The sequence below is a fragment of the Mus caroli genome, unplaced genomic scaffold (genome assembly GCF_978045245.1).
Source record: "Mus caroli unplaced genomic scaffold, Mus_caroli_1 scaffold_18, whole genome shotgun sequence".
In the NCBI taxonomy this organism is placed as follows: domain Eukaryota; kingdom Metazoa; phylum Chordata; class Mammalia; order Rodentia; family Muridae; genus Mus; species Mus caroli.
The window spans coordinates 83278605-83350693 of NW_028227273.1; positions in this window are offsets into that span (position 1 = coordinate 83278605).

A 72089-nucleotide genomic window follows, 5' to 3' on the forward strand; every position below is an offset into this window, starting at 1 on the left:
CATCATGCACATTTGTAACTTGATGCACATCTTTACCTGCCTTCACTTCTTTATTTGGCTTTTGGGATGCCAGCATCCCTCATTCTTCCTGAGTCATTTTTCTCCCAGGTCCTTCCTCTGTCCCTCACCAGTTAAGTGGATTTTGTGGTATATCAGTTTCTTCACTATCCTGACTGGATGATCTTATCTAGTCCCCTGGTTCTGTACTCCAATCAAGGTTTTGTTTCCAACCTGGATCTCCTTATAGAACCCCAGAAGCGTAGAGACAGTCTCAACATTACAGTCTTGTTTTCAGTATAAATACCATTTTTCTTATACAGCTATTGTTGTTTATCCAGTTTCCCCCTTCACACTGTGGGTTTCACATTCATGGATTTAACCACCCACAAGTCAAAAGCATTTCAAGAATATCATGCCTGAACCTACATAGCCTTTTGAGTCTATGTACTCCATATGACAGCAACTCCACAGCACTTACATGAAATTGTGTTACCTGAGAAGGTAACATGTAATACTATATGCAAATGCTGTTGAATTTCATAGCCAAGCCATGGCACCTACAGATGTAGGTACCCAAACGGGCTCTGAGAACCAATCTCCTCTGGATGCAGAGATGCCTACGTTATTTTTGACACATCATAAATAACATACATTATAGGATGCCATGATGTTTTGATATATGTGTGCAATATGGAATGATTAAATCAAACTAATTAACATATCCATCATCTTGATAACTTATAATTTTTAGGGAGACTTTTGAAATGCAGTTTCTTGCTTATTTTGAAGTATACAGTGCTGTTATTGACTGTAGTCACTTGTTATGTCATAAGCTCCAAGCACTCTGCCTGTTTATGAGAAAATTTGTACCTTTGATGAACAAACTCCAGTTCCAACTTCCCTCAACCCATCACTCACAGATAACCATAACTATTGCAGGACTTTAGGGGTCCTGCTTGTAGTTTAATAATAAAGGCAGACAGAGGCATCTGTATAGTATAAGGCTGCTGGCCTATTTGCTGCGGCAATCACTCACCTAGCTCCTAACTTAACCCAACCATTTTGTCTCTCCATGTGGCTTGCTCTCTGCTCTCTGCCCCTGTTCCCTTTTGTCTCCCTTCTGTCTTCTGCCTCTGTCCTTCTGTCTTAGTCAGGGTTTCTATTTCTGCACAAACATCATGACCAAGAAGCAGTTGGGGAGGAAAGGGTTTATTCAGCTTACACTTCCATACTGCTGTTCATCACCAAGGAAGTCAGGTCTGGAACTCAAGCAGGTCAGGAAGCAGGAGCTGATGCAGAAGCCATGGAGGGATGTTCTTTACTGGCTTGCTTCCCCTGGCTTGCTCAACCTGCTCTCTTATAGAACCCAAGACTGCCAGCCCAGAGATGGTCACACCCACAAGGGGCCTTTCTCCCTTGATCACTAATTGAGAAAATATCCCACAGCTAAATCTCATGGATGTACTTCCCCAACTGAAGCTCCTTTCTCTGTAATAACCCCAGCCTGTGTCAAGTTGACACATAAAACCAGCCAGTACACCTTCCCTAGGTCCTTCTGCCATAGCTCTAGCCACCAGCTCTTTATTATGCAAAAAACCACACTCCTATTTATTCCGTTGTCACTGAGGGCTATGTGACCTTCACCATGGCAGCAGGTCTTTTGGGGGGACACAGGTGAGGAAGTGACAAACATTTACATATCCTATTAGCCCGGAGCTACAGGCATAGGAATTAACAACTGAGAATACAGAGACAGACTTTCATAGTCAGTTGACACAATATGTGTGGATTATCCTAACAACCAACTAACCCACTGTCTACTTCCGTGAGTTCAACTTTGTAAAATTCAAATTCAGCATATATATATATATATATATATATATATATATATATATATATATGAAGGATGGGGTACAAGGCAGAGAATGTTGGCTGCCCATGGAAGCTGGACAAGGTGAAGGAATAACGTCCCTCTGAGACATGAGCTTTCAGCCTAATGAAACTCATTTGGAAATTCAGACTTTTACAGCATTCAGATAATCAATCTATCTTGTCTTAGAGAGAAGAAAAAAAAAAAACAGGTCTGATCACACACTCGCAGCAATGGAAAGCTAGTCTAGGGAATTTGGTGAAGGCTGTGTTTCAGAGAGGCCTTTGGGTACTTCTATAGCTGAGTGTGCTTTCTCCAGCTCTCACCTTATTTCCGTAGCCATTTTTATTTTAGTACTTTTAATTATTCAACAACTATTCTTCCCCTCACATTTTACTCTTTTCTACATGGCAACATCTAAATGCTTTAAGAGTATATTTACATCAACAGTCATTCACATTTGAGTTTGCCAGCATCTGGAACACCAGCTTCATTTGTTAAATGAATAACCAGTGTAAGAGGAGAAAGAAGGACATTGTAAAGTCTTCATCATATCACAGGCATTGCTCTTCCCTCCTCTCTGCTGTCCTATCACCAACACCACTTCCTTCTAGACTATCTGGTCTCTGTTCAAACTTTTGTTATGACATGCAACAGTTGTTTTGTTTTTAGTTGTGCACATTTTGTTTTCCAGTTAAGTCCAGGAGAGCAGGGCCACACTCATCTTGGTGCCATACAAACATGTTACTGGGGATGGAGTTGATTCTCTGAATGGATGGCTGGTGGAAAGGCCAACAGCTATAGCACTCACTAAAACACTGTCAGTCCACTGAGTTCTAACACTTCCTCCCCTCAGGAAGCACGTCTAGATTCTATCAATCAGTTCCTCATAATGAGCTCCTAGACAGATCATGAGATATTTCTGAGTATGCATTAGCTTATAAGAGAGTAGACAATGAATTGATACATATGTAAATCACATATTACATATAAAACCTAATTATAATATTGTATCTCAGAATCAAATATTGACTGTTTCGCTGCCTAGTGGAGGGTGTTGCTTTTGTTCGTAACTGAGACACTTGTAGCATCGTTATCCTTTCCCTTCATTGGAGCAGCTGTAATTTTCCCCCACAGATGAGCAATACCAAGCCTAGGTCTCCACCCTTGAATTGTCTTTGAATTTCTGGAACACACAGATGTATTTGCATGACTAAATTGAGCCTTGAATGTCCACACAGCTAGAATATACTCCATCTATGTCCACCAGTTCAAGGCACTGTTAAGCAAGTCTTTTGTATATGCTGGGGAATCTGCTAAAGGTAACAAAGAAGTGGCCTATCAGTGGAGTGCTGTGCTTATCTGTATTTCAAAAGAATCCCTCCAATAGCACTCACGTGAAGCAAGTGGAGGCTGAATGTAGGGGTCAAGCCCCAGGCATGCCAATCAATAAGGGAGGCCTTTCAGTAGCCTTAGGGATTAATGAGACCCTGACTCAAGAGAGTCAAGATATGGACTTAGAAGATTAACTGGACTTGAGGACTACTTAGAAAATGAAATATTCATGTCTCATGTTTAGCCTTGCAAATGAGGTAAAAGGAGAAATAAAACCCACTAACAAGATGGCTGGGTGAGCACATGGCTAGTGCTATTAGCTGTGACAGAATATGCATAGGGAACTGTTTTTTGGAGAAGGTTATTTTTATCAGGATGACCCAATATCTCTCAAGAGCATGTAGAGCATCTAATGATGCTCAGGCTGTAAGAAATTGAGGATTTGTTTGTTTGTTTGTTTGTTTGTTTGTTTGAGGTACTGTTGGGCTAGTGTGATAGCAAGTCTTTTGATGAGCAGAGTAAATATCTTCCTCTCAGTCATTGTACTGAAAAACCTCAAGTGTTACGAAATAAAAAAGAAAGGTGATCTAATCTTGTGAGCGATTTGCTGAGATGTGCTTAGATCCCAGTGGAAGGCTTTCATCTTCAGTTAATGAAGAGACTTAAGCATTAGCATTCCCAGAGGGCCTTTCCAACAACTCTGATAAGCCCTGAACTAACTGTCCACCATGAAATATCACAAATAGAAGCATCATATCGTAATGAAAAAAAGCATGTCATATATTGATTCCCCGCTCCCGCCGGATCTTCATTAACACAGATTGTACTGTTTATGAAATCTCATACCCCTTTCCTGGGCAAAATGTGCTTTAGAAAGAAGCTATGACAGATCGGATATGACAAGCGCTGTTTTGCAATTACTGCATGTCTCTCACACTGACATCCTCCAATTCATGCTTAGGACACCCCTGTGCATGTAGGATCATTAGCAATTATTTTTTAGATGAGAAAACTGAATCAAAGAGCAGACAATCACAGTAAGATTTCCAACTATAAAGCCAATATACTCAAGTTCAAACCTAAACAGAAGAGAGGGGCTTTCCTTTATCTCCCTGATTCCCAGTGTGTACACTCATAAAGTAATATTTGCCTAACAAATATATTAAAGATTAGGTAGATAATGTGGCTGGTTGGTAGTTAGTATCTGCTGCTCAACAAAAGCTAGTCTACTTTTTCCTTGTGATTTCTGTGCTATTTTGACTTGCTTCGCATCAAGCTTCACTGCAATGGATGTGGGATATATTTATGTGGCTCATAGCACCAGTATGTCCCAATGATTATAGGAGAGGCTTAAGTAGTAGTGAAAAATATTTAGAAACATGAAGATGATGCTAGTTTAGAGGTGATGTGACAGAGTCGTCTCTTATCACTCTTTATTTTCTCTTGAGCACAAAAGACAAGCACTGTGTGTCTCCTTCAGCTCTTACTCTCCTGTCTGTCTTTTGACACCAAAAGTCTTGATTTTTAGATCTTTGAACTCACCTAAATGCATTTCCCAAGTTTTCAGATCTTTGGGTCTAGGACCAGTAATTATCCCATTAGTTCAGGTCCATGCTACTAGCATCCTTGAGTCCCCCAGGCTGCAGATGCCCTGCTGTGAGCCTTCTGTGATAGTAGTGCCCAACTCTCCAAGTATATGTCTTCACTTCTACATATCTATGTGTGTATGAATGCATGAATATCTATCTCCTACCATCTACCTGCTATCTCATGCTCTGTCTCTTGCTCTCTCTCTCCTCCCCTCCCATTCCCTGTCTCTACAGAGAACCTATGTGCTGATGTTATTACCCCTGGCTTTGCATTTTCATAGTGACATGGTCTTAGGTTTCCTCCCCAGTCTCTATGCCACCTTTATCTCCTGTATAAAATGGGAACAGTGTCATATATAGACTCTGTTGGCATCAGGAATTGGCTTTACAGTCAGGAACTGGCTTTATGGTCACAGGTCATCTCCGAATCCAGAGATGGTGACATTACCCATAGGCAACAGGGATCTGTGCATCTGTTGCCATGGCAATTGCCATGCATTCTCAGTGTCCACCTTTACCTGTGCCAGGGGTGCAGGCAGTTACATTACATTATTTTACAAATAAAAGGCAGACCCCTCCTGACCTTTGTTCTCTTTCCCTCTTCATTGCCCCCTTTGTCCTTTTTCTCCCAAATAAAACTCTCTCCAGTGGAGCTGTATTGGTCTGGTGTGATCTGTCCAGACAGCCACGACTCTAACATAACTCCAGGTGTGCTGCAGGCCACCACACAGCCCCAGCCACTACCACCACCATCCCAGCTGCAGCTGCATCCACCATGGGGTGGATCTAGCTTGGGGTGGATGTAGGGAAGGAGAAGGGGAGGAAGGAGGGAGCTCTGGCTGGTCCTGCAGGGCAAGATCTTGGTTTGACAGCAGCAGCAGGCATGGGCTTGGCTTGGTGGTCATGGCTGGGAGTTCAGAGAGGCCTTCAATGGGAGATTAGATGGTGGCTGTATAGGCAAAGGCCTTCTCCATTGCTCCCATGGTGGGTCCTGATGAAAAGAGACAGTCTATGGTTTTAAGGCATTTATTGTCATGGTGGAAAGTGGATGTGTAAAACTGTACCCCACTTCTCAGGGTGGGCCTAAGGTTAAATACCTTTTGCAGGGAGGAATGTCTGGAAAGGAAAACTTATTGGCTAAGTCTACTAGGCCTTTAGATTCCTCATTAACATGGGGATCTGTCCTGAGCCTATGTGACCACAGGTCACATCTTCTACATGTTGAGGGGTTGCCCTTATGTGACTGATGGCCACAAATCTATGGGGCCTGAGGCCTGTGACAGGGGCCTGGTACCCAGGAACAGGCAGAGCTCCTTCTGTACCTTCAGGGTCTCCGGGGTTTCTAGCTTAGCTCAACCAGGAACCAGGCTACCTTTCATAGTCCCACAGACTCTGTTTAAGAAGTAAACAAATTATTATATGTGAAGAGCACTTAGAAAAATATCTGTCAAGACTTTGTATGTGGTAGTTATGTAATTTAAAATAAATTTAATCATAAAATTTGCTTAATATCCAAAGTTTCTAAATGAGCACAAAGAAAACTATGATAAGGCATTAGCTATTCGCAGCTGAATATGCTCTGCCAGCCACAAAACACAACTGACCTTCTATGTGTTACATGCAAACACTAGGACTTCAGCTGCTGTAGGAAAATAATTTGATTTTTTTTTTAATTCTCAAAGCAAATAGATCATTAAAGGGACCTATGTGGAACTTTGTCATCATAGTGCTGTGACTGAGTTGTGCCCTGTGGTTATCATCTAGGTCTGAAAGGATGGATTACTCAGTAGGTCTATCACACATTTGTTTAGACAATTTCAGTACAGAGTGAATGAGCACAAGCCAGTGGGTGTTCCCACGGAGCAGGTGTTAGAGATGGGACCCCAGGCTGTCAAGTGCTTCACATTGGGCTATAACATTTGCATCCTGTTCAGAAAGTTACAAAGCATAGCAGATTTTTTAAAGGCAAGTATTTCATCAGATAAGCATGTAGCTACTTGTACCATAATTTTAAAACTAAATATTGATTAAAATATACTTTAAGCATCCTGGGAGATTGCCCTGAGATAGATCAATGTGTGGCTTGCAAGAGGCTGCTCCTGCCAGGGTTGGAAGATCTTCCAGCAGATTGTTAAGAAACACATAAGCTGGACTTGCTTCAACACCAGCGTTTTAGTCTCTCACAGTTTCATAGCATTCTATTTTGAAAAAAGAAAAAAAAGAGAGAGAGAGTTAGAGAAAGAGAATGCTTTAAAATGCTCCCATTAAACGGTCTCCACATTGTATTTGCAATCTACACTATTTTATATGGCCATTAAAAGTTCAAATGTAAAAAGAGAATTAAAAGCATTAATTTTTAAAACTTGGAAGTGCACAAGAATGAAAAGAGAAAATCAGTACCATTCAAGTCACATGTCCTCCTTGCTGGTCTTCTGGCTCCTCCCCTCTACTGCCTCCAAGCCTGTGCCCAGGGCTGCCCCTGTCTGCTGCCTGTCCCCTGCTCTGTTCTTAGTTTTCTGCTCGGCTGGAGGCTCAGTTTCCAAGCATGGTTACATACGTGCTTGTAACCTTTGCTAAGTGTAGAAATGAAGAACATTTAGAACCCGGAAATACTTCCACTTTACCTATGTGGGGGAAAAACGTCACCTTAGTTCTGGGTTTAGGCCTTTGTACTTGAAAATGTAGGAGAAAAATAAGGCCTTTAAACACATCTAGGTGCAGCACTTGGAGTGGCTAATGAGGGTGTCTTTGCCAGTGCCTTGTCAGAGAGTGCCTCTTGAATATTCATAACTATAAGTCTTTCTGTAAGTCCTGCCTGCTTTTAACTCAGCTAAACTGATCTTTTTATTTAAGTTTCACAGGTTAAGGGTCCGAACCTTGCAAAGCTTCAAAGTCAAGATAGTGCTAAAAAAAAAAAAAAAAAAGGCACTCATATGCAGAGGCCTTCAATAGCAGCTGTGGGTACAGTAATAGCTGGCCCAGAGTTTGAGGATACATCCTCACATATTAGGAAGGGGCTCTAAAAGGACCACAACACAGGCTGTTCTTGGCATGTACTCACACTATCCTTCAACTACTCTAAATGCTAGAGACCTCAGCTTGCCCCATGCTTAGACAGATCCTGGCCTACAGAGGAACCTACTCAAGGTTGGTTAACCCTCAAACTTGGGGCCTAGTTCCTAGTGAGCTGAGATTAAGCACATGAGGCAGGACAGGCTGACCAGCCTCGAATGCATCACCTGGTTTCCAGTGTCTTCTGGAGTGACCTTGGGGGTGACCTTGGGAAAAGGAAGGTGGAGCTGCACTGACAAACACTTAACACAGAACCTCGCTCTGGTATTGGAGCCAGAATCGAGGACATTGGAAAGGGTGTCCAATGCTTTCCCTGACTATGATGTAAGGGGATCCAGTTGTTCAGCTCTTTCTCAGAGGGTAATACAGAAGTCCAGGCATACTGACAGTATGTGGCAGAAGGTGCTCATGAACAAAGTTGTAGGCTTTGGGTGTGCGTGTGTGCGTGTGTGCGTGTGTGTGTGCATGTGCGTGTGTTAATACTTGGAAAGGTGCAGTGAGATCTCAGGATCAGAACCACATTGCTGCTTCCACAAGGCCCTGAGGCATGCAAGTGGCTTAGGTTATCCCTCTCCACCCACAGAAGCGCCAACACCGGCAAAGCAAGGACCCTCTGGCATTTGCTTATAATACTAGAAATAGAAGTCAGAGATTCAATGTTTGTAACTCTGTCTTTTTGTGTAATATTTCACATCAACTTTTTCCTAATTAAAGATGTAGTTTGATTTACAAAACAAAATGGCTTGCCTAGAGATGACCAAAATAATTAGAGAGGGGAAAAAATTCTATTAACTCTTATTTACTGCCACTTTAAATGTGATATTTAAGATTAAAATATTAAATTGTTTTCCTTGGAAAAAAGAATTTTATGATCTTGCCAAGAAAAAAAAATTGAAATTATATCCCAGGCGGTAAAGCAACTTAGCAGGAAACGCTGATTGAAGCTAAGTACAGGGAGCTATTGATGAGTTACTCGTCTCCACAACCCAGGACGAAGCACATTTTATATTAATTTATTGTGGAAAGGGTCTTCGCTTCCAGTTAATCATAGATTATAAAGAAGGCTTCCTTAATCTATGGCATAGAGCTTGCTTCTTTGCTTTCTGCGGCATTAGTCATGCGAGTCGCATAAACAGCCTTGCAAAGTTAAACAACAGCCAATGATAAATAATAGGAGAGAGAAATATTAATGGATAAGAGAAAGCGAGAAAGGATACATTATCAAAGGAGTGGGGAGAAGGGACGGTGTGTGTGATTTAAAGTCTTGTGGGAATGGATTGGTCATTCCAGGAAGAAAACCTTTCCATCATGCCTCTGGCTCGCTCACTCGCTCGCTCGCTGGCCTGTGACACAAACTCCAGCCAGGAGAGCAGAAAGAAGAGGGAATTGAACACGGAGACTCAGAAACCTCATTTATCATTGCAAGATTGTTACTGTTATCTTTAGGAGGCTCTTGGAATCCTCTCCCCCTCTTTCTCCCTAACCCCTCTCTCCCACTTCCTCTTTCCCCCTCTCCCCTCCTCTTCCTCTGTCTCTCTGTCTCTGTCTCTCTGTCTCTGTCTGTCTCTGTCTGTCTCTCTGTCTCTGTCTCTGTCTCTGTCTCTCTCTCTCACACACACACACACACACAAATCAAGATTGCCTCCCTTCTCTAAAAGCATTAACGAAGGCAAGGTAGCTCAGCTCAGTGTGTGATGCTGTCTATCACTAATTTCCGGAGGTCCAGATGCCAAAGAGAGGCCACAGAGACTTCTAGACAGGCAAGCAGCTTTATCAGTAGCTCAGTGTGTGGAGAACAAGAGATGACCCATGGAACTATGGCTTTGCTGAGGTTCCCAGGCAATGCCCATAGGGTTTTCCCATAGTGTTCCAAGAAAATATGAGAGGGGCCAGAGAGAGGACACAGTGATTAAGTGTGTGTAAGGCTCTTGTGGGGGCACTGCAGTTTGGTTGCCAGAACTCAGAGGAGGTATGTCCAACAACCATATCAAACTCCAGCTCTGGGGGATCCATTATCTCTAGCCTGTGTGGGCACAAACATTCATACTACTGCCATCCCAACACACATATACATAATTAAAAATAAGACTTAAAAATCCTAAAAGCAAGAAGGCTGGGATGAACGATGAACTTACAGGGCCATGCATAGTATTAGGTTAGGTTTGGAGGATGTAGCATGCATAAAGAGCAAGCAGACTCAATCCACTACATATGGGGCATTTTAACCATGCTAAAGATCATATGGACAAGACAATATTTCAAACAATTGGTGTTAGGAAAAAAAAGGTAGTTGAAGCAGCAGCCATAGAAAGCTAACACTGGCATACACAATAGCTAAGATCTGCAGATTCATCCTTCTAAAACAAAGGCTTACTTTCCCAGGAGGCACTGCTCATCCTAGGTTGAGCCTAAAGGTGAGAGTATGCATGGAGCTTGCCCAGGCTGGAACACATGGTGCTTCCAGTTGCTTTTCTAGACTGTGTCCCTTCAGGCCTTTCCCCGAAAGGAGAAGGATGATGACGTTAGGACAAATGGGAGCAGCGAGGACATAAACATTCCCACCCCAAGCTGATGCAGACCCCAAGACAAAGGTCTTCTGGGAAATCAGCTCTCCTCTAAACAAGAAAGGAGAATGAGAACTGTGTAAGACAGAGAGGACTGAGTAGACAGAGATGGCACAGGGGATAGGGACAGCGCAGGGTATGCAGGGGTCAGTGGAGCCCTTTTTGTTAATTTTCATTTCACTTAGCATATGTAAAAAGTTACAAGGTCATGTGACTGAAAGCAGGCTGGGGAAGACAGGGCTTATTTGGCTTACACTTCCACATTGTAGTTCATCACTGAAGGGAGCTAGACCAGGAACTCAAACAGGGCAGGAAGTTGGAGGCAGGAGCTAATAAAGAGGCCATGGTGACAGGGCAGAGAGGGGTGCTCCTTAGTGGCTTGCTTCCCATGGCTTGTTCAGCCTGCTATCTATCTATCTATCTATCTATCTATCTATCTATCTATGTATTATTAGATATTTTCTTTATTTATATTTCAAATGTTTCCCCCTTTCCTAGTTTCCCCTCCAAAAATCCCCTATCCCCTCCTCCCTCCTCCTGCTCCCCAACTCACCCACTACTGCTTCTTGGCCCAGTCATTCCCTCATACTGGAGTGTAGAACCTTCATAGGACCAAGGGCCTCTCCTTCCATTGATGGGTGAATAGGCCATCCTCTGCTACATATGCAGCTGGAGCCATGAGTCCCACCATGTGTTTTCTTTGGTTGGTGGTTTAGTCCCAGGGAGCTCTGGGGTTACTGTTTAGTTCATATTGTTGTTCCTCCTATGGGGCTGAAAACATCTTCAGCTCCTTGGGTCCTTTCTCTAGCTCCTTCATTGGGGACCTTGTGCTCCGTCTAATGGATGACTGTGAGCATCCACTTCTGTATTAGTTATCAGGCTGCTTTCTAGTAGAACTCAGAACCATCTGCCCCCGAATGACACCATCACCGTAGGACGGGCCCTTCATCCATCACTAAGAAAGTGCCCTACAGCTAGATCAATTGAGGTTCTTCCTAGCGGTGTCATGTTGACATAAAACTATTTGGTACTCCATGCATGCAGTTTTCCCCACAACTGAAAGGAAAAGTACTGCAAATAATTTGTATTTTTTTCTCTTTACACTTGAGAGGAAAACTGAGTAACCAAATGGGATAATAGGTACTATAAGCTTCATTGAGATTAGTGAATGAAAGACAATTAATTATCATAAAATTAAGAAGGTTTGTTTCAATATATAGAAACTGTTTAGAATCTATATCTACATAAGGGTTGCCCTGAAACCAAGATTCCATAGTTCATATCCACTTAATCATATAGACCCTGAGACTGGAGAAATGGCTGAATGTTTAAGAGTGCTTGTGGCTCATGCAGAGAGACCAGATTGATCTGATTGGTTCCCAGAACCCAGATCATGGCTCACAAACTTCTGTAACTTCAGTTCCTAGTGATTGATGTCTCACTCTGACCACTGATATGCACATGGTACACATATATACATGCAGTCTGGTATATGGGGGTCATCATATACAATATGTGCTACACATGGAAGCATCTCTCCCAGGTAATAGTATTTACAGTGTTGAAAACTGTAAGTACTAAAAGCAAGGAAGACAAACAGGTATAGGAAAATGGAAGGAAGCAAAGTTTTAAGAGAAGGGACAGAATGAGAAAGGGATGCTGGGGACTCTGAGGGACCAGTTGCCTCAAAGGCTTCCTATTCATGAATAATCACATGGCATGCTGCCCTCTGTCCTCAGCAGAGTTAGTGTGCACTGAGGTAATGGGATCTCTATTAGTAGTGTATATATGCTAGGCTGCTGGTTTTGTTTCTGGTCAGCTGCTCATTTTCCAGAGGAAACATAGCATAGCAATCAAAGCAAGGCCATTGATAACAGAGGACAAATCCCCAGCACACAGGATTCCTGCTACATGCAAGGGGTCTTCATTCTCACCTTTCCATTCTCCACAGAAATGAACCTGCCTTGGGAGGTAGCAGGCATGTTCTCCCTATGAAACCGACTCTGGGTCTGAGAACACCAGGCTCAAATCCTGGCTTTGGATCAGGATGAACCATTTAAAAAACCCAAGAAGCACAGTTGAAGTATTGCCTGATCCATAGTCCAGAACTCTGCAGCTTTAGCAGTAGCTGGGTGGCAAAATTTAGCTTAAACCATTTTCCACCAAGGAAAAATAGTTGGTTCATCTAGAAAACAAGGTCTCTTTTCTTATCATCCAAAGTCGTTAATTAACTGTGTACATCTCACAGCCTGGTGTGGTTTTGAAAGCAACTTAAATAATGCATGTAAAATAAAACCCACATGGTTTCATCTTGGAAAATAGTAACTGTTTGGTTTCTTAGCTGTTTTGACGTGTACCACGAGTCAGCTTAATCTGACTGCTCACTCTAGTACGGCTCTCCCTTCCCTCAGCTGAGTACTGGTGACACTGAGGCTTCACTGCATTGTAGCTAATGTCACCCCTAAATAATGGAAGGACTACATGTAAACGTGGTGAAAAACCATTGCAGGCCGGCTGAGTAGTCACAAGTGGTCACCAGGTGAGCAAGAGGGCCAGAGTTCTGATCCTCTGAGCCTACATACCAGGTGGGTGTGGTAATTCCAGCTGTAGTTCCAGCTTCAGAAGGCAGGGAAGGCTATCCATAGCGGAAGCTGCCTGTCTAGGTAGAAAGGTTTTCTCTGCAAGAGCTTGCTGATAAAATAGTGAGATGGAGATAAGATTCCTAATGTCAACCTCTGGGGCCCCACAGGCCTACACTTGTTCATGTGCTCTTATACTTGAGTGTGCCCATATGTACACGGACAGACATACTTCCCATATACATTCCCTACATACACATAAGAACATAAGAGACAAGGGGGAGGGGCAAAATAACCCTTTGCCAAACCTGGCAAGTCTCCAGGACTTTGGCCTTCCTTTAGAAATGAACTGTCTGCTGCTAAGATTAGCCGAGCCCACCATTACCCTGGCTTCCATAGTCAGCAAATTGCTTCTCTGACCTTTTCTCCTCACCCCCACCCTCTCAGAAAGATGAGCAGCCCTGCAAAACTGGCTGCAGGCCGTGATCAAAGAGCTGATGGCTGCTTTGAAGGAAGAACGGATCTTCAGATGGGAAGGAGCTACGGACTCTGCAGGTTTAGATGCTCAGGGTTTCAGCGAGCTGCTGTTCTTGGATTGCATATGCAGAGGCTTGCCCTTTCTTGGCATTGACTTCAGATGTGTGTGACCCTTCATTTTGTGACTGCGACTGTGTGTGTGTTATTCAATTTTATTTATAATAATCGCTGGAAACAGGTATTGCCATTGTCATCATTGGTTTGGGAAACTTTCAGAATTTCAGTTACGGAATTGAAAAGAAGTAAAACGGCTTTCAGAAAACACTAACAGCATACAGCCTGGGAAGTGGTTTTAAAAGGCTTTACATATTAACAGTATACAGCCTGGGAAGGGATTTTAAAAGGCTTTACATATTAACAGTAAGGAGTCAGGCTGTACCTTGGTTGCGGATGGTCATAGAATATTAGTAGGACAACAGCAAACTTGAAAAGATGTTTCTTGGATGAAAGTGTTGTTGGGCACCTAGTTCCAAACCTGACTATGTAAGATGGACCCAAAGTGTGAGAGCCAGCTGTGTGGTTTGCCAGTCATCCCAGCATTTGGGAAGTGGAGTTAAGAGGTTTCAGTGTTCAAGGTCAGCCGGGTCAATATGAGACTTGGTGTCAACGACTGCACAAAAATCCAAAATGTGTACCATGGGGCAAACCATACTTGTTCTTTGTTAGTTTTGCTCTGCTTTGATTATCACTAAGCACTTGGGACATTTTTAGATGATGTTTAAGACTTGACATTCATCAAAGCCGCTCTACTTTCAACAATTAATGCCATTCTGAAGAGTGCAAAAATTAGCTCTTTTGAAACCTATTAAGTCATCAAAAAGTTATGGAAGCATCCGAGTGTTGTGTCATGCAGGGAACAGGCATTAGGACACGGTGCAGGGGGTGGGGGAGTATAGAATGCTTTAGCATTTTTCCAAGGTTGAAAGCTGTGCTGGTTAGTGTCTGTCAACTTGACAGAAGCTAGAGTCATCTCACAAGAGGAACTGTCAACTGAGGAATGGCTTCCATCAGGATGGGCAGGTGGACATGGGCAGGGGTTCCTGGGTTGTGTGTGAAAACAACTATGTAATCCATGAGAGACAGACAGTAAGCAACGTTCGGCCATGATTGCTGCCTCTGCTCCTTCTTGAATTCCTACCTTGCCTTACCTCCCTCAGTGATCAGCTGTGATGGAGATTGGTAAACCACACAAACCCTTCACTCCCTTCCCTTGCTTTCTCTGAGAGCTTTATCACAGCCATAAAGCCCAATTGGGACAAAACTTATTACTTCCTAAGAGCTAGCAAACACCCATCTCAATAGAACAGTAAGTGTGTTTTCAAAAGATGTTCTATTCTAACGCAGACTTAGGAGTTTTTTTCTTTTTTAACTTCTAAAATTACAAGCAGGTAAATGAGCTTCAGATTTGGTTTATCTGCTGTATGGTTTTAAAATATTTCATCTAAACCTTAAGGAATGATTATGTGAGCAGCCCACTTACTAACACTTGTTGGTACTTTGCCATAAAAGTAAGCTCAATTTAAAAGATTGTCAACTTGCATTCCTTTCTTGCTTGGAGGACTGGGTAATTTTGCAAGGAAAATATCAAACAATAAGTACACCATTGGAAATATGTAGAAATGAAGCAGGGAACTTATTTCTTAGTGCAATTATATCCCAGGAAGCTTTTGAAATGCTGGAAATACAAAACAAGAATCGTGCCTTTCTGTTCTCCAAAGACAGTCCTCCCACAACTGACAGGAGTGCAAGCCTACACTTCAGTGGGGTGCAGAGTAAAGTCTTTAGATAATCAAAAAATGTGTTCATCGATATTCTTAACCATTTATAATTACTTGGAAGTCTGAGCAGTAGATGTAATTAAGAACAATGTGTTTAAATGTCTCCCCTTGTAAGTTGACATGGTTTAAAAAGATAATACAAAAAATTTAGATAATATATAGAAATAGGTATGGAAATATCAAATCCAATCTTATATAATTATCACCCTTCGTAAGAATTAATCAATCAATATATTTACAATTGCTATGTTTTATTAGGTTTGAGCATGGGGTAAATTTATATTTACTAAATTATTCTAGCTCTAAATTTGAGGGCTATGTTTATTAATAAGTATAGAATTTGTTGTAGTTGAAACAAATAGCTAGGAGGTTTGAATTATGATGCTGGTGCCACACACATCATTTTAATCATTTTTAATGACCTCACTAATTCTTATTGAGATGCCTGCTACAGCTAAGCATTCAAGTCAACTAGTTTGAGGAACTGACATAGTGAATGGCTTTAATTGGTAGCACCAGAGATTTACTTGATTTCTTAGATACATCTTAAGAACTTGTTATATTCCCCTACTCATGAAAGATACCGTGAAGAGGATTCACATCACATAGTATGATTCTTTGGGCATAAATATTCAGTAAATGTTAATTGAACCTGTACTGTTCACCAAGATGCTGGCTGGACTTTGGAAGAGTAGTGGTGGCAATAACTAATGCAGTGAATAGATGTTGAGAGTAGAGACAGAGTTACATAAGCAAATGGCATAGTCAAATGTTACCTATGTAATCTTCAAGGGACATGGACAATGCCATTTCATTTTTTTATAGCTTTTTTTGGTCAGTGGTCTTGCTGTCACCAGGTTGTGGCATTAAGGAAGGTTTTGATTGGAGCTTATGGCTGCCAAGCCAGAGTTCATGAACCAATGAGGGCAGGGGAGATGAAGCAGTGTGTTCAGAGAATCTTCAGAAGCATGAAGCCAAGGAAAGCGGGAAAACTAGGGATGTGTGCATTGGTCGCATCAGTGGAGTAGAAGAAACCTTGAGGAGGAGGAGGTAGGAGCTGCCGGCATGGAATAAAATGACAGGAAATGGTGAACTAAGAACCAAGGCCTGGTCTGGACATGTGTTCAGGAGGAATGGACGTCAAATCAGGATGGAGTCCAGGGGGGTCCAGGTAACTAGTGTTCCCAGCTGTGCAGGCATTTGGAGAGGATTTGGGAGACAAGTTCAGGAGTGTGCGAGTCCTTACAGGAATGCAGTCCTGAGAATGCTGCCGGGAGCTTTGAGATGTTTCTCCAGGTGAAGATGAAGGGTGTTTTGGATGTTAATGATGCTTTGTTTCCCTCCCATCCTTGAACACGGGAGTGGGCAGACATCATTCACTCTTTCCTACTCATGAGATACAAGGGTCAGAAAGAGCAGACACTATCACATTTGAGATGTCTACCCAGCATGCTGTGGTGTCCCCAATGTGTCCAAGACACTTCCTCAAATTAGGTCAGTTACCTGACACATGAGTAGGAGGGTCGAAGGAATGGCTCCTACCAAATAGACCCAAAAGAATGAATCCAAGCTCCTTCCCCTAGTTCATGGTGACATTCACATTATATGAAGTACACATCAACATGTTTAGGAGTGATACTATGGAATGCCCACAAGAACACAAAAGGGAGCCTTTCAGCTCAACTGGGAACAATTGAGCACCTCATTGACCAGACAAACTTTTCCATAGTTCAGACACTTAATTATGCAGTTGCGTGGACACTCATCCTATGGCTATAAAGATGCAAATAGTTTATGGTTCACCATGGCACAGGCACAGGGAAATGCAGAAACTCACACCATTCTAGGCCCTACCTTTGTGTGAGCGGAATGATGATGCTTGGTACACTGGCATGTCTGAGAGCACCAGCTTAATACCTGAAAAATATAAAACCAAGCTTGTCCTTAATAAAGTAGAACCACAAGTGAGCGAAAAGTTCAAACATAAAGCCTGTTTAAAAAAAAAAAACAATGTAGAAAATTATAAACAAAATTAAAAGAGAAAAAGCAAAATAAATAAATAAATAAAGGTTAATGAATAGAGAAAGAATATGATAATTTGTCTGTTTCGTAGAAAACTGTGATTATAGTTCAGAGCCTAAATAGGTTACTTTGTGTACTAAGTGTGCTTTGTATACTAGATAATGAGGTTATAGCAATGATTATGAGAGGTAAAAATCCAACTTTCATTTTAACCCCTCCCAAGTCTTGGATTCATTCTTTTGGGTCTATTTGGTAGGAGCCATTCACAATTGTCTATTCCTTCAACCCTCCTACTCATGTGTCAGATAACTCACCTGATTTGAGGAAGTGTCTTGGACACATTGGGGACACCACAGCATGCTGGATAGACATCTCAAATGTGATACTGTCTGCTCTTTCTGACCCTTGTATCCCATGAGTAGGAAAGAGTGAATGATCTAACCTCATTAGGTAAGATTTCTGAGTTCCTTAAAAAGCATCCCTGAAATGCAGTTGCATCATCACATAAGAGAACTCACAGAGCCCCAGGATTCTTGAGACTTCTTCATATCGCTGTGTCTTCAAGGTGGTCAGCACACCATGGTTTGAATCAGAACAATCTTTTTATGTAGATTTTTGTTTCGAATGGCTGTGTTTGAGGAAAACTCAATGGAGGTGAGAAAGATAAAGCTTTCTTCCCTGATCCTAATGGGACTTCAGGTACCTCCCACAATGGGGATGATAAGCTATGGAGTGGATTTATGGTTTCCAGTGAATGGGGCAGAAGAGGGAAATAATTATTTTTCTATGGGAAAGGAGACCAAGAGTTCTATTGAACTAGAGAAGTCCAGAAAAGGCAAATCCTTAGAGGAGATGAGTGGCTGTTTCCTGCTGGTGAAGCAGATGGTGACAATAGCCGAAGGGTGTGAATCTCCTTTGAGTTGCCAAAAATGGCCTCAAGGTCATGGCAGTGTGGGATGCATGTTTGACTGTACTGAAAACCACAGACTTCACACGTCATTCATAATCTTTAGCATTTAAAAACTACGAACTATTACATACATACAGAGTTATATGTATGTCTTAGTCGGGGTTTCTATTCCTGCACAAACATCATGACCAAGAAGCAAGTTGGGGAGGAAAGGGTTTATTCCGCTTACACTTCCATGCTGCTGTTCATCACCAAAGGAAGTCAGGTCTGGAACTCAAACAGGTCAGGGAGCAGGAGCTGATGCAGGGGCCATGGAGGGATGTTCTTTACTGGCTTGCTTCCCCTGGCTTGCTCAGCCTGCTCTCTTATTGAACCAAGACTACCCGCCCAGAGATGGTCCCTCCCACAAGGGGCCTTTCCCCCTTGATCACTAATTGAGAAAATGCCTTACAGCTGGATCTCATGGAGGCATTTCCTCAACTGAAGCTCCTTTCTCTGTGGTAACTCCAGCTGTGTCAAGTTGACACAAAACTAGCCAGTACATATGTATATTAATTTTTGTGGTAGAAATAAATCAGTCACCTGCTTAATAAATATAACCTTCACACACACATACACACACACACACACACACACACACACATACACACAAGAAGAGGTAAAAAGAGGAGGAGGGGAAGGGGAAGGGGGAAGCGGAAGGGGAAGGGGGAAGCGGAAGGGGAAGGGGAAGGGGAAGGGGAAGGGGAAGGGGAAGGGGAAGGGGAAGAAGAAGAAGAAGAAGAAGAAGAAGAAGAAGAAGAAGAAGAAGAAGAAGAAGAAGAAGAAGAAGAAGAAGAAGAAGAAGAAGAAGAAGAAGAAGAAGAAGTCGCCTTATGGAATATCGTACATGACGAGGTCAGAACCTGCTCAGAGACAACTGATCAACTGATGTGAGTAGACAGCACGTGCAGAGAGCACATATGTCAGATAAACATATAGCATACATGTCAGACATATAACACACATGTCAGAGATGAGTGGCTGCTTGGTCTCATTCAACATAAAATGAATGCTGATTAAATTGAAATAACATATGGTGGTTTCTACAGTTCTAGATTTCAGAAAAATTAAATGTAAATGATTTTATCTATTAATTTCATTGTGAAAAATTGTCCTAAAAGTCATGCACATGGAGTCCCAAGACACATATTAAAGAAACTTTCATTTGTTTTATAAGATAAAGATGAGTCTATTCTAAATTATTAGAAAATTAAATGTTATAAGTAGAACACACAATAAAATGTATAATAACCTACAAACACAAAAAGGAGTTTTATAGAAGGTCATAAAACATGAAGAATAAGATGGTAAATTTTAAAATGTCACCTTCCTCCAAATAATATTTCATATTTGATGATGCCATTTCAAATAGTATTTCAGGGGTACTTTTTCGGAACTTGGGAATCTTACGATCATTTTTGAGAAGATAAGGATAGATTGGGAAGGGATTAAAATAAAGGCTGGATTTTGCTTTCTGGCAATCATTGCTATAACCTCATTATGTACACCCTTGCTCACCTTGATCTGGCATGTAAGACACACTTAGCCAGCATCTACAGAATGAAGAAAATATGCAAATTTGGGACATGGGGTGAAGGAGTGAACATGCTCAGGGAGGATGTAAATGTGCCCAGGGTGGAATATAGCAATGAGTTGATTGGTTCCTGGTCCATAAAACATCCCAGAAAGGAAGGTAAAGCTGGCTCAAGATGGAGCTCTTAACCATCACATATAGTATCAAAAAAGGACATTTCAACTGTGGTATACTGGAACCCATAAGACAGAGCATGAGCCTCTGGGACTATTCTGTTCAGTAGTGGAAAGGGAATTATGAACAAGACTTTCTTCAGGCTGATGGGACATGAACCGCTGCTTTATGGATATGAAAATGACAACCTTCATCAACTAGAAATAAACATTTACCTTAATGATTTATGAAGGTATGTTACATGGGTAGCCATAGCTACTGAACTTAGTAGAAAAGAAGATGGGGAATAGCCTTGAACACATTGGCAAAAGAGAAGACTTTCTGTGCAGAATGCCTTTTACAAAGCCATTAAGATTAATAATTAATAATGAGACATTATAAAACTGAAAAACTCCTGTAAGGCAAAGGACACTGTCATTGAGACAAGGTGGCAGCCTACACAATGAATGGGAAAAAGTTTTAACCAACTCTATATCTGATAGAGAAATAATATACAACTTATATAAAGAAGTTAAGACACTAGATACCACACAAGACAAGACCAAACTACACACACACACACACACACACACACACACACACACACACAGAGAGAGAGAGAGAGAGAGAGAGAGAGAGAGAGAGAGAGAGAGAAAGGATCTAAACAGGCAATTCTCAACAGAGGAAACTCATATGGCTGAGAAATGAAGACATGATCAGAATCCTCAGCCATCAGAGAAATGCAAGTAAAAACTATTTGGAGAATCCTTCTTACACCTGTTAGAATGGCTAAGATCATAAACACAAATGACAGCTTATGGTGGTGAGGCTATGGAGCAGGGGGAACACTCCTCTATTGCTCGTGGTTATTCTTCAGAGAGCTGAGAATTGATCTACCTCAAGATTCAGCTATACCATTCATGAGTATATACTTCATCCCCCCAGAACAAAATTTGTTCAACTATGTTTATTGCTGCTCTATTCATGCTCTATTCATGATAGCCAGAAGCTGGAAACAACCTAGATGTTTCCCAACAGAAGGATGGATGAAGAAAGTGTGGTTCATTCACACAATGGAGTATTACTCAGCTGTTAAATAAAATGACATCGTGAAATTTTCAGGCAAATGGATGGAACTAGGAGAAAATCCTGAGCTAGGTAACTCAGAAGCAGAAAGAAAACTATGGTATGTATTCACTTCTATGTGGATATTAGATATTAATAAGTGATAACCAAGTCATAATCCATAGGCCCGGGGTAGGGGGAAGGACTAAGTGGGATGCAAGGTTCTGTAAGGAAGGGAGAGATCGGATGGATGCACTGGAAATGGAGGAACTGAAACAGGAGGATCAGGTTGGGAGCGTGAGGAGACAAAGGGCAAAGGGAGGAAGTGTGGGGAGAGCCAGCTAGAATTGAAGGGTATTTGAGGGGCTGTATAGAAGCCTAGTGCAGTGTCAAATTCCTAAATTCTAGTGCAGTGAAAAACAGTCCTAAATTAGGACTGAAAGCTATCCTAATGAAGTCTCTTAATAATAAGGGAGACAGGAAACAGAGTCCCAACTGGCCACATCTCTTGCATCTAAAGACCGAGTATTGTAGAACAAAGCCTTCTAAATCAACTGATCAAAGCTCATATGAACCACAGAGACCAAATCAGCAAGCACAGGGCCAACCTGGGTCTGTACCAGGTCCTCTGCATATATATTATAGCTTCGAGTTTAGTATTTTTGTGGGACTCCTGAGCACGTGAGTAATGGCACTCTAAATCATGTGCCTTCTCTTAGGGCTCTTTTTCTTCTGTTGGTTTTCCTTGCCCCATCTAAAATAAATGATGAGTCCAGAATAAAAAGCCATTGGTTAGACCCGGGGCATTTCCTTTATGTTTTCTCATTCTTATCAATGCCCTACGAAGAAGCACTTCACCAGCCTTCCTTATACTGGGCTTCTGTTTCTCACCTGCAGATTAATTGTACAATGCAACCTCTACCTGGCAAAAATGCCACCTTTGGAGTGAAATCCAAGTGTTTAGATGAAACTCCCAATGAGTAGTTAGGCTAGCCGCTATTAGCAGGGTGTATTTAGAAGATACTGTATTCAGCCTCCCTGGGATTTATGGCAGATAGAGCATTATCTAAATGAGCAGACAAAAAATAGAGTGAAAGTCTCTGACATGACTAACCGTAAAATACCATAAAACAAATAAATTAATTCAATCGCTTGCTCCAAGTGACATTTCCGGAGCACTGCTTTTGGCTAATGTCTTTTTGAAAGAAGGATTGCCAGGCTGTGCAGGAAGGAAATCATTTTAGAAACCATTCCTTGATAATTGTCACTGATACACTTCCAATTTACAAAATGCTCTGCCTGGGAATGAAGAATGCCCTTGACTGTGGGGTGGGTGGCAGGAGGGTTTGATTGGGGCCATATTTTCTGCTATGGTGAAAGTATATCTGAACCACTTCTAACTGAACGGAATGCAGAGCATGGGAGGTAGTGGAAATGGAGTGAGCATATGTGGGTGAGTCCCAGGATGTTTAAGTTGTCTGATTGCAAAGAATAACGTGGTGTTTCCTGTCAACAGAGGTGGCGTTATCAGTGCTTCGTGCCGGTTGCAGGGCAGGATAAGGCACTCAGATCTCTGTGCTGTGAGCTCACCTTTGAGCTTGCATCAGATAATTTCCGCTCTGGCTGGGAAGCATTAGAAAGAACAGACTATCCTGCTGAGGTGTGAGGTGTACAGAAGAATGAGTGGCTATGCCCATTGTCCTTTTGGGCAAGCCTGCAGTAAGAGGGGTCCAGGTTTAAGAAAGGCACAGCATCATAGTGTATCCTGCAGAAATGGGAGGCCAACATTCCTGGCCTAAGAGACAAAGGAACAATAGCAGGACACACAGAAGGCATGAGGCTGCTTGATTTGACTTCATATAGCTTGAACCCACAGCCTAAGTTAGTAAATATGAGGGTGGTTAGCCAGCAGGAGTATTTTAGCAGTTTTCTTTTGTTTGAGTCTTCCAGGGGAGTCTTCTGCCTTGGAGAATTAGCAGAATACCTGTTGCCTATATTTATTTTGGCTGATCTTATTGAGTATCTTTTCTGCTACCCACACTGTTCTGGATCCTGTTACTATGGCTGTAATGCTGAACAAAGCCAAAGAAAGGCTTAATCTTTTTGCTCTTGCTTGAGGTGGCAATAGACAGAAGTCAGTTACAGAAAGCAATAAACAAGAATGAAGTGTAAAGGGGAGTTACAGCCCTGCAAATTACACACACACACACACACACACACATATATATCTAAATACATATATACACATAATATATATACATGTACATACATAAATATACACATATATAGACATATGCATATATGTGTATGTATTTATATGTATATGTGTGTATATAGATATACACATACATGTATACATCATATACATATACATATACATATACATATACATATACATATACATATACATATACATATACATATACATATACATATACATATACATATACATATACATATACATATACATATACATATACATATACATATACAATGTGTGAACATGGTAAGAATAGAGACTGAGATCAAGTAGACTGCTCAATGTGACAGACATCACTCAGAGAGTTAGAAGTGAGAAACAAAAGCCATGTTCAGCCAAGAAAGCAGTGTGGGAAGAGAACACTGAGAAGGAAAAGCAGGCACTGAGAGATGAGAGGCCTACATGACAGGCAAGTAACAGGAGTCATACCACAGAAATTAACTAGCCTGGGCAGGCACTAGGCTTATTTTCTAAGGACAATGGGAACACTGGAAGGTTCAAAGTAGAATGGGCAAAATGACCTAAGGTGTTGATCCCTCCCAATCTCCACTATGAAGACGGAGTCTTCTGTGAACAACTGGAGGATTTGAGAACAGTTGAAAATGCATTGGTTTGCTATGGTAACAAACTCTCTCAGCTCAACAACACAAGCAACAGATCACTTCGCATGGCTGTAGTTAGAGACATGACGCCCAAACTGAAGCTTTGTGAGGAGCGGGTGCGGCCACCGCCCCAAGATGGCACCTGGGACGGCTGCCAGGTCTTATGACCTGCACCTGACTTTCTTATTACCTCAGACTTAGCCACATCCCAGCTGCCTGCGCAGATGCAGACGCCATGCCTCGTCAGCTCGCCTGAGGTGTCGTCACTTGCTGTGAACCAATGGACTGCCATTACATGACTGGGGTGATTGGGAGGAGTCAGTAGGGTATTTAAGGCAAGCCCCGGTGTGGGGATTCCTGTTCCTGCATAGCAATGCCAAGTGTTCCTGAATAAACCTGCTTGAAGAAGGACAACGTGGTGTTGGTGTCTTTTCTTTCCTGCTGGTTGGGTGGATGCGACAAAGCTTCAGTGAAGAAGGCTTACAGAGGCTTTTCACATGCTGTGTGAGCCAACAGGATGGCCTCACCTCACAAGCTAATGGAGTGTGTATTTGCACATTCCTTGTTCTCTATGGGACTCTAGCAATAAAATAACTCAGGCTGCAAACACTGTCAGTGACATGATAAAGTGGAAGAGATTCAACACAGTGGCGATGGCTATGTGATCAAGACAGGTATGAGTCCGACTTCATACCAAATGCTACGTGGTGCCTGGTGATTGGCCGTTGCCACATGGGTGGAGAGAGATGTGGGCCATTTGTGAAGGGGATGTCACTAGGAAACTCTGAAGGGCCTAGAGGACTCATTCATATTAGAATAAACAGTAACACGGTGTTGGCACAGAGTCTGTTTAAACATCTCACCATGATATTTGTCTAAACTGAAGTAAAATGTAAATAGACTTCTCAAATGTCTTAAGTAGATGCCTTTGCTTTCTGACTAATGCATGATGAGGTTTCACCAGCGAACAGTACACAGAGTAGCCTTTGTCCCCAGCTTAACTGGAATACAGTCACATGACCCAGAGATAGTGTTCCCAGGAAGTCATAGATGTTTCTTTCCAAGAAAATTGCCCCATCAAAATTCCAACTCAATTCTTCAACGAATTAGAAAGGGCAATTGGCAGATTCATCTGGAATAACAAAAAACCTAGGATAGCAACAACTTTTCTCAAGGATAAAAGAACCAAAAGACAGCATCAATAAGACAAAAAGGCCACCAACAGATTGAGAAAGGATCTTTATCTATCCCAAATCGGATAGGGGACTAATATCCAATATATAAAAAGAACTCAAGAAGGTGGACTTCATAAAGTCAAATAACCCCATTAAAAAATGGGGCTCAGAGCTGAACAAAGAATTCTCACCTGAGGAATACTGAATGGCAGAGAAGCACCTGAAAAAATGTTCAACATCCTTAATCATCAGGGAAATGCAAATCAAAACAACCCTGAGATTCCACCTCACACCAGTCAGAATGGCTAAGATAAAAAATTCAGGTGACAGCAGATGCTGGCAAGGATGTGGAGAAAGAAGAACACTCCTCCATTGTTGGTGGGATTGCAAGCTTGTACAACCACTCTGGAAATCAGTCTGGCGGTTCCTCAGAAAATTGGACATAGTACTACCGGAGGATCCAGCAACACCTCTCCTGGGCATATATCCAGAAGATGTCCCAACTGGTAAGAAGGACACATGCTCCACTATGTTCATAGCAGCCTTATTTATAATAGCCAGAAGCTGGAAAGAACCCAGATGCCCCTCAACAGAGGAATGGATACAGAAAATGTGGTACATTTACACAATGGAGTACTACTCAGCTATTGAAAAGAATGAATTTATGAAATTCCTAGGCAAATGGATGGACCTGGAGGGCATCATCCTGAGTGAGGTAACACAATCACAAAGGAACTCACACAATATGTACTCACTGATAAGTGGATATTAGCCCAGAAACTTAGGATACCCAATATATAAGATACAATTTGCTAAACGCATGAAACTCAAGAACGAAGACCAAAGTGTTGACACTTTGCACCTTCTTAGAATTGGGAACAAAACACCCATGGAAGCAGTTACAGACACAAAGTTTGGAGCTGAGATGAAAGGATGGACCATCTAGAGACTGCCGCACCCTGGGATCCATCCCATAATCAGCTTGCAAATGCTGACACCATTGCATACACTAGCAAGATTTTGCTGAAAGGACCCAGATATAGCTGTCTCTTGTGAGACTATGCCGGGGCCTAACAAACACAGAAGTGGATGCTCACATTCAGCAATTGAATGGATCACAGGGCCCCCAATAGAGGAGCTAGAGAAAGCACCCAAGGAACTAAAGGGAACTGCAACCCTATAGGTGGAACAACAATATGAACTAACCAGTACCCTGGAGCTCTTGTCTCTAGCTGCGTATGTATCAAAAGATGGCCTAGTCGGCCATCACTGAAAAGAGAGTCCCATTGGACTTGCAAACTTTATATGCCCCAGTACAGGGGAACACCAGGGCCAAAAAGAGGGAGTGGGTGGGTAGAGGAGTGGGGGGAGTGGGTATGGGGGACTTTTGGCATAGCATTGGAAATGTAAATGAGGAAAATACCTAAAAAAATAAAAATTAAAAAATTTAAAAAAAAGAAAATTGCAATTCATATAATCTTTAGTACATAGGTGTGTGTATATGTGTATACACACAAACACACACATGCTGAAACTTGTGATAAATAAAAGCTTTCATTTTCAAGGCTATTTTCTAGACTAGATTTTGCTTTCGGAAGACAGTTTAGTGTCAATGTATTATTATTCAGGATCTGCTGAAAGCGCCAGTCTTCTTTCCTATAACTGTACCTTCTTGGGGCTCCAATGTTCCTGGAAGGGAGAGGTCACATTGGGTTGTAGCCCTTCAGGGATGATTAACTGTGTTTGGCAAAGACAGAGGTTGACATGGAGCCGCTGTGTTAAATGCTGCACATCCTCTGACTGCCCCTTTCTTCTCTGGCCAGGATCCACCACAGCCTGTTACTTTAGATGCTGAGATCTCAGTTTGCATTAACTACATATTTCTGTTTATCACACACATGATTAAAAATATAAATGTCTTTCATATTTCCCATTGATTAGAAGCAATGTAATATATCTGCAGGTCAAAATTCTGAGGAAGAAAAGTTGAGTTGGTTTGATTATATTATATTATAAAGTCTGGAAAGCCAGCTGTGAAAGGCAAGCCAGTATATAGGGAAAGAAATGAGACTCCTGTAACTGGAGAATATTGGTTGGTTCCTATATTCATTTTTGTGGTAATAGAGATATTTTCATTTACTCTTTCAGAATTTCATACAATATGTTTTAATCATATTCTACCCTGGCTGTAGCCCTTGCTCTTTCAAGATCCACTCCCACACTCTAGACAATGCCCTTAATTTGTATTCTCTTTGTTTCTTGAATTTAACAATTTATTAACTTCAATTTGTGCCATCCATTCACTTCTGGGCATTGGGCCACCCATGGCAGTGTGGTTGATCTACTAGGGGTCACACTCTCAAAGAAAACAAACTCTTTCTTCTGGGAAGCCATCAGCTGTCCATAGTACCACAGTCAGGGTTAGGGGTTCACAAGATCTCTGCCCTTCATGTTTACCGGTCTGATTTTGTGCACATACGTACATGTGAGTTCATGACTGCTGCGGTCCTATCATGTCCAGAAGATAGTGTTTTGTTCCAGTCATACTGACCTCTGATCTCTGGTTCTTATCATTCTTTTCTACTCCTCTTCCATGATGATCCTGAAGCTTGGGGAAGGGGTTGCAGTAGAGCATCCCTTTGTTGCTGAGCCATCTGCTGACACTTGTTCTTTATGTTTAAACCAGTTTTGAATTTCTGTGTTGGCCATTGTCCACTGCACAAGGAAGCTTCTCTGAGGACATCTGAAAGCCGCACTAATCTATGGGGAGAGAGATAAACTCAGAAGGATGCTACTGTGTCCACTTAGCAGGAAAAGAGGAATAGGTTCGCCTTGGGATCTCAGCCATATTTGCTTCCGCCACAGGAACAGATGTTAGGATGTAACCAACCACTTTATGCTTGGAGTTAGTGCCTAGACTTAGTTGTATATCCATTTGAAAAGAGAAGCAATGGATAAAGGTACTAAAAACTTAGCTTCAAATCAAAATATAATTGTATGGAAAATTCCAATTAAGTGGAATCTTCTTCACCTCTTAATAGACACAAAATTTTGTAATGGATTAAAACATCATCCAGTGTAAGCAAAAATAATAGTTTTCAATCAGCAAAGAGAGGTTGATTTTTAAAAATTAATATAAGCCTACTTTGAAAATATTATAGAAATATAATTTGTTATTTATATTTTTTCTACTATAAGCATCTTTATATGCAGCACCATATTTTTTTGCTCTGGATAAATGTCTGCAAATCAGCAAGTAGGAAAATAACTATGCACATATTAACATTTTTGATTAAAATTTGTGAATTATTTCCAGGAATGTATCTACTAATTGGGACTTCTCTAAATGTTACCTCCAGTTGTAAAGATATAGCAATCCTTCTTATTCACATGCTATAATTCTGCAGGAGCAAAGGCACTGGTCAAATGTTTATTATTTATCAATTTCACAATATGTCACAAAATTGCTTCATAGGAATACTTGTTTTTACCCCATTGGTTGCCAATTTTTCTGGGTTGTAGTCCCACTCACCTCCAAAGAGGAATGTATAATAAAAATGAACACTACAATATGTGGAATATTTTTAGAAAGACAAAAACAAAGCTCTCGTTACTCTGCCAACCACCCCAGAACTTGTACTGATATTCTTTATACATGGCTGTGTGGGTACACATGCAAACTCCCCTTCAAACCAACAGTTGCATAGTACACCATTTAGTAGGATGCATCTCAAATCGGCAATTCCTTGTATATATGGGTGTAAGTGCTTAAATACTATATTGTTACAACACCCTGTCTCCTGTCTCATTTGTATTTTCTCATGTGTCACATGTTTTATGCTTAAGCAATTATTCTGAAAATCTAGAGTAACGATGTATTTGCTATATGGCATTGTCTGATAATCTTTTGAAAACTTTACAATAGTTCATAACAATAATTATTTATTAGGCTGCAATTCAAGGCATTAATATCATGATCACTCATCAACACAAGATAGTGTAGCTTTCCTCTTTTATATTCTGTCATTGCTGATTATCTTGCATTCCACCCCCAGCTGTTTTAAATTTTATGTATGTCCACAATGGCAAAAATATGGAATGGTATAGAACCATTCTTCATTACAGAAAAATGAGATTTATATTTGTAATGTTTTATTACTAGACAAATTAGTTGCTGAAATGTTGGTAGTTATTTAGTACTTCATCATTTACTTCAAATGTAAGAAGATTAAAATGGTGGGATTTCTCTATGTGACAAGCCAACACAGAGAATATTATATGTGTGTATGTATAAAATATATGGAACTATCTTTTTAATTTTTAGAATTACTTTTATACATTTGGGTGTTTTGCCTGCATATGTTTGTGTACTATGTACAAGCCATGCACATGGAAGCCATAGGAGGTGTTGGATCAACTTGAACAGGTGCAATAGATGATTTTTGACCTACAGCATAGATGCCAGGAATGGAATCTGGGTCCTCTGGAAGAACACTCAATGCCCTTAATGACTGAGTCTTTTTTCCAGGGCCTAGATACATCTTTAAGAAATAATTATCTAATAAATATATCTGAGGACCAGGAGGTGGTTCAGTAAGGGTTCATACTACCAAGGTGGATGATCCCTGGACTCACAAGGTAGAGAGAGCTGGCTACTTTCAAGTTGTTCTCTGACCACCACAGATGTGTCACAGAACATGCATGCCTCCCTTCTAAAATATAACAGATAGATATATTTTCTGCTTAAACAGATACAATTAGTCATTGTCTAAATATTTTACATTTCCCATGTTCTCTAGATTTCATTGCCTTGAAATGGTGTTTTATTTAATATTTATAAAAGATCTTTTTTTTTTTTTTGAACAGCAGTATTGTACCAGCTTCTGTGGATGGGATTTAGTCCTCTGAACCTTCAGATCCTGAACACCAGACCTCTACAGCTTCTAATTAGCTTCATAATTGGAATACAGGCATGGCATTTGCATTTGGAATTTGGGAACCAAGAGCCATTAGTGATTCAGCAGGTAGAGTGGTTTTCTTCTTCTAATGTCACCAAGTATATTCTGCAAATGCTGACAATCCTTACACGAGCAGCTGTATTACTAACTTGAAATCTACTGTTGTGTTTCTGGAGGCAGCAAGGGTTGCTTTCTGCAGCACTGCTGTGAAGTAGGTAATGGGCACCTACAGTCTCTCTCGGGCACCATCTACGTTCTCATTTGTTCAGGTTGACAATATAAAATTGGGTCTTCAATGGATTTGGGAATCATTTGGGGAAAGTTTCTGGGTTTTATTTATAGTGAATATGTAACAGGCCAACTGTAGGTTCTCCTTCTGTTTCCCACTCTGCTGCCCTCAGACTAGCAGGCCTCTAGATACAGAACTTAGCATATTTCAAGATAGGGCATGAAAGCACAGTGCAGTTGAGTTAGACCTTTCAAATCCCACTTCCAGAGAACTGCTATGCTCTGACACTTATCCCTTGGGAAACAGAGTTAATCTCCTCATGATCACCTTCAGTGTCTACAGGAATCTGTTCCAAGTTGTATTCACCATGAAAAGTGAATTGACACAGACAAGGTTGGACCACATTTTCCATCTTTCTAGATAGCCATATCTAAAGTGTGCCTTGGAGAAAAAATGACCCTGGAACTTTACAGTTACATGGCACTGGCTTGGTGTTGACCACTGACCTCACAATTGAATACTTCAAGAGACTCACCTAACTCATAATCTTTGTGGGATACACCAGAAGGTTTTGGTGGTAACTTACACTGCAACTGTGATACAGCTCCCTAACAGCCCAGCTGGTGCTGTCAATCATTGGTAAAGGCTTTGCCCAGCACGGGTGAAGCAAGTAATCCCAACACTTGAGAGACAGATAGGCAGAATGGTCAGGAATTCCATAATGAGCTTGATGTCAGCCTGGGCTTCATGAAGATCCTTGGTGGAGGAAGAAGAGGAGGGAGACAAAGCTAAATACAGAACTAAAGTCCACACCACACAGAGGGCTCAGCCATAAGTATGCTGGACTCTGGACCCAGGGTCACAGAGAGATGAACTGAGGTCTTTGTTCTACATTTCTGCTCTAGAAGAACCCTCATTGCTTGTTCCTCCTCTATATATTCATGGTTAATTTTCTCTTCTGTCTCACCATTTCCAACATGGAAAATAGGACGTCAGAACTAATTTTTCAACTGATGTAAGGCACTGCATTACTTGGAGGCAGCTTTCTAGAACAGAAGGACTGTAGTGCTAGGGTGTCAGACTGAAGATTACGTTTTTCTATTCCAAGGAAAAAAATTAAATATTTTCCACATAACATCTCTGCGGTGAAGAACACCATGATGGCATCTGACCAGAGTTCTGTGTCAGCTTCCTTTGGAGACACCTGTTCAGGTGTAGTGGGGCCTCAGAAAGAAAGCCACCAGGACATGCTGGGACAGCTTACAAAACCAAGAACAAGATTCCCACTCCTTAACAGGATACTGTGCTTGTGACACACTCAGAGACTTAACCTCCAGGGAACAGTGAGATGATGAGAGAAGTATTCCCAGACATCTGGAATATGGGTAGGAGGAAGGTTCTGAGTGATGGCCTCAGTTTCTTGTGAGGACTCTGAGGATAATGCTCATGGAACAGCCACTCCCATCTGTGGATCTGAATAACATGGTGGAAATGAGTCTCTTGGCAGAAGAGACAGAATTGGAAAAGAAAAGTGTCTTTTGCTATAACTAGCTGGCAGTCTTTACTCTGTCATTTCAGCCCAAATACTTTGTTGCCTTCCATTATCCAAGCCTAACTGTTCAGATACCTGGGCTTTGGAATATTGTCTGTTGGAGGGATTTAGGGGATGGTTTTAGTTTTCTAATAATCAGGATGGACCCTGATGAATCTTCTCTCTTCTAAATTTTAATACAGAAGTAATTTTTGGCACAAAGGCAGCCATTTTTTATGGACATGAGGAAATGTGGGTAAAAGAAGATGATGAAAAAGAAGGGGGAGGAGGAGGAGGAGGAGGAGGAGGAGGAGGAGGAGGAGAAGAAGAAGAAGAAGAAGAAGAAGAAGAAGAAGAAGAAGAAGAAGAAGAAGAAGAAGAAGAAGAAGAAGAATGAGGAGGAGGAGGAAGAGAAGGAGAAGACAAAGAAGATGAAGAAGAAGAGGATGAGGAAGAGGAGGAGGAAGAGAAGGAGAAGACAAAGAAGATGAAGAAGATGAAGAAGAAGATGAAGAAGAAGAAGAAGAGGAGGAGGAGGAGGAGGAGGAGGAGGAGGAGGAGGAGGAGGAGGAGGAGGAGGAGGAGAAAGCAAACTATCATTTCCAGACTGGACAATGGTATGAACATGTCCTCCCATTTCACCAGGGATCCAAGTGTGAGAATATGGATATTACACCAATAATTTCACGTACATTTGTTTTGTCCTTGAGTCTAGAAGTTATCATTTGTGTTAAGTATGACAATAATTTATTGAAGAAATTATTGGAGATGGATCTGCACGAGGTCCCAAGTTCCAATCTCTAGCACCGATTTAAAACAGCTAGGCATAGTTGCACATGTGCCTGCACCTCCAGAATTGGGTGGGGATTGGGGAGAAGAGGATTGCTGAGATTTGCTGCCTTTCTCTGTGTTTAATGAGAGATCCCATATTAAGGGAGTAAAGTGAAGAATGAGCTAGCAGCAGACCCATATCCCCCTCTGGCCTTTGCATATACATGGCCTTGTGTCTCCTCCACAGATATAATCCCACACCACAGACAGTACACACAGCAAAAAGTTCTCCAGGGTACTGTCTACTTGTGTATTTTTTTTATGTTTTGCTGTTTTATTCATCAAGATATAATTTATATGCAACCAAATGTATAAAACTGGTATTTGACTCTTAATGTTTGCTATGGCATACCCACATTCCCAGCACCCACACCAATATATAGAAGTCACCACTGATTTAGAAAGTCCCTGGCACTGCCTATCACCCAGGTTTGGGTATGCACTCTTGTATACAGCTCAAGGCTTTTGTGTTCATTGTTGAAGAGGAACCCCCTACAGTGTGTTTATAGATTTTCCACCAAGAGACATTTGGAGGCTTCCATTCTATGAATTAAGCTGCTTGGCCATTCTCATACATGTGTTTATTCCTCCTAGGCATACAACCCTAAAAAGGGATATAACTCCAGGTGTATTTTACCATTCTTCTCAGTTGTTGTCATTTCTGAGAGCATTTGACACACGTCATACACCTAGCAGCCAGCCATGAGAACTCCAGTGACTCGAGTTCCTACTAAAGATTCTTTCTTGACTTGTGTTATACACATGTTGCTATTTGCATAGTTGTTATAGAAGAGGCACAAAGATGTTTAGTTATGACTGCCCCTGCTATTTTGACATCAAAATAATGACTGCATTATTCTGTGCATGAAACTGCATGCCTCTAGATACTGTAACACAATTTAAAATTTTATTCTTAAATCTCCAGCACGTTCAAGTTCCTCATAGGGACAAAGCAACCATGCCACTCTCCCTAGCCACCCAGGCATCCCTCATCTGGTCTCATCCTTGCTTCTGGTGGGTTGCATTGGTGGCATCCTTCATAACCACACTGGAAATCTTGTCTTCAGTCCAATCCCAGGTTTAATTATTAGGTGTTATGCCACAACATAAAAGGTAGATCTTACCAAACTATGTTTTATTCACCCCCTCTCCCTTTGCTTACCAGTGGTGTTTATAATTGACATCAATATTATGTAGGTATATTGTGTGTTGACACAAGCTACAGTCCTCTGAGAGGAGGAAACCTCAACTGAGAAAATGTCTCCATCAGATCTGGCTGTAGCCCATCTTCTTAACTGGTGATTGATAGAAGAAGGCCCAGACAATTCTATGTGATGCCCCCTTAGATTGGTGGGAAGGAGTTCTGTAAGAACACAGGCTGATCAACTAAGTAAGGAGGAGCAGTCTAGCGAGCTGCACACCTCTGTGGCCTCTGTATCAGGTTCTGCCTTGAGGTCCTGCTTGAGTTCCTGCCTTGATTTTCTTCTATGATGAACAGTAATATGGAAGTATAGCAAAATAAATTCTTTCCTTCCCAGGTTGCTTTTGGTCTTAGTGTTTCATCACAGCAGTAGCCTTAACTATGCCACCTGCCCAGACTTTCATCACAGCAGCAACCTTAACTATGACACATGCCTATGCCACGTGCCCAGACTTTCTAGATTACCCCTTTCCCTTCATTATTTTATTACCAGATAGAAAGTTTCCTTTTTCTTGTAGAAATCAACATTGACAATGAGCCATGTAGCTATAAGTAAGTCTGTCTGGAGCATCCTTAACTCCTAACTTTGAAAACCAAATAATAGTAGCAGGGTTCACATAGCAGTTATTATGCAAAGTTATCAGTTCAAGGACCAAGAAAGCATTGAAGTTATGTTTTCCCTATCTTTCCAGTCGCAGGATGCCCTACACTAATCCCATCATCCTGATGAGAGGTCAGCAGCTTGAATCCCCATCACATTGGGATGTCCTCTGTCTCAATATACAGTTATGGATTTGTTTATATTTTTTATGGTGGTTACTGTGCTAATTCTTGTGAGTTTTGGAGATTCTTAGAGCTGGATGTGATTGTACAGGTTTGTAATCTCAGCAGCCTGGAGGCTGAAGCAGCTGGTTAATGTTCGGAGGGCAACCTTGCTAACAGAAGCAATGACAGTCTCTCCCTGGAAGCCCACTGTTCATGCCAAACAGTGAATAAGATAGGCAGTCTTCACTCTCCTGCTCGTCTTCTAATCCCAGTTCCTCGGTCTCATCCCCAGGCCTGTAGCAGACTGCCATCAGGGATCTGTCTTCCTTTTTCATCAGTTCCCTGTAGATACCACAGATCTGCATGGCAGGCCCGGCTTTCCTCCCTCCTGTGTTCCCTATCAGGCTTTCCATACTTCTGACTCATTTCCGTTCCAGCATGTCAACTCCTAATATCTAGAAACAAGTTTCACTCAGATTCCCAGTGGCCATAACTTTCAGGGATTTAGAAGTATTCTCTATCTGGAAAGTCACAAGCACTGTGCATTCTTAAAGAGGAAACAGAAGAAACAAAAACCCAAGTCAAAGGCACAGAAAATATCTTCAAAAGAATAACAGAGGAAATTTTCCTTACTCTGACAAAGGAGGTGTCTGTCAAGGTACAAGAAACATGCAAAACACCGAGTAGATTGAACAGAGAAAAACACATAATAATCAAAATGCTAAACATATAGAATAAAGAAAGTATATTGAAAGCTGCAGAGAAAAAAGACCAACTAACATCTAAGGGCAGATTTACTAGAATAAAACCTGACTTTTCAATGGGGATTCTCACAGCCAGAATTACCTGGACAGATGTTTTTACAAACTACAAAAGACCACAGATACGTATCCAAACTATAATACTCGGCAAATTTTCAATTACAGTAGATGGGGAAAGAATGACATTCCACAACAAAACCAAACTTAGTCAGTATCTATCATTAGATGCACATCCACAGAAGGTGATAGAAGAAAAACTTCAACCTAAAGAGGGTAGCCACACTCAAAACTACCAAAGAATAAATCATCTCAGACCAGCAAATCAAATGTAGTTGAGACCTACACCACTACAACAAAATAATAGTATGGTGGTTTGAATCAATGTTAGCACTGTTAGGAGGTAGAGCCTTGTTGGAGTAGATACAGCTTTGTTGGAGGTATCACTGGGGGCAGGCTTTGAGGTCTCAAACTCAAAGCAGACCTGTCATCTCACTGGCTCTTCCTGCTCTCTGTGGCTCCAGGTTTAGAACCCTCAGCCACCTCTCTAGCACCACATCTGCCTGTGTGGCACCGTATTTCTTGCCATGGTGATAATGGACGAAACCTCTGACCTGTAAGCCAGCTCCAGTAAAGTACTTTCCTCAATAAGAGCTGCTGTGGCCACAGGGTCTCTTCACAGCAGTATGAACCTCAAGGAAGACAAACTGGAACTAACAAGCCCTGCTCATAATTCTCAACATCTCTGATCTCAATTCACCAATACAAAGACACACATGAATAGATGGACGTAAAAACAAGGTCCATCTTCTGCTGCAACTGAGAAACACACCATAATATCAAGAAGAGACATAACCTCAGGGTAAAAGGATGGGTAAAGATATTCCAAGAATATGATGCCAAGAAAGAAGCCAATGCTAGCCATTTAAATATCCAACAAAATAGACTCCAAACCCTAATCTAAAGAGATAGGGAAGAATACTGTATACTCATCAAAGGAAAGGTCTACCTAGAGGATATTTGAATTTTAAATATTTATGCACCAAACACAAAGGTACTTACATAAATTTATAACAGAAAAAACTAATATGGCTAAAATTACATATTGACCCTCAAACAGTAATAGGGGGTGACTTTGATACCCACTTTTACCAATAGACATGTCACTAAGACAAAAACTAAAAAGAAATTCTAGATCTAAATGACATCATAAACCAAATAGACCTAATAGTTATTTACAAAACATTTCACTCAAAAACAAAAGTATTGCTTTCTCTCAGAAGCTCATGAAACTTTCTCTGAAATTGACCACATACTTGGACACTAAGTCTCAACAGATATGAAGAAATTAAAATAAAACATTTTATCTTTTCTGATCACCGTGGATTAAAGCTGGATATCAACAACAAGAACACCAGAAAGTTCAAAAACTCATGGAAGCTGAACAACTCACTAATGAATGAAAAAAATGAGTCAAAACAGAAATCAAAATGTTTTGTTAAAGTTGAATGAAAATTAAAATGCTACATATGAAAACTTATGGGACAATGGAACACTAGGAAATTCCTGCAGCTGATAAACACTTTCAGCAATATAGCAATATAAAATTAACACACAAAAATCAGTAGCCCTACTAGATGACACATTACAAGTACACTGAAAAAAAAATAGGGAAACAATGCTTTTCACAATAGCCACAAAAATCTCCGGGTAACTTTAAGTTAGTGAAAGACTTGTATAATAAAAACCTTATGGCACTGGAGAAAGGCAGTAAAGATACCAGAATACAGACAGAGATCCCATGCTCATGGTTTGGTATGAGTAATATAATAATAATTTTAAAAGGCCATTCTACCAAAAGCAGTGTATAGATTCAATGCAATCCAATCAAATTTTGAAAACAACTCTTCACAGAACTTGAGAATATAGTTTTCAGCTTTATATGGAAACACAAAGAACCCAGGATAGCCAAAAGAATCCTGAGTAAGAATTGCTAGAGCAGTGCCATCCTCAACCTCAAAGTATACTACAGAGGAATAGAAACAACATAGTATTAGCACAAAAACAGACTTAAATTGACTTGACCCAGACATAAATCCACACACCTATGGACACCTGATTTTTTTGATAATAGAGCCAGAAAAATTACACACTAGAAAAAAGACATTCCCTGAATAGTACTAGTCAAGCTAGATGTTTGCACATAGAAGAATGCAAATAGATGCATGGTTATCACCCTGCAGAAAACTCAACTCCAAGTGTGTGGAGAGCCCTGCCACGAGCAATCGCAAGCTGCGAGCAATCGCCATTATAAGATGGCGCTGGCCTCTGGTATGCCTAACTAGTAAACAAGCCTTGTGCGCAAGTGCGAGAGTGAACTCACGCTTAGTCACTGCCCATCTCAGAGCGTAGTAATGGGGTGATGGGCGAGCAACGAATCAGGAGCTGACACGCCACATCAAGTGCTGAAACGCCATGGTTGAGGGCTATATAAGCGACCCCATTTTCCGGGGTTGGGGTCTTCCCTCCTGAAGAAGCAATAAAGCTTTTGCTGCAGAAGATTCCGGTTGTCCAAGTGTGTTCTTGGGCGAGAACCGTAGCTCGGGACACAAGTGGACCAAAGGCATCAACATAAAGGTAGATACAGTGAATCTTGATAGAAGACAAAATGGGGCTGGTCCTGAGCTTGGCAGCACAGGAAAAGGGTTTCTGAACAGATCACCACCAGCACAGACACTAAGACCAACAACTAATAATGAGACCTCATGAAACTAAAATGCTTTTGTAAGGAAAAGAACACGATCATTTGGGCAAGACAGCAAATTACAAAATGGGAAAAGTCAGTGATTAGGAAGGAGTGACCATTTTACTGGAAGCACTTACTCTGCTTGCTTCCAAGGGAGGAAGGTAAGGATCAACCCAGGTGCAAACCCTTTGATCTATAATTGTGACCTACGTGCAAGATGAGTCGGTGCAATGGCGGCACAAAGCTTGTGTGAGTAACCAAACAACATCTGTTTGAATTTCAGGCCAACTCTGTGAGATTGAATCCATCACCAACACCACTTTGGCAGCCAAGTCTAGATAGGTCAGTGGATTAAATGAAAATCAAGTACTACTGTTCTATTAAAGAAAAATTGCAACAGAATGGCTCCTAAAGCCATTCTACTATAACTCATCCATCAGTGTCTTGCTCACCCGACATCACAGGAGCTTCCTTTTTGAGTTCTGTGTACTGTATCTTGGGTATTCTGTACTTTCTTTTTCTTTTTTTTTTTTTTTTTTTTTTGCTAATATTCACTTATTAGTGAGTGCATACCATGCATGTCCTTTTGGGACTGAGTTACTTCACTCAGGATGATATTTTCTAGTTCCATCCATTTGCCTGCAAAACTCAGGATGTCCTTGTTCCTAGTAGCTGAGTAGTATTCCATTGTTTAAATGAACTACATTTTCTGTATCCATTCTTCTGTTGTGGGATGTATGGGTTGTTTCCAGCTTCTGGCTATCACAAACAAGGCTGCTATAGAACAAGTGTCCCTGCGGCATGATGGGGCATCTTTTGGGTATATTCCCAAGAGTGGTGTTGCTGGGTCTTCAGGTAGATTTATTTCTAATTTTCCGAGGAACCTCCAGACTGATGTCCAGAGTGGTTGTACCAAATTGTAATCCCACCAGCAATGGAGGAGTGTTCCTCTTTCTCTACATCCTTGCCAACATGTGTCATCACCTGAGGTTTGATCTTAGCCATTCTGAGTGGTGTAAGGTGGAATCTCAGGGTCATTTTGATTTCCATTTTTCTGATCACTAAGGACTTTGGACACTTCTTTAGGTGTTTCTCAGCCATTTGCAATTTCTCTGTTGTGAATTCTCAATTTAGTTCTATACTCTAGTTTTTGATTGGGTTGTTTGGGGTTTTTTTGGTGGTTAGCTCACTGAGTTCTTTATGTATTTTGACTATTAGCCCTCTTTCAGATGTGGGGTTAGTGAATATTTTTTCCCAATCTGTGGGTTGCTAATTTGTCTTATTGACTTAAAGCCTTACAGAAGCTTTCCAGTTTCATGAGGTCCCATTTATCAATTCTTTTTGTTTTGTTTTGTTTTGGTCTGGTTTGTTTTGATTTGGTTTGGTTTTCTGAGACAGGGTTTCTCTGTGTAGCCCTGGCTGTCCTAGAACTCACTCTGTAGACCGACCAGGTTGGCCACGAATTCAGAAATCCGCCTGCCTCTACCTCCCAAGTGCTGGGATTAAAGGCGTGTGCCACCAACGTCCAGCCCCATTTATCAATTTTTGATCTTAGAGTATGAGCCATTGGAATTCTGTTTAGAAAATTTCCCTCTGTGCCAATGAGTTCAAGGCTCTTTCCCACTTTCTCTTCTATTAGATTCAGTGTATCTAGTTGTATATTGAGGTCCGTAATCCACTTCGACTTGAGCTTTGTACAAGGTGACAAATATGGGTCTATTTTCATTTTTCTACATACAGGAAGCCAGTTAGACCAGCACCATTTATTGAAGATGCTTTCTTTTTTCCATTGTGTATTTTTGGCTTCTCTGTCAAAGATCAAGTGCCTGTAAGTGTGTGGTTTTATTTCTGGGTCTTCAGTTCTATTCCATTGATCAACCTGCCTGTCTCTGTACCAATACCACACAGTTTTTACCACTTTTGCTCTGTAGTAAAGCTTGAGGTCATGATGGTGATTTCCCCAGCTTTTCTTTTATTGTTAAGAATCATTTTTGCTATTCTGGGATTTTTGCCTTTCCAGATGAATTTGAGAATTTTTTTTAAGTCTTTGAAGAATTGTGTTGGGATTTTGATGGTAATTGCATTGAATCTGTAGATTGTCATTGAATCTGTAGATTGTCTTTGGTAGGATGGCCAAATTTACTGTTAATTTTGCCAATCCATGAGCATGGGAGATCTCTTCATTTTCTGAGATCTTCTTTGATTTATTTCTTGAGAGACTTGAAGTTATTGTTATAGAGATCTTCCACTTGTTTGGTTAGTGTTACCCCAAGATATTTTATATTATTTGTGGCTATTGTGAAGAGAGTTGTTTCCCTAATTTCTTTCTCAGCCTGTTTATTATTTGTATAAATGGAGGCTATGGTTTTATTTGAGTTAATTTTATATTTGGCCACTTTGCTAAAGTTGTTTATCAGGTAGAGGAGTTCTCTGGTAGAATTTTTGGGGATCACTTATGTATACTATCATATCATCTGCAAATAGTGATACCTTTATTTCTTCTTTGCCAATTTGTATCCCCTTGATCTCTTTTTGTTGTCTTATTGTTCTAGCTAGCACTTCAAGCAATATATTGAATAGATATGGCCTTACTTACTTACTTACTTACTAGTCTGTTTATTTAGTATGCACATATTCAATGTTGTCAGAGGACAACCTAAGATTAGTCAGATCTTTCCTTCTATCATCTAAGTCCTAAGGATTAAACTCAGGCCCCCAGACTTGGCAGCAGACCTCTTTATCCACTGATCCATCTTTTAAGTTCTGAAATATTACCATTTTACGGCAATCTCATGTGCTGCTTTTTAAGGCTTATGCTGGTGTGGTAGGATTCCAGGAAGTAGGGACAGTTTGATGTTCTTGTAGAAGACCAGAGTTCTATTCCCAGTACCTGTGTGGTAATGCTCACAAACACATGAAACTTCAGCTCCTCAGTATTTAACACCCACTTCTGGCCTCTGGAGGAGCAGCGTACCTGTGGCATACACTCATGCTGATACACACAATATACATAAACAAAAGAAGAATCTTCCTACATGAAGTACCATGATATCACAATAAGACACGAATTAGAAGTAAAGAGACAATGAAAGGAGGTGAGCAAATATAACAGTTCAATGATAGCTGCTGAAATTAATGCTAGTCCAAAACGGATGCCATTTAAAAATAAGGGCTGTAACTTTGCTAAAAAGAATAATTCTTTATGATTACTTTCAGATAATTTAAGATTAAGATTACCTAATGAATTCTGTACATCTATGTATATCTTTGATAGATGGGAAACAAGCAGAAGACAGAATAGAAAGGAAAAATTATTCTTTAATCATGATACAAACTAAAAATGCAGATCTGTTCAGCACTAGCAGATCACACAGAGGAAAAGACACTCTGAGATGTCAGACTTTAGTCTGTGACCAAGAGTTTGATTCCCTGGAGAGAAACCAGAGGAGAGAAGAGAATGTGGGTATCCCACTAGGAACACTGCCTCTCTCCACACATAGCACTGTCAGGCTCATATGCCCTACTTGTTACAACATAGCTTTTGAAACAAGTGACCTGGGAAGCAGTATGTGTTAGTTTTAGTATCAGTTAGCTTTCTATTTGCCCTGAATAAAGACTTGATAGAAATACCTTGAGACAGGATCAGCTCATTTTATTCTGGCTGCGTTTCATTTCATCATGGTGGGAATGGCATGGCGGAATTCTTTGCAGTGGGAACATGTAGAAAAGACCCTTCATAGTTTAGCGAATCAGGATGCAGAGGAGTGGGATGGAACAGGAGGGACAGCATCTTCAAGACTCAGCTCCAATGACACCAATGTCTTACATCAGAGTTGTACCTCTTAAAAGTGCCTCCACCCACCCAGAGACCAAGTGCTCAAACACAGGAGCCCCCGTGGAGGTGGAGGATACTTTGTGCATATAAATACACATACTGACAGTCTCTGATCAAGAGTTTAGACTATTCAGTTTCTACCAGTCTCTTGGTGAGCATCTGTGTACACCAATGATTTAATGGATGATCAATTTAAGAAGCCCTAATAAGATCTAAAGTGATGTCTCAGAAAAGTACCTGCTGCAGAAGCCCCAAGACCTGAGTTCATTTCCTCAGCCCTCTCTGCTTGTATTATAGCAGAAAACACTGGGGTGGGTGAGATCTCTGAGACTCATTGACCAGCCAGCCTAACTGATGGATAATCCCCAGGTTCAGTGAGAGTCCCTGTCTCAAAAAAAGTAAAATGAAACAACAACAACAACAACAAAAATCAGATAAACAGGAAATGAAGAAGTCACCCACCATTGATGTCTAATATTCACAAGCATCTACCTACACATGCATTCACAACAGGTACATGTGCACACACCAACATTAAGAGGTATGTGTGCAGCACACACGCGGAATTGGAGAGGCAGAAAGAAAAGGTGGGGGGAGGGGGAGTGAAGAAGGGATGGAAAGAGGGAGGACTGAAGTGGAGGAGAGGAGACGAGCAGAACTGGGAGAAGAAGGAGGGAGAGAAAGGAGGAAGAGGAGGGAAAAGAGATTTATTATAAAGTGATGCATCTATAACATCCTAAGAACTGATACAGACAATGGTTTAACTCAAAATCTCAGTCATCAGCACAGCACTAGGTTACAAATCTCGCTTCTTTGATCTACTTTTGTAGACCAGGAATACCAAATACACGTAGTCCACAAAACTAGCCTGGGAATCAGATACAGTATTATATGTGAGGACACTTGGCAGATTATAAAGCAGTCTGGGTTTATTGCATGGCTATTAAGAAATCCAATTTTATTGCCTAATTTAAACAAGGCAATTGCTTTAGAAAGAGTTCTCCCTTACAACGTTAATTCATTTTAGCACAAAGAAAACAAGGATGTAATATGAGTATTTTTACTAATCAATTTGTAAGTAAATTACAGATAAACTTAACATGTTAGTGAATTAATAAATTGCTTGCAGAGACTAGCAGCAGCAGAAAGAATTGTGTGGAGATGGAAAACTTTTGTGTGTATGTGTGTATGTGTGTGTGTGTGTGTGTGTAATGGAAAGAAAGAGATAGATCCCTCCACTTTCTTCAGGGCTGCAAAGATTCCTGTTTGTACAAATTCATGTTTAGCATCCCACAATGCTTGTTTCATCCCCATGAGAAGCCTCTGGACGTTCTGATGATAAAGGGAGGGAGGCAATCTCAAGGCATGTACACAGTGGACTTCCACTGGCCTTGGCTCCTTCCCCTGGAGGGTACTGGATTGACAGTGCTTTGCTGGTGATAGTGTTGAATGTGTAACAAAAATATCCAAGCAGCTTGAAATTTACAGCCCACTTCACTCACACCCATGAGCATAGATTCATCAGAAGCCCAACTGAGAAAAGGGCTGGAGCTTCTGAAATGGCCATGTTTATTTGGTTACCAAGGTCTGGAGACTAAACCTCTGCCTGTGGGATACAAGGACTACAAGGGCTTACTCATGCAGGGCTACAGGGCAAAGGGACCTGGGCCTATTAAGCTCTGCAATATCATGCCAGACTGTCCCTGAATTTCTCTTGAGGGTAAGTTCTAGGCTAGTTATTACCTCATCTATCGTTCAAAACCATCCTCTGCCCACATAGCCAACAGAGCTCATAATACAACACAAAACACAACAAACAGACACACACACACACACACAGAAACACACACACACAGACACATACACATACACACACACACACACACACACACACACACACACACACACACACACATTGATAATGCATCACAATCCTGGTCGCGTGCATTAAACATTAAAGTCCATGATGATTTTAATCAAAAGCTCTGCAACTCTTCAAAATTGCTTCTTATTCATCTACTGATTTGAGCCTTTTACAGTATAAGTTGACTATAAGTGTGCACTTTAAAAATTAAAGTCAGGCCTGTGGGCTAGAAAGATGACTCAGCAATTTGGAGCAATTGCTGTTCTTGGAGAAGACCTGGGCTTAATTCCCAGTACATACATTGGGGAATTTAAAAACATTTGTAACTTTGATGGTCACCAGGTTCTGATGTCCTCTAATGGGATGCCCAGGGAGGCAGCCACTCCCAGTATGACGTGGCCCGACACCCTGGACTATCCTGAAATGAAGGCAATGACATAGTGCACAGTGCAGATGAATAGCATGAAACAGTATAGACTGTCCCAGTGACAACTAGAAAACAGAATCAACAAGGACAACAAAGGGCCATGTGAGAAGAAAGACAACTGTATTCATCTTGCCACTCTCAGTGTGAGGCAGACTTGTCAGCAGCATCCACTCACATTAGTTATATATCTATGTAATTGTGCTTCTTGCTGATAGTTTGGCAAATTTGGTCCTCAGCATGAACACTAAGTCCCATTATAATAACCTCTAATGTGCAATTCAGTGGTTTATGTGCATGTGCATTTAGGTTGACTCTTGGTTAAATTATGGAGACACTTTGTGTTACAGCATGAATTCCATTATATATGTATTTGTCATGATCCCAGTTCCTAGGGACTAAACCAAACAGGGCCTAGGGACGAACAGGGCAAGAATTCCAGTAAGACCTTTTGTCTGTATTCAAGTTTGCTTGGGAAGACGTACAAGATTCATGGTTGTATGTCTGCCTTTGTTTGGACTCATATTTTTTACTGTTTTCCTGGTGTTTAATTGTAGTCTCATTGGCAATGTCTTTCCTACATTGCTAAGAGAAAATATTTCCTAAAATAATGAAATACTCTGTCATGAGCGCAGGCAACTTCAGATTCCACAAATGTCTACGCGTGTAAAGGCGATTTGAAAGTGGCCATGAGCTGAGGTAGTGCCTGAGGTTTTAGTGTCCAGACATGGCTGCCACTTTATTTATACTGGGAAATTTTATTTTTTAACCAAGAAATAATTAGAATGAAGCACGAATGTGTTGTTTCTAACACACCTCAGGCTGCCATATGACATTTTAGTAGCTAGAGAAATGCCACAGTCTATAGATGGGCAGCTGTAGTCAGCATGGACACCCCAAAGAACTGGCTATACAATAGAAGCCACCCACCATCCCCATCTTATGAAGATGTCAGGGAAGAGGGGATAAGAAGGGCTGGAGAAATAACTCCCTTGGTAAAGTGCTTGCCTTGTAGGCATGAAGACATGAGTTCAATTCCCAGTACCCATATAAAACTCCTGGCATGGCTTGCTGACCACAATTAGCAAGGTCCAGAACATAATAGACCCTGGTCTCAAAGGAGGTGGAGAATGTATCTGAGGATAAAAACTAAGGTTGTTCTTATCAATCCACATACATGTGCACACAAGGGCACATGCATCCATATACTCATATTTGCACATATGAGTGTGCACAGAAACACACACACACACACACACACACACACACACACACACACACACACAGAAATCAGGACATAAATTCTTAAGGGAATTTCATTTCAAGCAAGTGCAGAGTGCTTGAATATTGAGGAATATTCAAAATGCAAAAAGCTCATGATCATCACTTGAGTGAATTTGCAATTGTCTTTTTCATTAACTAGAAGTGAGCTAATGAGAATGGTCACACTGCAGAAAGAAATTCTAATCAGGATGAAACTTGGCCTTTGTTTTAGCAAATGCTGTGTTTATATCTGAAGAAAGAAAAGAATATTCAAGACATAAACCATTAAGAAACTAGGTTACACTGTTGTGTTTAGGTAAAAATTATGGGGTGATAGTTAAGTTCAGGTCCTTTGTGATGCATTACTCCAAGAGATTAAAACCAGGGATGGTCCCATGCTTTTCAGGGACACTTCCTAATTAACAGCTGTGTGGTGTTGATGAGTTTGAGAACCACTTGACTGGACACAGAGGACCCAGATTGCATTTCTGAGTATAGCTAGGAGGATGTTCCTAGACCCTAGATGAGATGAACATTTGGATTGGCAGTCTCAGGATGGTGAGACTCTCCCATGTGTGTGGTGGTTTTGCAGTCAGCTGGTGGTTTCAGTGAGACAAAATCAGAGGAAGAAGGAACTTACCCTTGTTTTATTGCCTCTCTACCTAAGCTGGGACATCTCACCCTCTCCGTCCTTCAGACTTACACCATTGGGTTCCCCAGTTTTCAGAAACTTAAAGTCATGCTGAAATTCACTATGGCTTCCCTTGGATTCTAGCCTACAGATGTTTGAACCTCTAAACCCTCCAATCCCCTATATTTACTGCATCTCTATATATACATATGTGATGTTGTACACAACATACACTCACTCATACATTTCAGTTACTCTGGAAGACCCTGACTAGTACATAATTTGATATCAAGCAGTTCTAGGGGAACATTTTTTACTAGGGTTTTCTGAATTGGTTGTGTGGTTGGAATAAATACTCTAGCATCTCTACTTCCAGATGTAAAGAGTACATGTATAATCCATTGTCCGAGCAACTTTCGAAGATATTAGCCCCCCCACACACACACACACATTAGATGTCCCAAGGAGAATTGAGAGGTTAAATGATGCTGTAAATCACATTTGCAGCAGTTTGAGAATACTAAGACTGTCTTGTTGCTCTCAATGTCACTGTGAATGGCACAGTGAAAGACAAGAGAGGTGGTGTGAGGTTTACATCCTAGCTCAAGTGCCACAGAAATAGTGCCAGAGCTTGCACACATGTCCTGTTGTTCCTGGTGCTACTTCAAAGCACAGAGAAGCTCAACCTGCAAATAGTTCAGTTGCAATGTAATTTGAGCTCCCAATCTCCCAAGCTATATGTTATTAAAGAAATAGGTTTTACTGAGAAAATAATCAAAGCTGCAGACCCCAAGATGAGTGTTATTCCCAGCTAAGACAGTAGTGTGACACTCTTGAAACTTAGTGCTTATTTGAAACTGTGACAGATTGTGATACAACGGGTTCATCCAAAAGGAGAGCAGAGAAGTGTCCTTACACATACACTGTGTTCAGCATCCCTGTGTACAGGCAGATCCTCCTTGCCATGCAGACACGTGCATTTTGATGAAATTACATTTATTATAGGTGTCTAGCTTGGCAATTTTTCACAGGCAAATGACAGGACATGATGATGAGTTCAACCTCAGAGACACTCTCCAGTGGCTCTGGATAAAGACACCCTTCTTCCTGAAAGAACTAACTTGCATCTTCCCATGTCTGAAGTCGTGGTGGTTCCTGGCTAGAACATCTTCTAACCTCACTGAGATATTTCATGTCATTGACATAGTAGACATTGACAGAAGGCTCTCAGAACTCATGATGACCATGCTGACTTCGGTGGGTAGCATGTTACAGTGTGAGCAGCAATTGAAATAAAGGTGTTACAAAAGTAATGTGTGAGGAGAGCAAAGAGGGCATGAGAAAGACGCACATGCCTTTCCACCCCATTACCCTCCACAGTGTAGTAACAAGCAGATGCTATGGCAGATCTTACTGGCCTTCATAGCATTCCATGTGCACCATGTCTTGTGCAAACATGGAATAGATAACACTCTACATCCTATTCTCATTGTGCTTTTATTTGGACAGGTTCATAAACATGTTGCTTTTGTTTTCTGTTTTATCTGAAATCATTCTGGACATGTCCTGATGGAAATAACATCCTTTCTTCATCATGTCATTGATATGACTTACAAGTTATGACCCCTTAACTGTCAGTATTTGGGCTACCAGTTAGCTTTTTTTAAAAAATTTTCAGTATAATCTCAGGATAGAAGCATAGAAAGATATCTTATGTGTTGTATGGATGCATCATCTGTCAATGTAAAAACCTATGGCCTATAAGAAAGAGTAGAATAGGAGGTGAGGTTTCTGGGAGGCACAGAGAATTCTGGGATAGAGCAAGGCACAGGAAGACTCTCCCAGGAAGATTTGAAGAGATGAGCCCCAGGTACCCGAGCACAGGTAACCAGCCACGTGGCAGAAAGTAGATTAGGATAACTGGGTTATTTTCAGTTATGATCCAGCAGAGAACAGTTTAGCTCTATGGCCAAGGGGTTTGTGAATCTATTTGGAGTCTGAGTCTTCTTTCTGGGAGCATGGGGCTGGGAGGAAGGACCAGAGCCATCTTTTACAGAGAAGACCTTCTGGATTGATTCAAATAAGTTTAAGGCCTCACGAAGATGTCAATTTATGGAACTGAAGAGCCTGCTGTATTCTTAGTGTGCCATCATGGGTGGGGCTGTGACATCAGCCTATCCTTAGCTTCCCAGGAGGTTTTGAGAGATAAGACACATGACTGGAATAGTAGAGCACACTGTACCCAACCAAGCCATTTACTTCTCTCCATGAGCTTAGACTTTTATTATTCCACCTGCAAATGAGAGGGCTTGAGCTATGTTATTTCATGAATGCATTTCACACAGCAGATCATTCATTTTCTCCCTTTCAAAGTAATTCTTCTGCAGATGGCTTTCTGTGGCTCTGCATGGCATATAATTTTCTTTACTACGGCACTCTGATTATTGAATCAAGATATAACATGACTTTCTCAAGTACATAAACTTATTCAAAATACCTATGTGTTGGAGATTAAGAGTCGCTGCCTTTACATGTAAAATGCGCTTACATTTCTAAGGCAGCATAGGCTTCAAGTTTGTGGTGGATAATCTATATTAACATAATTCTTCTGGGAAGTAAGGTTAGAAAATCATGTCAAGAGCAGGACTTAATCTTGCCCCAAATTGAAGCTTTCGAGGCCACTCCTCACTCATGCTTTTGGTGATGGGTGGAGATTCATTAACTGTGTGCTAAGAGTCAGGGTACACCCTTCTGTACTAAGGTCTGGACCCAAAAATGACACTTCACTGCATGTGGAATGGTACTGCAGTCTATGAAGGGATTTTTTTTATACTAGCCAGGCTCACTTAACTTCCCATTATTCATATACACTCCACACTTCCTTCCCAGGGGAGAAAGCAATACAATACACATAGATAGATTAGCAATTTTTCACTCATTATAGAAAGATTTTTCTAAACAACACTTTGAACCATATCAGGACAAGATTGAGTTAGAAGACTATGAGGTTTTGTATTTTCTGAGGGTCTCTGCAGGCTGAGACAACTTTATCTGCAGTGGTCATTATTTCTGTACTCATACACTATGCCTACTAGGAATGCCAAGTCATCTGGAATCCACGTGGTGCACTTACACTGCGTAGCACCCCAGCTGCTCACAAGAGAGTATGCATGGCATGGCAGCTGAGAGGCCCTGTGTGGCAAAGTCATGGATGAATGAAAAAGCCTGGCAAAGATGCTAGGACTGACTGGATCATAATATGCTCACTTCTAAGCCCAATTAATGTGGTCTACTTCTCCTAAATCAAGGTAATCCTGTGTGTAGGCGCTTTTAGAAACTACTGTGGATGGAAAGAGTTGAACAGGACAATGTTACCCAGACACATTCAGACCGCAGCAAGCAGGCACAACCAAACTATTTGGATATCTAAAATGTACCCATATATAAATGTATACACATTTAAAGAGAGTTTAATGTACTATATCTGGATTTACTTAATATAGTTATGAATGCAAAATGGCATCTGAATGTTTCCAAGACACTGGATATTTGTAGGATATAACTGAGTGGAAGACTCCAGGAGGAATGGGTGGGCTTGAGGAAAGCCTTTCTCCTCACTTAAACCACTGGTTTGCAATCAGCTTCAGTGAGGATGAAATTACCTGGACACTGGGGCAGCCTGCTCACATGGCTTAGGGAAGAAATGGAGTCAGAAGTCACCAAGGGTGAAGGCCTGCCCATCACTCCAGCACCTCGGTGGCACATGCTCAAGCTCCTCCATGCCACCTTCTCAATCTGATTCCCTGGGAACCAATATGAATTTGGTATAGAAAACAAAACCAATTCAAACTCTAAGAAGATAGAAACCAGCTGCCCTTACCCTTGTTGCCTGACAGAAGCACAAGAAATTTCATGGGGGGATGAATAGGCATTAAAGGTATCAATGCAGGTTTTTATACATAAAGACAGCATGCAGGAGGGAAGAGCTGAACTCAATAAACACAAAGAAATGATTGTAAAAATACATCAAGACTATTCGTAAGCATAGTCAATATGTACAAAGACTAAAAGACATGGTAAGAATAGCATACAGAAGAGATATCTGTACATCAATCAGAGCAGGACTCGTAAGATGAAAAGTATATCTCACTCTCTCTGGCCCAGCACCCATGAGAAGTGCCACATGATTAGCACAACCGACTGACTCAAGCTCAGGAAGGTTGAGAGAGCCCAGAGATCCCAGAACCCAGCAGACAGGGCCTGCCCAAGAGTGGTGCTGTCCCTCTAGAACAATAAAGAATTGCTTTTCATTTTCCCAGGGAACAAAACAAGGAACTGTGAGGAGAATCAGTCTATTCTGACATAATGGGCATGAGCTCTCCTGTGAGAACTGAACTCACAGACAGACACCCTGAGGATGAAGGTGGGGCACTAAGCCATGGCGAGGCTCCAGCTCCAGTGCTGGAGGCTCAGACAGAAAGCTGGACAACCCACATCTGGAGATCAGTGGTTAGTGACGAGAGGCTTCAGCATGCCAGCCTTCCTGCCATGCTGAGCAGATCATAACATTATGTATCACAAAAAAAAGAAAGAAAGAAAGAAAGAAAGAAAGAAAGAAAGAAAGAAAGAAAGAAAGAAAGAAAGAAAGAAAGGAAAGAAAGAAAGAAAAAGAAAGGAGGGAGAGAGAGAAAGAATAGGAGAAGAAGGAAGAAGGGGGGAAAGAGCTTCAGAAAGAATGAGAGGGAAGTAACAGAGACTGATGGGGATGTACACAATCTAAATACCTCATATTCATGTATGAAATGAACAAGATAAATTTAAAACTATGAGACAAACAATGGAGCAAAATCAATGCTACAAGGCTCTGCAGTGAAAAACAAGTAATTGATTTTTTGGACTCTAACTTCTTGAGTTCTTTATATATTTTGGATATTATCCCTCTACCAGATACAGGGTTAGTGAAGATCTTTTCCCAATTAAAAAATGGAGTACAGAGCTAAACAGAGAATTCTCAACAGAGGAATCACGAAGGGCCAAGAAGCACTTAAAGAAATGTTCAACATACAAATCAAAACAACCCTGAGATTCCACCTCATACTAATCAGACTGGCTAAGATCAAAAACTCAGGTGACAACACATGCTGGTGAGGATGTGGAGAAAGAGGAACACAACTCCGTTGCTGGTGAAATCACAAACTGGTACAACCACTCTGGGAATCAATCTGGGGGTTCCTCAGAAAATTGGAAATCGTTCTACCTGCTATACTGCTCCTGGACATCTACCCAAAAGATGTTCCACCTACCACAAGGACATGTGCTCCACTATGCTCATAGCAGCCTTATTCATAATATCCAGAAGCTGGAAATAATCCAGATATACCTCACCCGAAGAATAGACACATTAAAAAAAAACGTGGTTCATTTATACAGTGGAATACTATTCAGCTTTTAAAAAATCAGGACATCATGGATTTTGCAGGCAAATGGATGGAACTAGAGAATATCATCGTGAGTGAGGTGACCTAGACCCAAAAGGACATGCATGGTATGTACTCACTGATAAGTAGATATTAGTCAATAAGTACAGGATACCCATAATAAAACTCACAAACCATATGATGTTTAACAAGAAGGAAGATCCAAGTGAGGATGCTTCAATCACGCTTAGGTTGTGAGAACAAAATAACCATGTGAGGCTGAGGGAGGGAAGGACCTGAGTGGGAAAGGGGAGGGAAAGGGGCATGATTGGATAAGGGGTGGGGGAAGACAGGAGAGAAGAAGTCAAGAGGGCCAGGAAAATGAATGGAAATATGCAGCTGTGGGGCGCGGGGAGGCAGGATTAACCTCTAGAATGTCCCAAAGACTTGGGATATGAGAGGCTTCCAGCACTCCATGAGGATGACCTTAGCTGAAATGCCCAACAGTGAGGAGATGAAAACTGAAGAGACCACCTCCAGTAGAGTGACAGACTCCCCAGTGGAGGGATGAGGCTACCCACACATCTCAAAATTTTTCATCCAGAATTGTCCCCTATCTAAAAGAAATGTGGGGAGAAAAATGGAGCAGAGACTGAAGGAAAGCCCATCCAGTGACCAGCCCAATTTGAGATCCACCCCATGCAGAGGTACCAAATCCTGACACTATTACTGATGCCATGTTATGCTTGCAGATGGGAGCCTAGCATGGCTGTCTTCTGAGAGGCTTTACTAGCAGCTGACTGAGACAGATGCAGATACTTACAACCAATCATTGGACTGCGGTTGGGGACCGCTTTGAAAGAGTTAGGGGAAGGACTGAAGGAGCAGAAGGGGATGGCAACCCCATAGGAAGAACAACATGATCAACTAACCTGGACACCTCAGAGCTCCCAGAGACTAATTTACCAACCAAAGAGCATACATGGGCTGGTCCGTGGCTCCTAGTACATATATAGCAGAGGACTGCCTTGTCTGGCCTCAGTGGTAGAGGATGCAAATAATCCTGTAGAGACATGATACCCCAGGGAAGCAGAATGCTGGAGGGGTAAGATAGGGTTGGGTAGGTGGGGGGACACACTCTCAGAGGCAAAGGAGAGGGGAATGTGATGAAGAACTCTGGGAGGGGCGACCAAGAAAGGGGGCAACATGTGGAATGTTAATAAAATAATTTAATTTTAAAAAGGAAAAAAAAGAAATAGTAATTGGAAACACTAGACAAAGATGTGAGAACTGTTGCCAGTTAATGATTGTTTTTTAATTATTCTGTGTGAGTGTGTATTTGTGTACATGTATATAAATCCACTACATGCATTCATTGCCTATAGAGACCAGAAGAAGGTGTCAGTTCCTCTGGAACTGACTTAAAGGCAGTTCCAGTTGTGAGTCACCATGAGGATGCTGGAAACAGAACTTGGGTCTTCTAGAAGACCATCCAGTACTCTTAACCTCAGAGGCATCTGTCCAGACCATAATATAACTGCCTTTTAAAAACCTATTAGGAACCATGAACAATAAGAATGAAGAGTTGGGGAGACATCCTTAAAGAAGCAAGAAATTTTATAAAGGATGAGACCAAAATAGTCAGGTGACCGAGTGGTTTAGTTGTTTAAAATACCACAGTCAAAGCCAAGAAGAAAACTCCAGACATAAATCATGAGCAGTGGCAACAGTTTCTCCTTTAGGCTAGGCAGCAGCCTACACACCACTGAATAACCAGTCATCTACACACTGCTGAATAACCATCCACCTATACATATCCCTGAATAACCAGCCATATACACACTGCTGAATAACCAGTCATCTACACACTGCTGAATAGCCAGCCATCTACACACCACTGAATAACCAGCCATCTACACACTGCTGAATAACCATCCACCTATACACATCCCTGAATAACCAGTCATCTACACACCACTGAATAACCAGCCATCTACACACTGCTGAATAGCCAGCCATCTATACACCACTGAATAACCAGCCATCTACACACTGCTGAATAGCCATCCACCTATACACATCCCTGAATAACCAGTCATCTACACATTTCTGAGTAACCAGCCATCTATACAAGAAAGACCAGTGGGGCAATGTCCAGAATGCAGCAATGAAACATAAAAGAAGAGAAGCAAGGGAAGGCTCTGAAAAAAAAAAAAAAAGCAAAGTTTAATTATGCAACTAGAAGCCTCCTAGGAAGAGAGCCAGGGCAACTAAGAGAGAAAACAGCCCAGAGTTAGTAATAGACAACTCACAATAAGACCGAAACACACAGAAACTGAAGTCACAAAAATAGTCAAACTAGGAAAGTAAAAATGTAAGTAACAAAAACAAATGCTTAAGTCAAAGGGAAAACAATCAGATATGTAGAGGAGACAAAATTAAAACTAAAATATGAATTATAATACATAGCACATTTGAAATTATGAAAATAAGAAGACAGTGCACTTAATACATTGAAGGTTGGGAAAATATAAAATTAAATCAACTGATGCAGAAACACTTTCATGAGGAATAGAATAAGTAAGACAACACAAGTCATTAACTTGTTAATAAATACATGAAGGTTAAGCCATATGATGATGTGCATTTGATCATTAGAGTAGCATTCATAGCATAAAAGAGAGAAATGAAGATACATACATACATACATACATACATGGACACATAGATACAAACATAGATACATAGAAATATAGATACATGAATAGATACGTAGATACATAGATGACAAATACATTTTGCATATAAACAATAAGGTATGTGATTGTTCTAACATGCCATTCAATATAAGCAATACTACCATAAAGCCTTCAGAAGCACACTGCATGGGCTAGAAGTTCAAGTGGGAGTAAGAAGGACTTGAAGGGCTTTGATAGGCTAGCAGCCCTCCACATACACCCTCTTACAAATCATTAGAATGCATAAGTGACATATCTATTACAAAGGGGACTTTTTCAGTGCTGTAGTTGATACTCTTAGATTGTTCTGGATTATCTGAATGGGCACCCTGTAACCAGAGCCTGTGTTAAGGACATAGTAGGACTCAGCACCTAGAGAGTAATCTTTATAATAAAAGAAATGAGGACTAATGCAGGCACGAACTAAAAAGCTGAGCAATACCATGTCCCTAGAAGCCTGAATGAGCACAGACTATGCTCTGCCCTGGAGATGTGACCTCTCTGCTGCTGCTCTCATTACAAATTCCTCAAACTTAGAAGCTCTAAGTTTGTTCCAACGAATGTGACTAAGCTAACAAGTTTCCTCAGAACATGGAATTCAGACACACAACTGTACAAGAGCTATGTATAAATAGAGTAAAACTTCTATTTATTTGTGTGATTTGACATGACCTAAATGTGCATGAACTGAACATTCCAAAAAACTGTGTTCAACAAAGTAATATCATAGTGCCTTCATAGGGAAGGCACTGTGCAGATTATAATTATACACTCACTGTACTGAACATCAGTAGTGATCATTCAAGGGAGAGTGTTACCAGAGTGGACAAGACTTCCCACTGATCACATGAGTTCTAAAAACATACATACACATGAGTCCAACTAAAGGACTTCACAATACATGAAGTGAGATCTAACAGACACCAATTAGGAAAGCAAACATATCCAGCATTGAGACTGAAGCTTTTAAGGTTTGTTCCTAGCTCAATATTATCTATTTAAAAATCAACATGTCAGTTCGTACAAGGAATGGAGAAAGCTATTAGCTGTGGCATCAATTTCACATGGAGAACTTTCCAGGCTATATTCAACCATGCCACTTTTCTTAAAGGATGTGTGAAATACTCCCAAGGAAGACCATAGCTGGTCTGTAAGGTAGATGTTAACTTACAAAATGTATTGATACCCTGCCAGGTATATTCTGTAAGTGAAGAGAATTTAGTTATAGTAACATAAATATGCTTCTAAAATTCTCAAAATGTTTGAAAAATATTTTAAAAACTATCAACCACTCAAAACATAAGTTATGAATCAAAGCAATAAGAAAATTATATTATTTAATTGCATTAAAGTACAATATTCTATGCCAAGAATAGTATAGACCAAAGTATATACTTTGAAGTTAATGTATTGCTTCATAATTTACATAAAAAGTCAGGAGGCAGAAGAGATGGCTTGGCAATTAAAATTGTTTACTGCTTTTGCAGAGGACCTGCATTCAATTCCCAGTATTGATGTGTTATCTTGTTATCACATGTAACTCCAGTTCCAGGAGATCATATACCTTCTTTTGGCATCCTTGGGTATCAGGTATATGCACAGTGCACATACATACATGCATGTAAAACACCAATGTATATAAAATATTATCTATATTAACATATATATATATATATATATACACATACATACACATACACACACACACACATACACACACATATATATAACCTTTAACCTTCCAGACCTGGAAGCCAAGAAAAACACATTATAAATAAAATAAATAAAAATTCAACTATAACAAAGATTAACAAGTAATATTTAAATAATAAATAGAATACAGCTAGAGCAAACCAATTCAATAAATGATCCATGATTAGAAAATCTAAGCACAGATAATACAGTCATAGTAAAGGTAAGAAGGAATACAAGTAAACGGGAACAGTTAACTGCCGTTGGGAAGAAGGCATGAGAGGTCAACTAAAGACCTTTGTAGACATTAATGGAATATTGAAAAAGTGTTAGGCTAAGTATTGGGCCAATAAATAGAAAGAAACATATTAAATAGAAAAGCAACTTTCCAAAATTCTATAAACGTACAAGAGAAAAAAGTTAAATAACTATATACCAATTTGAACAATTAACATCAAAATTTTAAACGATTAAAACGCTCTAATTATAAAAGCAACAACTCTGGGACCTATGGCACTAATTACTGTTTGCTTCTCCCAAGTGTCTATGGGGAGAAAGCCAATTAATCCAAGAAGCATTCCTGGAAGGAGCTGACTTATTGAAGAAAGCACAACTCTGAGGCTGTAACTGAACAGAGAAAACCACAGACGTATATTTTCATAAAACATAAATACAAACATATTTCATAAGCCATTTAACCAGGTATGGTGGCACACACCTATGACCCAGCACTTGAGAGGCAGGAGCAGGAGGGCTGCCAGGAGGTCAAGGAGAACTGCATATTCAGACTGGTCAACTAACTAAACTGGAGGGAGAATTTACACTTTCTAATCCCAGAATGTCTCTCTAACTGCAGTGGTTGAGGCTGAGTTCAGCCATGAACCTGTGTGTTTGAAAAGCACTTCGTTAACTCAGGGTGGAAAATGCTACCATCTCAACACCAAAAGCTGGAGCTCTCTGTCAGGAAAATGTATATTCTATTCCCTGGTGAAAATAAGTTGCAAACCAGAGATGTAAGGGGATTAGGAACAGATAGGAAGGAAACTTAGCAAAGCAAATGGCTTTTGAAATGGAAGCCTGGATTGTTTCCTGATGTATTGGGTGTGGCTGAGCAGAGAAATAAACATTTACCTCAAGTGACAATTAAATATATTATATATTTATTTAAATGCTTTTGTGTGTGTGTGTATGTGTGTGTGTGTGTGTATGTGTGTGTGTGTGTAGTCATGTAGGAAAGACAAAAGGCAAATAAGTAATTTTCTGGAGAAGTCCTACCATTTTTGCATGGCCTGCAATATGTAAGCTCTAAATTGCAGGGCCTTCAGAGATTTCATCCAGGATTGCTTCTTACTGTTGATATGCCTTTTTCTAACACTATATAGACTAATGATTACTGAGCATTAGCCCACCCCTATTGGGCAGATTTCATGCAGGTAAACATGAAGATAAACTTCATGAATTAATGCTGTTTAGATGAATTGATGGTTTTATAGAACTCCTAATTTAATTCAAATAAGTTTTAGAAAGAAGATTTTAGGAGATATTTTTAAGTCTTTTGCTAGAAAGATATTGTAAAGTCAGAATCAAGAATAGAATATACTCACTCCTTATAGAATTTTAAGCAAAGTCTGCATAATAAGAAATACGATGAGCTCTCACAATTACACTAAAAGAGAAATAAGCTTGGAACAGATTTGTGATTAAGTAAAATCATTCATTCTAGGTCAGGATCCAAGGATGATCAAGTGTGCACTCTGATAAAGCAAGGCCATGTGAAACTGTTGCTTTGAACTTATAATGAGCTTATAAAATGAAACACATCTTTGAACTTACTATCAACATCCTTCTGTAACTCCCCTTTTGGGTAATTTTATAAATAACTTTTCTCTAGGAAAGTATATAAGAAAGGAAGAGATAAATAATGTGTTGGTATCTGGGTCTCTGCTTCAACTATCATATATATGTGTATATGCAAATGTATATGTATGTGTATATATGCATATATATGTTTGTTTATACATATGTATGTAGGTATATGTGTATGTATATAAGCATGCATGAACACTTGCAGAGTTGATGAGAAAGATGGTCAGGCCTGGCCAGAGTTTGTGTGTCTGTGCAGCTTGTTGCCTAGGTATAAAATTTTAATTCTTTTCCTTTCTTTACTCTCTGGTTCACAAAGAGTTAATGAGTGCTAAGCCTCTCACCTGGTCAGCAAGAGGTACTTGGGATAGAGAAAGAGAGAAGAGAAACTAGTGCTTATTAAAACACAAATAATAAGAAACCCTTGCTTATATATCCCTTTGAAGTCATGCCCCCTAGTGACCTTCTTCCTCCAACCATGCATACTTTCTCTTTCTCTCTCTCTCTCTCTCTCTCTCTCTCTCTCTCTCTCTATATATATATATATATATATATATATACACATATACATACTCATTCATACATACACATATATACACACTCATATATAAATACACACACACACACACCAGTCTCTCTATACTCCTCCCACCCTTGGAATCTGCTCACAGGGAGGCAAGTTACTACTCAAAAGCCCTCATTTCCAGAACCTACCATTCAGGCCATTTCCCTGCAAATATCATCATCTTAGTGTGGACAGATGAGGGAGGCCATCCATAAACTTTATTCTGACTTTCCAAGCAAGAGTTGTTAGCAGGTACAACATTTGTTTCCTGCTCAAGTCATGCACTTTCAGTCATAAAATATCATTTAGCTCTCTTTTAAGACTCTAATCAAAAAGAGATTTTAGTCTTGAGTTTTTTAAAATCTCAGAGCTTATTAAATTTTATCTTAGTACATGGGACTATTCTCAACTCAATATATTCTTCATTATATTCTAACATCTGTAAGAGCTCTCTACTAATACTGTGTATTTTGTTTTTTATTCTTCTTTGTGTGTGTGTGTGTTTGAGAGAGAGAGAGAGAGAGAGAGAGAGAGAGAGAGAGAGAGAGAGAGTGTGTATGTGTGTGTGCACTTTTGTCTATAGTGTGGGTGCATATATGCATGTGTATAGGTACACGAGTGCGGGGGTTTGTGTAGAAGCCTAAGAAGGATGTCAGCAATCTCATTCCACTATTCTCCAATTTATTATTTTTGAGGCTGGGTCTCTCAGTTGGACTCAGAGATCATGGATATGGCTAATCTCACAATCCAGCTTTCTTTGGAGACTCCCCTTGACTCTGTCTATAGAGGCTGAAATTACAGGTGAGCCAAAGTGCCTATGGGTTCTGAGAATCCAAAATCCAGTCTTCACTCTTGTGAAGCAAGTGGTTTAACCACTGAGTACCCAGGCCCAAAGGCTGTAGTATTTTTATTCCAACTTTAAGCAAAAATGGAGACTAGTTCAAAGATAAAGATATTTCTGACACTACCTCTTTTCTTCTAGATAAAAATGGCTCATCAAGCTACATGTTTTCATAAGTATATTTGAATAGCTATTTTTGCACCTCATACACTTATGTATATTTCAGTTGCTTCGCAGGCATATCATGAGGCATTGTGTTGAATGATTTTGTAACATTACAGTGCAGCATACACACAAGAGTGCCATGCACAGAGTCTATGTTGAATAAATGCTTCCCCTTAGAGTAATTCCTGTGGCTTTTCCGCAGCAAGGCTCATGGTGTGAATCCTGAGCGTGCCTCTGCCTGGCTTCTGAGGGGGTTGCTATTTCCCTCATTCGCTCTAGAACAAGATAAAGATATTCAGCTTTTCCAGAGATGGAAACTTAGAATGAACTGATGTTTATATCTGTGCCAGTGATGGGTGTGTTAGGCAGTAACTAAAGAAGGCTGTCATAGGTCTTAATCTTATTGGGATGCTTAAATGGTCTCAAAACCTTCTGAGATGGGACTTGCTATAGAACAAGCTTTTTAACTAGGTTCTCCCTTGATTCACCAGTGTCTTAGTCAAGGTTTGTATCCCTGTACAAAACGTCACAACCAAGCAGCAAGCTGGGGAGGAAAGGGTTTATTCACTTCCACATTGCTGTTCACCACCAAAGGAAGTCAGGACAGGAACTCACACAGGGTAGGAACTTGGAGGCAGGAGTGGATGCAGAAGCCATGGAAGAATGCGGCTTACTCTCTTGCTTCCCCTGGCTTGCTCAGCTTGCTTTCTTACAGAACCCAAGACTACCAGCCCAGGGGTGGCACCACCCACAATGGGCTGGACCCTCCCCCCTAAACAAGATTACTAATCAAGAAAATGCCTTACAGCTGGATCTCATGGAGACATTTCCTCAAGGGAGGCTCCTTTCTCTGTGACAACTTCAGCTTGTGTCAAGTTGACACACAAAGCCAGCCAGCACACCAAGAGCTTGTTCTATCATCTATGGAACATTCTAGGTATGTTAGTCAATATTGCTGAGCATCCTGGGAAGTATTAGCCTGAAGATGCTCTGTGAAAATCCATGTCAAGAAGATGCTCATGTAGGAAAAAGAATTGCTCCAGGCTGAGATGTATGTGAAGGGATGATTCATGCAGGAGGTCCTAAGATACAGCGGTCTTCCTCCTACCATGGACTCTCCTCTGTGAGCTGATACAACATAAGACCTGACTGACAGGTAGGTATGCTAGGCTCATCTGTAGCTGAGAAGTACTCAGACACCAAGAACACAGCACAACAGGATGCGTGTGTTATTGCTTCACTTTTCTGTCTTCTTAGGAGTTGAACTCTGCCACGTGCTCAGATTCACAATCAGACTCACTCATCTGGCCATTGGCAGGGTTAGCCACTGCCATCTCTTTAACCGTTTCTTCTCTCTACCATATGGACAGTTGGGCTGCATTTCCAAAGTTTAGAAACGCACAGTTTTACACCTTGGAATTGTGTTACTTTAAAAATAATAATCAATTATCTTTGCCTCCAATCCCTTTATTGCTTCATACTAACTCTGTTTTCATTTTATTTATCAGCTACATTTTTTTTTCATCTTAACTCAGAGATTTACTGCCCAATAGAGAGCCATCAACCCTGGGGCATTTCAATTTCTAATAATATAGTAAGTTTTAGTTAAAATTGAGCAAACTTGACCATCTAATTTTGAATTGTACTGGCCACTCAAACTGCTGTATTGGAGACAGTATCTATAACATTACAGGACACTGCACTGTACTGTGCTGGTCTAGAAAGGGTTATGATCAGAATTTGATTCAAGTGGAAGCAAACTTGGTCTCCAGTTATCCCCCAAATACGACCATGAATCAGATGTAGGCAGTCCTGCTCTCAGGAGAAGAGACCGGAAGTGATGAAGGGGAAATAGATCCCAAGTAAGACCAAACCCTAATAGAGACAACAAAGCTAAAGGAGAACGCTAGAGAATAACTTTGAAATCAATAGGGGTCAGAGTGCTGAAGCTTCAAGCAGCCTTCCCCATAGTTCTACTGGGTAGCACCATAAAGATGTGTCAGGATTCTCCATGGAGACAGAATGCAGGGAAGGTGGGGACTCTTAGCCCATCTCTTAGGACAGGGAAGAAGCCCTACAGCTCTGCATCTATACCAAGCGGCTTGGTTCAGTTCAAGTCCTTGAGGTGCAGAGCAGTGAGCCCTATGGTGTGGTTCTCGGTTGACATTGAAAGCCTGAGACCCTACAGCAGGGGAGCCACTGCTGCTATGCCTGGAGTCTGGAGAAATGTTCTAGTGTCAGATATTAAAGACATAAGCCAGTACGGCTGTGTGTTTTCTCCAGGCATTCATCCCTAGCCAACCAGCTGGCATTTGCAGACATGAAGGACTGGTCCTCTCTACCTGATCCGGTGAGACTCCCATGAGAGCCTCCGGGCATACAAAAGAAATGGCTTTTCATTTGTTTGGTTTGGTTAGGTCTTCTTTTTGTTTTGTTTTGTTTTTGTTTGTTTGTTTGTTTTTGTTTTAGCTTTCTAGGTCTTAATTTACCCTGCCAAGTTAAGGTGACACTTAAAATAGTATCTTTTGGGAGAGGGTTCTCTGCAGAGGCTAGTTCCTGTGGCCGTTGGCCCTGGGATTGTATTGATTCCTTAGGGCACCCTTGGAGTTGGGCGAGAGGGGGACACTCCACAGCAGTGTTCTCTATACACCTTCCAGGTGTACCAAGGTTTACCACCTCTGAACTTGGAGGGATGACCCTGGCATCCTGTGCTACAAACTGCGTCCACTGGCGCCACCTATGGTTGGGTAAGAGCATTACCCCTCTCCCCTGCCCCCCAAAGTCTAGGCTCAGAGGCTTGGGGCCTATCCTTGACATTGTCCTGCTCTGAACCAGTGACAAGAGGGGGTAAAACACAGCGTATAAATCGCCTCTAAATTCCCTCTTCTCTTGCGTTGATAGCCAGCACCGTAATTCTTTCTCCTCGTGTGGCTTGGCTGCGCCTTTGTTTTCTCCTACCGGTTATGCTCACTGCAAGGTCAGAGGAGCTCTCAAATCCTCATAGCACCCTCCTCTTGGCTTCTCATACCACCAAGGACCATCTGAGAAGGGGCGGCACCACCCGCAGAGGGATGGCCAGAGCAATTAGTAATCAAGAAAATTCCTCCACAGACACTCCCATAGGCCAGTCAGATGGCGTGGATTCCTCAGCTGAGGCTCGCTCTTCCCAAGTGTGTCAAGTTAACAATGGACGCTAATTGTGGCCGTTGGAAGGACTGATTCAAATGATTGCTTTTCTCTGGAAAATAACACAGTACGTAGAGGTGCAGAGTCACACCAGACAGCCCTCCGAGGTGTGCGCATGCGGCTTTGCCCTGCCTCCGCTGCTCTGGCAGGGCGAGGTGAGATGGAAGCATGGTTGCGACGTTCTTTCCGTGGCAGTAGAAATGAGATCTGGGAGATGTTACAGAATTAACCTTCCTGGCAAGAAATTGGAGGGTAATTCTGTTACTCTTGTTTTTATTAAGGTTATATAACTTCTTAACCTCTAGTAAATTCCTCAAGTTTAGATAAAATACTTGTTCTACATTAAATTTGCAAGGTAAGAGAGGTAATTAATATAATCAGAGAAAGAAGGAGAGCTCTGACAGTTCGTATTACTCAGGGGCCAGCTAAGCCAGGAATTTTTTTTTTCCTTAGAAAATTCAATCTAATGGTCTCATTCATTACCTAATTACCTAAAAGTAGGTTTCTGAGATTAGAAACAAAACTGTTTCAATGACACCTGACTTTACACAGATGTAAAGAAGAGGAAGTAAAAATAGAGCAGAACGATGGGGTGGATTGTCCTTAAACAGTGACAGCAACAGCTGGGGATGTGGATCACACCTGGGCATGGTGGTGCACACCTGTCAAACAGAGCCTCCAGAGGCTGCGGCAGGAGGCTCACATGTTTGTGTGCAGCCTGGCTTTCACAGGGATAGCTTTCCAAGCAAAACAAACAACAAACAGATAAACGTCCAAGCTCCCTCAAAACCTGAGCAAGTCAAGAAGTGCCTACAGGGTTTGCAGCCAGCTTATCACTGCTTGCTGCATTTCTGCTTGTGCCATTTAAAAAGATTAATATTCAGAAGTCCAGACATGGATAAGTTTCCTGTTTTTTCTCAATTACACCCCTTCATTGACAATTTCATGTGCATATATTGTGCATAATATATAGCATATATATCATGTATATCATATTGTGTATAACTTATATACATATATATTATGTACATTGAGCACTCTCACCCCAACCTCTCTTAAGCTCCCCAGCTCTTGCCTAGGTCACTCTTTCCTACAGATCTCTCTCTCCTATTCTTTTCTACTGTTTTCTTTTTGTGACACATGAAGTTTAATGATGACTTTGGGCCTGGGCTTCAGAGCCTGGGGCTCATCACTGCCAGCTCTACTAAGAAAGTCTTTCTAGAGAAGCCCCTTGGTCTTGCAAACTTTATATGCCTCACTACGGAGGAACGCAAGGGCCAAGAAGTGGGAGTGGGTGGGTAGGGGAGTTGGGGGAGGATCTGGGGGACTTTTGGTATAGCATTTGAAATGTAAATGAAGAAAATACTTAATTTAAAAAAATTAAAAAAAAAAAAAGAAAGAAAATCTTTCTAGCCCCAACACTGGTTGTTAATCTGCCTGGAGCCAGTGTGTGTGAATAGTCTGCGGTGAATTTAGTGCTCTGTGTGTATGTGAACGTACAGAGGTAATAATAGGACGCACTTGTAATCTCAGTGTCGGGGAGGAAGACATGGGCAGGTCCCGGGAGCTTCCTGGTAAGGCAGCCTAGCCTAACTGATTAGCTCTGAAGAGTGAAAAATCCTGTCTCGCAGAATAAGGGAGAGGACTGTGTGCAATTCAGTGAAGGGTGTGACCTTTTCCACCCTGTGGGAGAAACCCTGTGGGGGTGAGGGAAGGCAGAGGCTCCTCTACTGAGCACAGTGGGTCATTCTGAGCTCTGGGTTTGGGGTCTGGGGTTTGGAGATGAACTCAAGTCAGGATAGCTCAGGGGCACAAAGAGAAACATTTTTAAAATGTGGTGATTGGAACTAAAATTCCATCTGAGATTAGAAATTGTAAATAATTATGGCCCCACCAACAAATGTAATTGGTTCACTTTCTCTCCAGAACAAAAGTAAAGAAATGTTTTTAAAACACCAAACCAGGAAGAGACTGACAGTAATTTTGATCCCAGGCTGACAAGGCAGCTTGGTCAGTAGCTGCTTCCCCTATGTGTGTGTGGTTAGGGTGGGAGGACTAGCTTTTGAACAGCAGCTTCTGAGAAGGTGAGGCAGAGGATAAGATGGTGAAGGGCCGTAGCTAGGCAGCAAGTTCAAACCCAGTCCACAATACATGAGACCAGAAGAAAGGGAAGAAGGAAGGGAGAAGGAGGGAAAGTGAGAGGGACAGAGGGAAGGATGGAGGAAGGGAGAGGGGAAGGAAGGAAGAACAAAAGGATAATAATAAACATTGTGCTCACTGAAATTTTAAATTAATGTTTTAAGTAACGGGACAGTGACAGAGGTCCTCAGTTGAGGACCACACACCCCTTGAGTGGCAGAGTCCAATCAGACCTCTGCTCACTGCTCCTCTCCGTGTCAGTGCCAAGCTCCTGTGGGAGGTGTGTAACTGAAGGAAAGACTGGAGCAGGGACTGGATGCTGCTCACAGGATGTCAGTGAAAAGGAGATGAGTCAAAACTGGATGAAGACACAGGCAGGGAAATAAATGGAAAACATGACATTTTCTCCTAAGACAATGAACAGGTCAAAAAAAAAAAAACAAACAAAAAAAACAAAAAAAACCCAAAAGGTGGGTGGTTGGTGTGTTGCCGAGGCGAGAAGGAAGCAGCCATTTGTATAGCTTGGCACCGTAGCTGAAGGTTTGAAGATATTGTCTTTCCCACTCCCCACAGGTCATATACAAATCCACCTTTCACTGTATAAATTGGGCTGAAATAGAGTAGGAACAGAGATGCATGTCTAAAGCCTGAAGGGTTCCTTTCTACCACGTGACCAAAGACTACCCAGAGAGGTTTTATGCAGTAGGCTTGTTCTAGCCTATCTCTGGACCAGAAGTCTGCCTGCCTCTTACATATCCAAACTCCACTTCAGGGTAAAGACAGCAAGCCTGTGCCTTTCAGATGTGGGGACAAAAAGCTGATTAGGAATATTGCAGAGCTGAATGGAAGGAACCACAACCTGAAGAGCAAGCTCAGGAAGAGAAGACAACCTTTAGCATGTGCTAAATATTCTCCATCCATGCCTCCGTGTTTCCTGGCCCTGTGCATGGAAGTACCTATCTCTCACCTCCCAAACCAGTCTAGAACCCAAGGCATGTAGTGGCTCCTCCACAGTAGCCCTCAAAACTCCCATTTGCAACATACACTCCATCACCACCCTATGGTCCCATAGGTACCTTTTAACTCCAATGAATTACATGGAGTACTATCCTGTTCTATCTACCAAACACATTAACTCTATGCCATTTCTTTTCTTCACATTGCCACTTCAGCTGTGTGGCTACAGTACTCACTATTTCGCTGAGTACCCCATTTCCTTTTCTCTCCTACTTACCCCCACCTCCTCACCACTGGTTGTCTCACAGTCCTCCCATGGTGCTATTCTCTTCCCCAACCTTCAGGAGATTCCCAGCCTTCCATAGAGTGGACTCAGCTCTTGCTGGGATAGAGGGTCATGTCCCAGCCTTCCATAGAGTAGACACAGCTCTTGTTGGGATAGAAGGTCATGTTTCCCTATTCCATGCTGATGTTTTGCCATCAGAATTACCTCAACTGGTCTGTCACACAAAGCTAACAATACTCTTAGGCAAAGCTGCAATCAGGCACCACCTGCTTCTTACAGCCATTTTCTGGGCACTCAGCCCCAGGATAGTAACTCCTGCCTTTGGCACATTGTGGTATCCAAACTCATTCCCAGGATTCTCGTAACGTGCACTGCTTCTATGTTCTTTGTAAACTATATTTTGAACTTGGCAATGACATCTTTTAACTTAATCCACAAAAACATAGAAAATGAGTACCTAATAGACCAACCCAGTACCTATCTGAACTTCAAATGTGTTCATAATTCAATAAAAGTAGGAAATTCCCTCTTTTAAAATATATGGCAAGAGACTGGAATTAAAGTCTTAACAGAAAGGATTGTGATTGAACTTCATGGACATTTTGGAAAGATGTTCAGGAAGAAATCAGCCTAAGGTAGTGCAGGCTAACCCATCCCTTGATGCTGGCATTCTGTGCTTGCCTTCCCAGCACATGCTACAAGAGGGCAAGATCATCTTATTTTTTCCCCTGGCAGGTCTGGAGAAAGAGAAAGGTGATATAACAATCTTCCCAGGACTTTCTGAATTCTCATAAAAGTTGTAAGGGTATGTTTGCCTGAACTCTACAAACCAATGCAGTGAACCAAAGGCTGCAGAGTCTACAAAGGAAAACCTTGCAAACTTTCACACACACGTTCAGCAGCAGCTACAAAATGATCACAGGAAAGAATAGAAGTTAGAAGCAGAGAGGGTGAAGCTTCACCACTGACCTTCGGTGTACAGATGTTTAGCAGAACTTGGCTTTCCGAAGCTCACAGAATGCCTCACTGCCTGTGATGGGAACAAGCTACATTCCAGCAGAGAAGTTCTGCATATGATCACGCCTGAAATGTGATGTACACAATCCTAACCTGTGGCAGGCTAAAATCTCACCGGACTAAATCTTATTCATACAAGTATAAGACTGCCATGAAACCCTCAGCTGGCGCATTAACAAACACTGGAGATAGCCGATTTATAGTGTCCTAGAATTAATATGTATCCTTCAAAATACCTGAAGATTAAGGTTCCTTTTATTTTTTTCCTAAATGCTGTGATTTTAAAATTACGATATCCTAATGATTTTTTTCTTTCCTGGTAGATACTCATGGATATCTAGTTATCCCTGAATCAGTGCCTCACACGGTTTCTGACTCGTAGACTGGGGGTGGTTCTAGGCACATGCATAGAGCAGGGCTTGTTCATATAGGGGCTAGTCAGGAAGAGGTAAAGTAGATTTGCTGTTTAAGCAACTAGAAGCTCAGTGTATATAAAGTTGTATTTAGGGAACATGGCATTGCATATGGCTACAGATGAGAAGAGAACATAGAAATGTTGAGCTGTCAATCGTAATGAATTCAAACTCTTTTATAAATGCTGAATTCAAGAGATCACATCTTTTCATCTCAGACATTCACTCTGAAGGATCTGCAGTCTAAAGTTGCTTGGGCAACATGTTTAGGAAGTAGTTTTAGGTCTTTGCAGAGATTCAATAGTGAGATAGCCCAATAGCAAGGAACGTAAATCACTCAGGTAATGGGAGATTAAAAGGGAAAGTGACGGACATGCACGGCCATTAATTCTAAGTCCATGTCATTCTCCAATCATGGATTCAAGTTGTGATTCTTCTCCAGTCTTGACCAATGATGATAGAAGCCACAATATTGCTGCTATTACTGAGGACTTTCTTCAAGGATATGGGTTATTTGGAACAAGAGTTAAAAGCACAATTACCATTTCATTGTTCCCTCAGAATATAAGCACCAACCATGGGCATCTAAGCTGCCAGGGAAAGGAGCCACGGGTCTCTCTCACCAACATTCTACTGCGGTCACCTGTAGTCTCCAGCCCACAGTACCCTAGCTGGAGCTTGACTCATGCAGATCTTGGAAAGCACAAAGGCAGTTGCAGCATGCCCTGATAGGTCTCAGAGATGAGCCACTCACTTGTATCAGGGAGGGTGCCGATTACCACACAGTTGGAGAGAGGAACTCTGGTCATGACACACACACTGGCTTCTGTGTGCTAGCCCTCAAACAATCAAGAGGGCGACAATGAAACACAGAGATGTGTTGTTGTTCATTTGTTTAAGATAGACACGGTTGGTTTGCCTCCAATCCCTAGATTTCCCTTCAGTGTGTGCCCTGTATGCTACTGTTTTACAAAGCCTGTTTCCTCTTTTCTTTTCCCTGCTTCTTTGTCACCTTTCTGTGGCTTTTGTCCCCTCCCCTAGCTTCATCACAACTGTAAAGCCTCTTGACCCCATCTCTAGCTGGAGAGCCTGTTGACTTTATGTTTAGAGGTTCAACCTCTTCTTAAAGCACCCGATAGAAACAGTGACATTCCACACTCAAAATGTCCCAAACCAAATGAACACTCTTCCTGAAGCTAAAGCCAACTCTCTCTCTCCTAACACAAACTTAACTGTTAAATGCCTTTGATGGTTCTCAGGTTGAGAGCCTTCACTGTCTAGCTCAGTGATCTTCTGCACACACTTCTGGATGCTCCAGCTTTTCCCTGACTCCAGTGGATAACCCTGTCAAAGACCACTATCTTCACATCAAATATAAATTGATGCCTTACAATTTTACTCCCGTTCTTTATAATGATTCTTCTGCTCTTTGATTATCTGATAAAATCTGCCTCATACATTAATCAATAGATCAATTAATATGCATACTCTTGGAGTGACTCCCCAAGCTCATATGGGTCCCCTTCTTTACTGCTTTTGGGTAACTTTCCCATATAGGATAATCCTCAGTCCATCACACTGCAATATTTATCTGCTGACCGTGTGGTTCTATGTTTAGTAATTGATTTTGCAATTTTCTTACAGATTATTTCAGTATTCAGTATATATATATATGGAATAGGTAAATTAAAATATAGATAAACAAGTAGCAGTTAAGAAGCAAAAGTCCGTAGAGAAAATATAAATATAGAACCATGACTCATAGTAAGACTATTTTATGATGTTATTACAGGCAACAGTGAGATATTGAATATCTTTGAGCATAAAACATAATCACCATCATGTCAACTTTTATAGCACATTATTGATGCACCAAAGGGAAATCTGGAGAACAGGCAGATTGACCAATAGACTCATAAGCAAAATGGTAACTTTATAATACACACAGAAAGAAAGGATGCTGAGAAGAAAGTAGTTATGTTGGCATGTTAGTAACAATGACTAGGCTGACCTACTTAGGTCTCATCATCTGGGTTCCATTTCTTCTCTGCCAGGGCAGTGGGGTAAATACTACCTGAATGCATGAGTTTTGTGCAGGTGTGTTTTAGTGTCTAGACTTTGCCTGTTACTGTGATAAATGGCACAAGTAGAGAAAGAATGGACAAACTGTCTGAAAGACTATGAAACCCCCCAGAGAGATAATTAGCTACAATCAAAAGTGTAGGTGATGTAGATGTCAAGACCTCCCCCACTCTACTCAATGACCATTCATTTGTGTTTTCACGGCAAACCTTTAAAAGGGAACCAAACAAAAATGACAAGTCTCAAACATGGAGGCCTGCAGGTATTGCTCAGTATTAAGAACACTTACTGTGTGAGCAGGAAGACCTGAGTTCAAATCCCCAGTATCCATGTTCTAAAAAAAAAATATATATATATATATATATATATAGCAGGCATGGCTGTGCTTGTAAACCTTATAAGCTTCAGGGTGGAGGCAGGTGGATTGGACAGTGATTAGCCACTGTCCAAACATGCTAGGTGGAAAGGTGAGCATCAGGCTCAGGGGGAGACCTGTCAATCAAGTTTTATGGAAGAGAGTACTAGAGGAGAGGCACCCAGTGTCCTCATCTGGCCTCTGCCTGAGCATCCATAGGCATGCCCCCTTGTATACTCATGTACATACCACACAGACACACCATACATGCACATACACACACATGTAATCATAATGGCATAATGGCAGCTCAAAGGAAAGCTTATAGAATTACTTTCTATCAGGAAAAGTCCTAGGAGAATGCCATCAGGTCACATCAGACAGACGGCCTGTTGCATATAGATGTCTCATGAAACACCACTTATGGAATTCATGTTCTTTCTTGGATAATGCTTGTTTTGCAGGTTCCTTTTCAGATGCTCATAGCTCCCTTTCCTGGGACCATCACACTTGTCTGGATCCCTTTGCCTTTGTCATTTCAGGCATGGATGGCAGAACTATGGAGGCAGGAGGGAGCATAATTGGTACATAGGTTCAAGGCGACCCTCTGTTTTTACATACATCTTAAATTAAAAGAGTAGGCTTACTGTCACATGCAGTTTTAATTGCCTGAACAAATTACCAATGCCTAGATGTCTCCAATCTTCCAAAATATACATGAAATATAAATGTATTATACAATATAATTGAAAACCACAAAGAAGACATTGACTTTATTACAATTAAATGAGGGAGAATCTATCTATAAAGAGACTTGGGGAGATTTCCAAACAATACTCATGTCGGGATTTTCAGCCTAGAGATAGAGGAAGACTTAGAAAGATGAAAGAGAGGTGCTTGTTTGGAGAAGCTCAGAGCCACACCAGGGCATGCTCTACTGACCTTCTGTGATGCATCTCCCTTTGTCTAAATAGAGGTGCTTAAATCTATCACAAAAACCTTTCCTTAAACTTCAACCTCAACTCAAATTAAATGGAGTGGAAGATAAATAAAAATTTAAAAACTAAGAGAAAATATTTTTGCTCCTATATAATCACATTTTTCTACTCTCACACCACCTACTCTGTTTGCGCACAGGATATCTTCCAAGTATCTTTTCTATCTCCTTAAAAGTCTGCAAATGAAGGTTTGAGACAAGACTGTACATATCCTTAGGTTGTAGAGTACTCTGGATACCCTTTCAAACTGGGGAAAAGTTCTTAACTACAAAGACCTACCATGAATTAAGACAGATGCTCACAGAGATGCCCCTCCAACATTAGTGCATTGTAAACTTTATTTATCATTTTAGTTTATTTAGGATATGTGTCCTAAATCCACAGTCACATGGAAGGGAGTAGGGAGTGCTATTTACTTTAAATGATGGAAAAGTAATCTGGAAGTTATTAATCCCACAGAGTAGAACTTGTTCCTACACATCAAATACCTACAAGTCTTGTCACAATGAACTTTATTTGAACCTCAAAGAATATGGAATTAATTTACATTTCATTACAGAAGAGAAATTCCCTTCACACCATACAAGGTGACTTCAGAGTGAATGTGCTCTGTATATATCTCTGCAGCTACAGACCCTGTGAGCACCAATCCTAAAACCCCAGGCAGAAAGGTTGAGCCTGGATGGTTTCATCAATAGACATCCTATGCAGAACCTTTCTAGAAAACCATCCTCAATCTCTCAATGTCCCAGCCCCAAATGCTCCATCCCACATTGCCCTCACCCTCCACCAGCCCAGTTCTACCCACCATAACCATACCAATAACATCAAATCAAAATCGAGTGAAAACAGGAACAGAAAATATCCAGCTCCTTCTAGGGAAGGAAGGCAACCTGAGGAGGGAGCAAAGTCTTAGGTGACCCTTCCAAGGGTCTTGACATCTATCACCTATGCAGAAGGATGAGAAAACTGTGTTGCAACTTAGTCTGCAGGCAGTGCTGTACCAACAGAGTACAGCAAGGCAGCAGAGTCTACCCCTGGTGCCTGTTCTACCCCAGGAGACAAGGTTCAGGACAAGGAACAATCAACAGCTTGAGTTGAGACATTTTACAGAGGCCTGGATGGTGAGTACTTGGCCCAACATGATGCTGTCAAGAGGTGGTAGAAACCTTCAGTGTGGGAACCTACTAGGTTACTGAGGGACTGGGGGTATGACTTCAAAGAGACCATGGGACACAGTCTTGTCTTGACTCTC